The 70,754-nt window shown below is 36.6% G+C and overlaps 7 protein-coding genes across 12 annotated transcripts in view; 5 read left to right on the top strand and 2 right to left on the bottom strand.

Annotated features, from left to right (window-relative positions):
* Positions 1–7,660, top strand: part of LOC306850789 (lateral signaling target protein 2 homolog) — a 21,119-nt gene extending 13,459 nt beyond the window's left edge. For both annotated transcript variants that reach the window (XM_079386651.1, XM_079386650.1), the window contains exons 11-14: positions 1,667–1,783; positions 1,888–1,989; positions 3,056–3,159; positions 4,328–7,660. In XM_079386651.1, the coding sequence (XP_079242777.1) occupies positions 1,667–1,783; positions 1,888–1,989; positions 3,056–3,159; positions 4,328–4,459 (455 nt within the window). In that variant the 3' untranslated portion in view covers positions 4,460–7,660. The remainder of the gene's footprint in view (positions 1–1,666; positions 1,784–1,887; positions 1,990–3,055; positions 3,160–4,327) is intronic.
* Positions 7,661–12,911: 5,251 nt separating this feature from the next.
* On the top strand, positions 12,912–19,117 carry LOC306850790 (cytosolic 5'-nucleotidase 1A-like). 2 transcript variants are annotated; one of them, XM_079386652.1, is made up of 6 exons: positions 12,912–13,181; positions 14,081–14,248; positions 14,419–14,548; positions 17,820–17,942; positions 18,040–18,224; positions 18,380–19,115. In XM_079386652.1, exons 1-6 carry the CDS (start codon positions 13,098–13,100, stop codon positions 18,758–18,760), a joined length of 1,071 nt encoding a protein of 356 aa, XP_079242778.1. In that variant the 5' UTR covers positions 12,912–13,097; the 3' UTR covers positions 18,761–19,115. The 2 variants fall into 2 exon arrangements, with proteins under 2 accessions (XP_079242778.1, XP_079242779.1); XM_079386653.1 differs by lacking the exon at positions 12,912–13,181 and adding an exon at positions 13,330–13,475 and having other exon boundaries at positions 18,380–19,117.
* Positions 19,118–20,413: 1,296 nt separating this feature from the next.
* Positions 20,414–26,622, top strand: LOC306850791 (uncharacterized protein). Of its 2 annotated transcripts, XM_079386655.1 has the most exons (10): positions 20,414–20,654; positions 20,786–20,881; positions 22,596–22,754; positions 22,861–22,999; positions 23,091–23,179; positions 23,441–23,504; positions 23,991–24,079; positions 24,337–24,449; positions 24,618–24,774; positions 25,261–26,620. In XM_079386655.1, exons 2-10 carry the CDS (start codon positions 20,830–20,832, stop codon positions 25,416–25,418), a joined length of 1,020 nt encoding a protein of 339 aa, XP_079242781.1. In that variant the 5' UTR covers positions 20,414–20,654; positions 20,786–20,829; the 3' UTR covers positions 25,419–26,620. The 2 variants fall into 2 exon arrangements, with proteins under 2 accessions (XP_079242781.1, XP_079242780.1); XM_079386654.1 differs by having other exon boundaries at positions 20,525–20,881; positions 25,261–26,622.
* Positions 26,623–32,722: 6,100 nt separating this feature from the next.
* Positions 32,723–36,226, top strand: LOC306850380 (large ribosomal subunit protein bL35m-like). The gene is made up of 4 exons (XM_079385982.1): positions 32,723–32,787; positions 33,132–33,282; positions 35,346–35,490; positions 35,636–36,226. The coding sequence occupies exons 1-4, from the start codon at positions 32,757–32,759 to the stop codon at positions 35,822–35,824; spliced, it is 516 nt and encodes a 171-aa protein (XP_079242108.1). The 5' UTR covers positions 32,723–32,756; the 3' UTR covers positions 35,825–36,226.
* A 137-nt stretch (positions 36,227–36,363) lies between these two features.
* On the bottom strand, positions 36,364–48,924 carry LOC306850063 (receptor expression-enhancing protein 1-like). Of its 2 annotated transcripts, XM_079385487.1 has the most exons (8): positions 48,817–48,882; positions 46,871–46,943; positions 46,713–46,789; positions 46,459–46,579; positions 45,797–45,910; positions 45,182–45,353; positions 42,157–42,410; positions 36,364–38,747 (listed from the first exon to the last, which is right to left on the bottom strand). In XM_079385487.1, the coding sequence occupies exons 1-8, from the start codon at positions 48,846–48,848 to the stop codon at positions 38,670–38,672; spliced, it is 921 nt and encodes a 306-aa protein (XP_079241613.1). In that variant the 5' UTR covers positions 48,849–48,882; the 3' UTR covers positions 36,364–38,669. The 2 variants fall into 2 exon arrangements, with proteins under 2 accessions (XP_079241613.1, XP_079241614.1); XM_079385488.1 differs by lacking the exon at positions 42,157–42,410 and having other exon boundaries at positions 48,817–48,924.
* Positions 48,817–52,825, bottom strand: LOC306850064 (charged multivesicular body protein 3). Its single transcript, XM_079385489.1, has 6 exons — positions 52,688–52,825; positions 52,344–52,404; positions 52,060–52,239; positions 51,685–51,806; positions 51,475–51,589; positions 48,817–50,850 (listed from the first exon to the last, which is right to left on the bottom strand). The coding sequence occupies exons 1-6, from the start codon at positions 52,730–52,732 to the stop codon at positions 50,705–50,707; spliced, it is 669 nt and encodes a 222-aa protein (XP_079241615.1). The 5' UTR covers positions 52,733–52,825; the 3' UTR covers positions 48,817–50,704.
* Positions 52,826–57,703: 4,878 nt separating this feature from the next.
* Positions 57,704–70,754, top strand: part of LOC306850226 (heat shock 70 kDa protein 4L-like) — an 18,060-nt gene continuing 5,009 nt past the window's right edge. The window contains exons 1-16 of one of the 2 annotated variants that reach the window (XM_079385736.1): positions 57,704–58,022; positions 59,952–60,009; positions 60,115–60,255; positions 60,489–60,611; positions 60,703–60,802; positions 62,396–62,529; positions 62,638–62,882; positions 63,115–63,191; positions 63,280–63,431; positions 64,738–64,844; positions 66,143–66,276; positions 67,390–67,586; positions 68,899–68,976; positions 69,102–69,236; positions 70,358–70,483; positions 70,700–70,754. The exon at positions 70,700–70,754 is cut by the window's right edge and continues 53 nt beyond it. In XM_079385736.1, the coding sequence (XP_079241862.1) occupies positions 57,916–58,022; positions 59,952–60,009; positions 60,115–60,255; positions 60,489–60,611; positions 60,703–60,802; positions 62,396–62,529; positions 62,638–62,882; positions 63,115–63,191; positions 63,280–63,431; positions 64,738–64,844; positions 66,143–66,276; positions 67,390–67,586; positions 68,899–68,976; positions 69,102–69,236; positions 70,358–70,483; positions 70,700–70,754 (1,969 nt within the window). In that variant the 5' untranslated portion in view covers positions 57,704–57,915. The remainder of the gene's footprint in view (positions 58,023–59,951; positions 60,010–60,114; positions 60,256–60,488; positions 60,612–60,702; positions 60,803–62,395; positions 62,530–62,637; positions 62,883–63,114; positions 63,192–63,279; positions 63,432–64,737; positions 64,845–66,142; positions 66,277–67,389; positions 67,587–68,898; positions 68,977–69,101; positions 69,237–70,357; positions 70,484–70,699) is intronic. The other variant, XM_079385735.1, reaches the window with a different exon arrangement.

Below are 70,754 nucleotides of genomic sequence, written 5' to 3'. Positions count from 1 at the left end.
GCCCCTTCGCAAAACATGACTTAGTTCTTGGTGGCAAAACCCTTGCTGGCAATCACGGAGGTCAGACGTTTCTTGTAGTTGGCCACCAGGTTTGCGCACATCTCATCATTTTGTCCCACTCCTCTTTGCAGATCCTCTCAAAGTCATTAAGGTTTCGAGGCTGATGTTTGGCAACTCGAACCTTCAGCTCACTCCACAGATTTTCTATGGGATTAAGGTCTAGAGACTGACTAGGCCACTCCAGGGCCTTAATGTGCTTCTTCTTGAGCCACTCCTTTGTTGCCTTGGCTGTGTGTTTTGGGTCATTGTCATGCTGGATACCATCCATGACCCATTTTCAATGCCCTGGTTGGCTTCAATGTCCTGGCCCTGATGGTACATGGCCTCGTCCATCGTCCCTTTGATGCGGTGCAGTTGTCCTTTCCCCTTAGCTTTAAAACACCCCAAAGCATAATGTTTCCACCTCCATGTTTGACGGTGGGGATGGTGTTCTTGGGGTCATAGGCAGCATTCCTCCTCCTCCAAACACGGCCAGTTGAGTTGATGCCAGAGAGCTGGATTTTGGGCTCATCTGACCACAACACTTTCACCCAGTTCCCCTCTGAATCATTTAAATGTTCATTGGCATTGGCTTTCTTGAGGGACCTTGCGGGTGCTGCAGGATTTCAGTCCTTCACTGCGTAGTGTGTTACCAGTTGTTTTCTTGGTGACTATGGTCCCAGCTGCCTTGTGATCATTGACAAGATCCTCCTGTGTAGTTCTGGGCCGATTCCTCACCGTTCTCATGATCATTGAAACTCCACGAGATGAGATCTTGCATGGACTCCAGACTGAGGTAGATTGACAGTTATTTTGTGTTTCTTCCATTTGCGAATAATTGCACCAACTGTGGTCACCTTCTCACCAAGCTGCTTGATGATGGTCTTGTGGCCCATTCCAGGCTTGTGTAGGTCTACAATCTTGTCCCTGACATCCTTGGACAGCTCTTTGGTCTTGGCCATGGTGGAGAGTTTGGAATCTGATTGATTTGCTTCTGTGGACAGGTGTCTTTTATACAGGTAACAAACTGAGATTAGGAGCACTACCTTTTAAGAGAGTGTTCCTAATCTCAGCTCCTTACCTGTATAAAAGACACCTGGCAGCCAGAAATCTTGCTGATCGATAGGGGATCAAATACTTATTTCACTCATTAAAATGCAAATCAATTTATAACTTTTTTGAAATGCGATTTTTCTGGATTTTGTTATTGTTATTCTGTCTCTCACTGTTAAAATAAACCTACCATTAAAATATACACTGATCATTTCTTTGTCAGTGGGTAAGCATGCAATATCAACAGGGGATCAAATAATTGTTTCCCCCACTGTATATGTATATTTTTTATATATATATACGTGTGTGTGTGTGTGTGTGTGTGTGTGTGTATTTATGTATACATAATATATACACACATACATTATGTAAATGCAAACGTTTATTTTGGATGTGATTTAATAGTTTGACAGCCATTCTACATGGACAGTAACATCGATTATAAAAGGTGTTAGTATCACTGTGAAGTGTAATCTACTAAGTGCAATGTAAACTATTTAATGTATAACTAGCGCAGTAAAACAATATATTATATATATTGAACTTTTTTTTTTTTTTTTTTTTATATTTGAAGGTGTGGCTGATCAGTTGCAAACAAACTATGCGAGTGACCTGCGAAGCATCTTAAAGACTCTGTTTGAGGTCATGGCTACAAAATCCGACCAAGGGGACAATGAAAATCCCAAGAAAGGTTTGTAGTCACACTTCTGAAAGACATAGAGACTATAACCGCATGTTTTTATCACTCGATGTCAGACATCATTAGTTTAATGTGCTGTTTGATATGCACCTCAGGTCCATGTCTGGGCAGTGCTGTACTGGAAGACTGTGCTCTCTGTCAAGAGACCATCTCTTCATCAGAGCTTGCTGCCAAAGCCAGAGAGGGTCAGTTTGAAGGTTAGTTCAGTACACCACCTATATACTCACAATATTAAGAGGCTTTTTATTTTGATGTACATGACACCACTCTGTTTCAAAACCTAGGCTGCCTCTGAAATTACATACTTTTCTGAACATATTTTGGGACTGTTAAACGCTGTGTGTGTAGGTTACCCATCTTTTATGAATCCTCACCTGTGGCCATATGGGATAGTATTCTTCGTATGCACATTTCAGATTCTCACCAGAAGTAGTTTGTCACCCGGGTACTTTTCACCTGCTGTTTTTTTTTCTTTTTTTTTTTTTTTTGAAGCTGTGATTTCGGACATACTGATTGTCACTTGATCTCTATATACTTGCCAATGTACTGTATATGAATGGGTTTGACTATTCAAGTAATTTCTTTGAGGAAAAATCCTAATGAGAATTGTGGGCTTTCAAACAAGAGCATCAGCAAATTCTAAGTCAATAGAAATGTAAATGGGAAATATAGTATGATGGTCTTAGTTAGGATGCTGCTTTAGAAGGCATCCTCCTATGTGGCCAGTAAACAGCAAAGCAGGGAACTAGGTTTCAGAGCAATGCTAATTTGTGACCCTGAATCACAAAACCAGTCTTTTTTAAATTGAGAGTTATACATGATCTGAAAGCTGAATAAATAAGCTTTCCATTTATGTGTGGTTTGTTAGGATCGGACAATATTTGGCTGAGATGCAACTGTTTGAAAATCTGTGCAAAAAAATCAAAATATTGAGAAAATTTCCTTTAAAGTTGTCCAAATTAAGTCCTTAGCAATGCATATGACTAATAAAAAATTAAGTTTTAATATATTTATGGTAGGAAATTTACAAAATATCTTCATGGAACACTTCTTTACTTAATATTATGATTTTTGGCATAAAAGAAAAATAGATAATTTTGACCCATACAGTGTATTTTTGGCTATTGCTACAAATATACCCCAGCGACTTAAGACTGGTTTTGTGGTCCAGGGTCACATATAAGAAAATAAATGGACAGTGCTTACAACACCTGACCTTTCTTCGTTTTTGCAACCCTTTCTCTATTCCTCTTTAAACATCAGACCCTCCTGAATGGGTACCAGATGAGGCCTGCAATTCCTGCATTGCATGTAAAGCGCCATTTACAGTCATCAGAAGGAAACATCACTGCAGGAGCTGTGGAAAGGTACAGCAGTCCATCTTCAAGCCCTTAGAGTCAATAGAGTCCATTCATGACAGAGATATATTTATTTAAAAAGAAATGTATCTGTCTGTCTGTGTGTATGTATATATATATATATATATTTATATTTAAACTTTTTGTAGTAATTTTAGAATGTTTTGTTTTAATACTTCAATAATTTAGCTTATTTCTTTCCATTTTTATATTTAGATTACATTTTGAGACATCTAACACTCACTTAAAAATTAATTTAAAAAATGTAAAAGCATAACCTGACTGCTCGAATTTCAAATATTTTTTGCTTCAAATCAAAGTCTGTAATATTGTGATTTTATTTCGGAGCCAGATGATTTGGTTCATGGTTTCGAATTTTGTTACTCCTAGATGGTGAAAATACTTTCAGAAAAAATGGGTGCAAAACAAAAAGTACCACAAAATACTGATAACTATCAAAAATCAGTTCTTTATAAAAATCCAAAACCAAATTTACATAAGATTTTCATCAGGTTTTGACATCAAAATATAAACAGGCACACACAAGACATGCTTAAAGTGTTTACATTCAAAACAGAATCTAAAAAATGGGCAGAACAGTGCTGATCAGCCTTTGCCTGATTTGTATGAGCAGTTGAATGACTGTTGGGTTAAGCTTAACCTATGTAAAAAAAACACTAACTTTTCCTTCCTACAGCATTCATCTGAAAGAACATTGTTTCAAACTAAAATTAGTTTTAAATTGAATTACAAAAAAAGGAACAATAACAAAATTTGACAAAGAATAAATATAGAGACCTTAAAGACTGGTGAACTAACTAATCTAAATCTACCACTTCCTCAAAATTAAAACCTTCCTAACTCGCAGAAAAACAACAAACACAATCTTCCAGGTCAGCTCACTTACCTATCCTTCCTATATAATCCAAGTTAACTAAACGAACAACACTCAGCATCCTGTAACAAAAGAAATATAAAACACCAACACAAACAACAAGTAGTTTCCTACAGCAGGCCACCATGAAATGCCATCAGCAGCTCTTAAATAGACAGAGGTTTCAGGTATTCATGTAATCAGTCTACACGCCCATCCAATTAGTGAAAAAAAGAGAAAAGAAAAACAGAGCAGGGGCTCGTAACATGATTCCAATCCTAATGAGATGATGTTTTATTGCAGATCTTCTGTTCCCGCTGCTCATCACACTCAGCTCCGTTGCCTAGATACGGTCAGATGAAACCGGTGAGAGTTTGCACTCACTGCTACATGTTCCACGTAACGCCTTTCTACAGCGACAGGACTGGTGTCTGACCACAGCTCTCTCTCTCTCTCTCACACACACACACACACACACACTACCATGAGTCTTACTGATGTTTGAGACTTCAACGAGAACACACACATGCACCATTTTCATCATCATCCAAAAAAAAAAAATGTAAATAATGCAATCACTTCGAAGTGAAAGAAACAGCCTTGACCAGGGAACAAAGCGAGAAGGACTGAAATGGACGGGAATGACTCAAGCACATAAAGGAAGTACCCCATCGCTATGGGAGCCAAAGTATTTATTTAGGGCTTTGCTTTCGAATAATGAGCTTAATTACAAATTTGCTTTAATCGAGCATGGAACAAGCAGGCTATTCTGTAAAACGGAAAAATATAGCTTGTTAACAGGATTTTGTGTGGCTTTATTAGTGCCGGAGGTTCTATGGGCTCAGATTTCCAGAGTGAATGTAAACTGTGAGCACATTATTAATATGAGAATAACAAAACTGTGACATCATATATGAACACAATAATACTAACACTAACTGCACCATCAGTGACACCTTTGTGGCACAATATAGCACAGATGTTTTTTTCCAAATGTTTATAATGCTGCTTTCTGTGAAACAGAGAAGTGATATTTGGGGATTAGATGAATGGCCAAAAATAGATATGTGTGTATATATGCTGAAAGTTTGAAATGGATTTAACGTATCTTCCAAAAGAGAAGATTCTCTCATATTCCTCATGCAAATGAATGTGCAGCATTTGGATGTTCTTTTCTTTTCTTTTTGTCTGTAACTTATACTGAACTGTAAAGTAATTGCCTTTTACAGCAGTTTGGGAGCCTTCTGATTTCCCTCTGGTACAAAAGAGCCCCTACCTCATCCCTGTTTACCCCTCTCACACGGTTCCGTCCCATTACAGTATGCCTACACTACCGTCTCAGTCAGTCCTGACTGTCTGCTACACTAAGAGGCAGATGCCTTTCTCTCTCTTTGCACACTTTTGTTTTATATATATATATATAAAACTACCAACCACTACATTCTGTCTGTAAATGTAGAAAGTTTATTGATGTTTGAATCTCATGAAACCTGTCAAGAATATTACATCTGAGTCATATTTTGCTGAAAAATTAGACATTCAAAAATTCTGTTAATATTTCATAAAGAAAATTAAGCCAAGTTTTAGAATCATTATAGAATATTATTTTTTTGCATTGATATTAGAATAAATAAGCTCCCTCTCAAAAATAAATATTCATATTTTAAGTATTTTACAAGTATTTGTACTGCACAGTATACTTTTGCTGAATTTAATTTATGCTATTTAATTTTTTTTTTTTTTTAATCAGCCGGAAATAGGCTTCATTTTCTTTATACAAAATATATTTCTTTTTATGTGCTATTGAATTTGTGGTAAAATTACTTCCTTTTGACATTTACCAGTATAAGAATGAAAGATGTCAATATAATCAGAAAAAAGCTTTAGTTAACTGCAAAACATCTGCTCCTGTAACATCGTCACCTTCCAGAAATCAAACAGCAAGAGTCGTATAAATGCATGCACATGATATTGTGCTGCAAAACTGTTTTGACCAAAACACTTAATTTGAAATGGAATGATATTACAAACACTACTGGCTGGCGTAAAATGCACTTTATATAGCAAACAGAGGAGCATTTGCAATGAACTACAGCTGGCAAGCAATGCCACATTTGATGGTTTATCATGTGTAATGATCTCAAGTCATTTTACGGGAATTTAAACTTGAACCTTGCACCTAATTTCAGAAGTTAACTACAAACTTGTTTATCTTACACAAGCGTTATTAAACACTCTCAGTAGATACTGTTTTCCAACACTAAAAATCGACACTTTGTCGATTGATTGACTGACACTGAAATAGTCATTTTATCATGTCTTATTTATTTTGCCTTATTAATCAGTTCAGAACACATTCCTTTTTGCCAAAGTTGTTATTGTAAATCCTTGGCGCCACATATAACAGGTTTCTAGTAAGGTAAAGGTCTAATCTGTTTACATGCATCTTGTGAAGCGACATTGATTGATTTGAGTGTGACCGGTTCTAGCAATATTGTAAGCTACATCACACTTGAGGCAGTTTGATTCTGCTGGTTGATGGTTAATACTTTACCTCTCTCCGTCTCATTACCTTTGACCAAGTGTTAAATCTCATCATTCCTGTTTTCAAATACTCTTCGCTCTCATCATACTGCTGCATTTACAGGACATTCACAACAACGTCTTCAGCTTTAAAACATACTGTAATTCTGCAAAGCAAACTGAGATATTGTGTTCCAAGATATTTGCATTATACATATTCAAAGGTTTATTATGATGAATGGCAGGGTACAGATGTGTTTTTTTCACTTTGGTATATTTTGTAGTTGCTTTTTTTTTTTCAATATTAAGGTCATTTGATTATCTCCAGATTGACCACTTTTACCACAGTTCGTTATAATAAGATGGAAAAGTACCTCTTGATTGCTTTGCCTTTGTTCACCTGTAGTCAGCTGACCTGATTCTAGTGCCATCAGTATTGGGATAGAGGTCTACACCTGACACTGACACACTACGCCACTAAAAATACTGCAGATATAGCTTTAGGATTACTGCTGGGTAGATATGATATAGTGTTGTATACAGATTTTCATTATTTAACGGTACGATCAAGTAGAAATTTCACAGATCAATTGTCTTTTTTTTTTTGGTTGCTTCCTGTTTTGATGATATGACTGTTCCTCAGGAATGATTGATTGTGCATCGGCATGATACTGAGGGATTGATTGTATTTTGGTTTGAAGTGAGACGGTGTGGGACTTTGAATCAACCAAATGTCCAACACTTCCTCGGACGGCAGACTCAACTTCCAGCCTGTGTTGATAAGCTCAGTTTCTGATTTGTGTCCTCTTCCGATTCTCATTCTTCTTGTTTTTTTGCTTTGTTTTTTTTGTATTAATTGAAAATAAGATGAGTCTTTAAAATTATACAGATGTTTTATTTTACAGAGAACAAAAATAATGAAATTATATATGTACAAAATTACTTTTTCTGTATAAAGAGAATCACAATGAGAGAATTTACTATTACTATTTATTCAAAGCTTGTTCTTATTTTGTAATGGCCGGTTCAGTCTAATAAGATGTAAAGAAGAACTTTTCGAAGTCTACTAAGTATTTATGTCATGCAATGAAAGTAATAAATGAAGTTTTCTTTACATAACTGGAGCCCTTTGCTATTTTTTTTTCTTGTGTCTTTGTTTTCTGAGAACAAATGGTGTCACAAGATGCATTACCTTATTCTGCTATATAGACTACAGATTGGAATCACATACCCTTTTTTCATGCAGTTTCAATACTGTTACCATTTTTAAAATGTAAATTTAAACTATTACATTTACTTTAATCAATATCTACAAGTAAATTCCTTTCAAAGTGTACAACATATGCTTTTGTGAACTTGACTATTAGCTAGTGTTAAGGAATAACAGTTAAAACCCAAGGATCAGGTATGATGAACAAAGACCAGGGGTCAAGAGATGCGATTCAATTGAAGAAATTTACTGAAGAAATAGTTTGCAGTTTCATCCGCAGAAGACAGCTTCAACACTCGAGATGGAGTTCGTAGGCCGCTCTCCTTTACAATTCATAAACACCAGCAATTATACCCTGACAGAGGTTGCTAATTGCGTCAATGCATAAGTCAGCAAAATTCTGATTGGTTCCAAAACCTAGATAAACTTAGACAATTTCCACATATGGACGCAAGCACTTCAAGCATATCTCCAAATGATTATTGTAGGCGTCAGCAAATGCAGAAGACGACACCTCAGCTCGGATCAGGATGGCGACAGGAGACGGTCTTCTCATCTAACACAGATGTCGACATACACACATACACACACAACCCTTATCTGCATCTCAAGGTTTTCTAGCTTCTAGCGAGCATCTTATCAGTATGGTTGGTTACACATACTATGCAGCCATCAATCTTGGAGAATAGAAATACAGGATAGAACAGATATTTTAATATCTTTTATTCAACAACTAAATGTCACAGTTCTCTCCGTCACTTGTGGCTCACGTAGATGGTAGGTCATCCTGACCCCTTAGCCTGGCCTTGTGACCCTAGGAAAGAATACACTCAGCATGTGTTCACACCTTTTACTCTTAGACTTATAAAAAGAATACATGCTTCTTCAATCTATAAAAATATAGATGGCTCTACTACTTAAATCAATCATCAAACAATCTGGGAGGTTAAATATCAATAACTTGATTAATAATCACACAAGAAATATTAATAAAATAATTACTATCAGAAGGAAGGATATGGTCACATCGGCATCCACTCTATCCTCTCCTTCACTAGAAATAAGCAAATCAGTGTTTTGCTGTGTGCATGTTTGTCACACTTTAATGTTTCAGATCATCAAACAAATTTAAATATTAATCAAAGATAACACAAGTAAACACAACATGCAGTTTTTGAATGAAGTTTTTTATTATGAAGGGAAAACAAAATCCAAACCCACATGGCCCTGTGTGAAAAAGTGCTTGCCCCCTAAACCTAATAACTGGTTGGGCCACCCTTAGCAGCAACAACTGCAATCAAGCGTTTGCGATAACTTGCAATGAGTCTGTTACAGCGCTGTGGAGGAATTTTGGCCCAGTCATCTTGGAAGAATTGATGTAATTCAGCCACATTGGAGGGTTTTCGAGCATGAACTGCCTTTTTAAGGTCATGCCACAGCATCTCAATAGGACTCAGGTCAGGACTTTGACTAGGCCACTCCAAAGTCTTCATTTTGTTTTTCTTCAGCCATTCAGAGGTGGATTTGCTGGTGTGTTTTGGATCATTGTCCTGCTGCAGAACCCAAGTTCGCTTCAGCTTGAGGTCACGAACAGATGGCCGGACATTGTCCTTCAGGATTTTTTGGTAGACAGCTGAATTCATGGTTTCATTTATCACAGCAAGTCTTCCAGGTCCTGAAGCAGCAAAACAGCCCCAGACCATCACACTACCGCCACCATATTTTACTGTTGGTATGATGTTCTTTTTCAGAAATGCTGTGTTACTTTTACGCCAGATGTAATGGGACACACACCTTCCAAAAAGTTAAACTTTTGTCTCGTCAGTCCACAGAGTATTTTCCCAAAAGTCTTGGGGATCATCAAGATGTTTTCTGGCAAAACTGAGACGAGCCTTTATGTTCTTTTTGCTCAGCAGCGGTTTTCGTCTTGGAACTCTGCCATGCAGGCCATTTCTGCCCAGTTTCTTTCTTATGGTGGAGTCATGAACACTGACCTTAACTGAGGCAAGTGAGGCCTGCAGTTCTTTAGATGTTGTTGTGGGGTCTTTTGTGACCTCTTGGATGAGTCGTCGCTGCGCTCTTGGGGTAATTTTGGTCGGCCGGCCACTCCTGGGAAAGTTCACCACAGGGCCATGTAGGTTTGGATTTTGTTTTCCCTTCATAAAAAATACACTTCATTTAAAAATTGCATGTTGTGTTTACTTGTGTAATCTGTGATTAATATTTAAATTTGTTTGATGAAACATGAAAGTGACACACATGCAAAAAAAATAAAAAATAAAATAAAAAATAACAAAATCAGGAAGAGGGCCAACACTTTTTCACACCACTGTATATCATTCAGTGGCATATGAACATGAGTTACATTTTACTTAGTATTATTGGTATTGTTACTATTACTGTTGTTTTTAATGACCAGGATAGGATGATCAGTCTCAATAAAACCTTTTTTTTCCATAACTCATTGTCAATAATGCATCCATGTAAATCCAGTTACAAACAAGAGCAGCAAGGTGACTGCAGACCTTCACCTCAGTTTTGCAATGTTGAAGATAGTCAATATCTTGGACTGGTTTCAGATGATCACAGAAAGACCATGATCTGATCATCTTCCTTGCCTAATAATTGAACCAGATCATTATATCAGAACAGAGGAAAATTCAGGCATTTCTTAGTAGCTGTAAAGAAAGTCATTTGTTTGCCACCAAGAGGAACATCCTGACACTTTAATGAAGATGTGGAACCTGCTGCCTAATGAGACAAATCTGGATTCAGTAGGATTCTCACCTTTCAAAACAAAAAAGACAAACCCAACCCAACCAAGATATGACATGAAAAAATCAACATCCTTGAATGATCCAGTCTGAGTCCTTTTGAAAGTTTCCATGTGCAAACAAAATTTGACCTAATTTAATTTAATTAAAAAAATGTTTTGCTTTAATCTATATATATATTTATTTATTTATTTATTTATTTATTTATTTTTTGTTATATACATATAAACTTCTGAGGGTACATAAACACTATAGGCCTATTCCATTCAAAAGTTTTAAAAAGAAATACAGTGCCCTCCAAAAGTATTGGAACAGTAAAGTCAAAATTGCTTTATTGGCTGTGGAGTCAAGACATTTAAAAATATGATTAAAATATGAATATGAGACAAAACTACAGAATGTCACATTTTATTATTGGGAGATTCAACACATAGATGTTTTACCAGCTAAGAAGTTCAGCACTTTTAGAGTTCATCCCTCTATCTGATGTGAGCATAAGTATTGGAACAGTTGCCTCACAGGTCTTTCTAAGTGATCAGCTGTGTCCTGTTGCATTAATTCTTCAGATATTAAAAGCAGGGAATATGTCGTATCAGTTATATCCATTACGTCTGCATTCTGAATCTTGCATTCGATGATGACACACACAAACCAGGATGAAGATGAGGGAGCTGACTTTGAGAGAAAAGAAAGCAATTTGGATGCTAAAAGAAAAGAGGAAGTCAGTTAGAGCTCTAGCAAAAACAAAGGGCATGGAGAAATCAAGAGTTTGGAAACCACCAGCAACACCAGAAACCAACAACGACCTGATCGGCTGAGAAAACAACAGTAGTTGATGACAGACAAATCATAAAAGCTGTGAAAATGAACCCTAAAAGACATGTCTGTAAAATCACCAACAACTTCCAGAAAGCTGGAGTGATGCTCTGACAATCTACTGTCCTCAGGAGACTTTGACACAGAATTACAGATGCTACACAGCAAGATGCAAACCTCTGACCAGCACCAAAAATAGAAAGGCAAGATTAGAGTTTGCAAAAAGCACAAAGGTGAGCCAGAAGAGTTTTGGAACTGTGTTTATGGACCGATGAGACAAAGATGAACCTTTATCTAAGTGATGGGAAAGCAAAAATGTGGAGACAAAAAGGGAACTGCAAATGATCCCAAGCATACAGCCTCATCTGTAAAGCATGGTGGAGGTGGTGTCATGGCATGGGCATGCATGGCTGCCTCTGGAACAGGCCCTCTCAACTTTACTGATGACTTAATGTACGATGATAGTAGCAGAGTGAATTTGGAAGGGTACAAAACCATCTTGCCTACCAATATTCAAGAAAATGCAGCCAGATTCATTGGGAAGTGCTTCATATTGCATCAGGACAATGACCCAAAACACGCTGCCAGTTCAGTCAAGGAGTTTATAAGGGCAAAGAAATGGAAAGTCTTAGATTGCCCAAGTCAATCTCCAGATTTAAATCTGATTGAACATGAATTTCACCAGCTGAAGAGGAGAGTAAAGGCAGAAACTCCCCAAAACAAGCAACAGTTGGAATTGGCTGCATTAAAGGCTGGGAAAAGTATTTCAAAGGATGAGACCAAGAGTCTGGTGATGTCTATGGGTCACAGACTCACTGCTGTGATTGTGTGCAAGGGATCTGCAACTAAATAATAGCTTTTAATCTTTTATATCTGCCTTATGTTTAACTGTCCCAATACTTATGCTCACATCAATGAGTGGGATGAACTCTAAAAGTGCTGTTCTTTTTATTTGGTAAAACATACTGTATGTGTTGAAACGACTAATAATAAAATGTGACATTCTGTAGTTTTGTCTCATATTCATCTTTTAATCATATTTGGAAATGTCTTGACTCCACAGCCAACAGAGCAATCTTGTCTTTACTGTTCCAATACTTATGGAGGGCACTGTATATACTTTTATTCAGCAAGGAAGGATCAAATTGATGAAAAATCATTTAAAAGATACAATTTATAGATACAAATAATAATTTATAGATACAAAAGTTTTTTTTTAACCGCGTTGATGAGCATAAGAGATGAGAAATCTTGCTGACCACGTCTGAATTGCTATACATAACTTGTTCATATTCCTTTTTTCAGCCTCATGAAAAATACAATGCACACAGCACAGGAGTCATTATATGAGGTGCTCTTGTGCATTAGTGCTGATCAATGAAGGGCTTTTCCTCTTCCAGGTGCCTCTTAACACCAGCAGCTGTCAAGGGGACCTTTCTGAGATGTGCATCAATTTGCCTGAGATCCCCAGAGTCCAAAAACATTTCCTCCATTTGCAAATGATGTAAACACACAAACTGCAGCACTGTACACCCACACTCCATCATCGAGCCCCGTAGGCAGCAGATGATGGAGATGTGGTGTGGGAAGGAGGTGATGATGACGACCATGCACATCTAATCAGTGTGTGCTCATTTGATTGCTCTTTGGGTTCTGCTTTGCTCCAGGGGATATGTCTGCCCGGTGTGTGTGTATGTGAAGGTCATACAGAGCAGGGCTCTCCTGAGCATCAGTCTCTCAGCTGTTGATCATGAATAAACCACTAATGAAAGAGATGCACACTTTTGGGGACCAGAAGGAGAACCAGTCGAGTCCCAGGAAGAAACCTACACCGGTGAGTATGTAGCCAAGTTCCTTGTAATATAGCGACATATAGTAGCTACCGGTTGTGACTGCAAGCATTAAAGCTTGTGTTGAGCTCAGCAGAGGGGTCTGCATTTGATAACGGCTCTAAAAATACCCGCACCTCCTGCAGCGAGACTCTGAACAGACGCGATGGCGCGAGCGTTTGCTGCAGTGATGCCGCGGAGGAAGAAACCTGTATTCAACCGTGGATCAGCAAACACAATAACAAGGCCGTTTACAGAAGAGGGCAATGATCCGCGATAAAACCGCAGCGCAGAATTTGGTATGAGCGATTGCACATTTTTAGAAAAAGCGATATGAAGACGCGCTCGTGACCAGTTGCTTTTATAGGCTACGTGCTTCGGTTACCTTCAGTAGCAACGCAGATTGAGCAGCCATTTACGAAAAAAAGTTATTTTTTGTTATTTTTTTAAACGCATTTATTTAAGTTTAATATCTATCTATCTATCTATCTAAAAAAAACATTTAAAATTGGTTGTTGACATTTTTTGCTTTATTGCATTATTTACTTACATAACATTTGATATTGCTAATGGTGATTTTTTTGCTCTTATTGCATAGACTATTTATTTATTTATTTATGTTAATATTGGTCTATCTGCCTGTTTTTCTGTGTGTTTGTCTGATATGCAAATTCTTGACATTCTTGGCCTTATTGCACAGTTTGTTTGTTAATTTTTTTAATAAAATAACATATATCTATCTATCTAATAAGATCTATTTATCTATCTAACATTTATCTATCTAATAAGATCTATGTATCTGTCTATCTATCTGTCTATCTTTTTATTGCAAAATTTGAAATATATTTTAGTTACCAAAAATGTATGGCCTATACCTTCAGTATGTATTATTATGTTTATTCAGCCAAAGCCTCAGAATGCCATCACCATCGCCGTGTCCTCCCGTGCCCTCTTCAATATGGATCGAGAGCAGGACATTTATGAGCAGCAGGGAATGGAGGATTACCTGAAATATCAGATCCAACATGAGACCGAGCCTTTCGCACCAGGACCTGCATTCCCCTTCGTTAAGGTCAAACCTGTTCTATTGTATTTACACACATCACTGACTAGCAATGATATCATTAATAAGAATCTAAAAATATTATTACAAGGGAAGAAAATATTCATTTCTGTCATCCAGTTATCCAAGCCACAGAGCTATGGATATAGAGGAAAATGTTATTTTTCTGTGCTGTGTAGGCAGTGGAGGCAGTGAACACTCGACTCAGGGAGCTTTATCCAGACAGTGAAGAGCTCTTTGATGTCGTTCTGATGACCAGCAATCATGCTCATGTGGGACTTCGGCTCATAAATTCAATTAACCATTACCGTAAGTCCAAAGATGTTTGACTGCACTGGGACACTGTGTTGCTTTGAAAATTGTAATATACAATTTTCTTGTAATCAGTATTTATCATCTAATAAGTTTTAATGCAGATTTCTTTCTTTCTGGTAAAAATTTGTATGAAGATACAGAATATCTGGCAAATTCATTAGTACAATGTACTGTATGGGTTTATGCCCAAAAATTACCCAGTAGAATTACACCCCATTGTGCCACTCTGATTGATAACATATTTACTAATGATATTGAAAACAATACTGTGTGCGGACTATTAATAAAAGACATTAGTGATCATCTACTGGTTTTTAGAGTTTATGACAATAACTATAAGTGGAAACAGCTAGATGTAAAACAAAGTTACAGACGAGTGAGGACAGAGAAAACTATGAATGCATTTAAGAATGACTTATTAGTACAAGATTGGGGAGTTGAATTCAAAGAAAATGATGTTGACAATGCGTATAACACATTTTAAAAAATATTTATATCATTATATTAAAAAAAACTCTAAAGTATAATATGGATGATGTGATTAATAGCTTTAATAATTTTTTTGTGAGTGTTGGACCAACATTGGCAAAAGAAATTCAAGAACCGATGTCATCGGAAGATTGGAATGACAATTTAATTGAAAGGAATCCCAACTATTATTCCTTACAGCGGTGGAAGAAAAAAAAATATATATATATATATATATTGTAAATAAGTGTAAATATAAAAGATTGACTGATTGTAATGAAGTTGATATAAAAATTGTGAAAAAGGTAATTGAGGGGATATCAAAACCAATAACACATATTTGTAATCTATCATTTCAAACTGGTAATTTTACAAACAAAATTAAAATAGCCAAAGTGGTTCCACTGTACAAAACTGGAGACATAATTTTTCAAACTACAGGCCTGTTTCTCTACTATTACAATTTTCCAAAATTCTAGAAAAATAATTTATTAATAGATAAAATACATTTTTAGACAGATATAAATTACTCTCTGACAGTCAATATGGCTTCAAATCAAATAGTTCAACATCATTGGCACTAACTGATTCGGTTGAAGAAATTACAAAAGCTATAGATCATAATAGCTATAGATGCCATATCACCCTGCAGCCCAAGACCGGTTGCCCACTGAAGCTAAGCAGGGTTGAGCCTGGTCAGTACCTGGATGGGAGACCTCCTGGGAAAACTAGGTTGCTGTTGGAAGAGGTGTTAGTGAGGCCAGCAGGGGGTGCTCACCCTGCGGTCTGTGTGGGTCCTAACGCCCCGGTATAGTGACGGGGACACTATACTGTCAAAAAGCACCGTCTTTCGGATGAGACGTTAAACCGAGGTCCTGAGCCCAAAGAGTAGAGGTGTGACCTCGGCATCCTGGCCAAATTTCCCCATTGGTCTCTGACCATCATGGCCTCCTAATCATCCCCTTACACTGATTGGCTTCATCACTCTGTCTCCTCTCCACCAGTAAGCTGGTGTGTGGTGGGCGTTCTGGCGCACTATGGCTGCCGTCGCATCATCCAGGTGGATGCTGCACACTGGTGGTGGACGAGGAGACACCACCCCTCACAATGTAGAGCGCTTTGAGTGCTTAGAAAAGCAGAAAAGCGCTATATAAATGTAATGAATTATTATTATAAGCAGTTTGCAGTTGGAGTTTTCATAGATCTTAAAAAAGCTTTTGACACAGTTGATCATAATATATTAATTATTAAACTGGAACGGTATTGGATTGGACGGGGGGGGGGCTAATGGACTGGGTGAAAAGTTATTTAGGGTACAGAAAACACTTTGTGAAGTTGGGGGAATATTCAACTTTGTGCTTGAGAATTGCTTGTGGCATCCCCCAGGGGTCAGTACTGGGTCCAAAGTTATTTCTGCTGTATATAAATGATATCACCGAAGTATAAAAAATTGTAAAATTAGTTTTATTTGCAGATAATACTAATTTTTGTTGTGAGGGAATTTGAAGGAGCTATTGGAGACCATCACTTCAGAAATAAATAAATTAAAAGTGTGGTTTGATAGAAATAAATTATCATGAAGCATTAATAAAAATAAATGTATGTTATTTGGGAATTGTAAAATGAGTACACAAGTCCAGATACAGACAGATGGTGTGGATATAGAAAGGGTAAATGAAAATACGTTTCTTGAGGTGATAATAGATGATAAATTAAGTTGGAAATCTCACATAAATCATTTACATAATAAACTTTCTGGAAGTGTCTCAGTACTGAATAAAGCAAAGCTTGTTCTGGACCACAAATCACTCTACATGCTTTATAACGCATTAATATTAGCATAATTAAATTATTGCTCAGAGGTTTGGGGCAATACTTATAAATGCAGATTATCATCACTATTTATGTTGCAAAAAAAGAGCAATATGGATAATTCATAAAACTTATTCATTGTTGTTTTAATCAAAGACATTAAAAGGTCAAACAGCACAAATAATGTATAAAGCAAAAAAAAAAAAAAGAAACAATTCAATTTGGTAATATTCAAAAATAGTTTCTTAATGGAGAAGAGAGATATAACTTTAGCAGAGGGTGTAATTTTAAGCAACTTTATGTTTGTACAACATTAATATGTTTTTGTATTTCTGTGGAGCAAAATTGCGGAACAGACTAAGTTTAGTGCTCAAGCAATGCTCAAACGTGACCCAGTTGAAAAAGCAGTATAAACGTATGGTTTTCATAATGTATATGGAGGAAGAATGGATTTGACTAGGTGTTCATACAGATTATTTAGTCAATGTTTTTATTCATGTTATGTTTATTATATAAAAATATATGCAGTAAATTGTAAAGAATGTATTAAGACAAGATTGAGATGACAGAATTATGAAGGTAATTTGCTAATTATTGTTACTGATTATTACTATAAATGAGGAGTGGAGAAGGGGTAGGATTTAATAAGCTTATGCTTCCTCCTACTCCTTTTCGGATATGTATAAGTTACTGAATATCTTAAAGGGATAGTCAACCAAAAATGTTGTCTATAGTGTATATAGTTCCAATGCATTGGCAACTAATGGAAATTAAGATTTTTGTATTTTATTTTACTATAATTTTAATTTTAGTTAACTACAGTAATCCTGCCATTATGTTCTGCTGTCAAGTTATACATGTTTGGAAAAAAAATATTTTTAGTGCAATTATGCTTCCTTACAGATGCTTAATTCACTAATTGAGCTCATTGTTGTTATTAAAAGACATTATAAGGTACTATCTTATGTTGTTTTTTTATTCCAAGAGCTATTTATAGAGCGCTTTTGTATGACTGGAGGCAACAGTCTTATTGGGTATCTGAAAGCCTACCATGCCAACCTTTATCTGTCAGCTGATTCACTGAAAGTTAGAGAAGCCATTGAAGAAGGTGAGTGGAGTGGTTTGGGGAATTAATTCATTTTTAATGGTAGAATCATAAATATGCAAATTGTGATTTGATTAATTTAGAATTTTTTTCTTATTAGGAATTGCAGCAGCAACAGTATTCTCACCTGGAAAAATCACAGAGGTGCCAGAGACTCAGCTGCGAGTGGCCTTTGATGGAGATGCTGTTCTCTTTTCAGATGAGTCGGAGAGAATCTACAAAGCCCATGGACTGGACAAGTTCTTTGAGCACGAGAAAGCCCATGAAAATAAACCGCTTGATCATGTATGTTCCATTTAAATTTAATAGCATGCAATAAATAATATACTGTTTAAACTCTAGTGATGATGTGAATGATTGCTGTAAAACTGACACTTTTTCCACAAGAAAACAGGGATATTATACTTCTGACAACAGTGAATTATTATCATTTTTCATAGGGACCACTTAAGGGGTTCTTGGAAGCTCTAGGGAAGCTGCAACAGAAATTCTATGCCAAAGGTCAGCGCCTGGACTGTCCCATCCGCACCTATTTGGTTACAGCTCGCAGTGCAGCCAGTTCAGGCACCCGGGCCCTCAAGACGTTACGTTCTTGGGGTCTAGAGACAGATGAGGCCCTCTTCCTAGCAGGAGCCCCTAAAGGCCCAATGCTGGAAAAGATCAGACCTCACATCTTCTTCGATGATCAGATGTTCCACGTGGAGGGAGCAGCAGAACTTGGGACTGTGGCGGCTCATGTTCCCTATGGAGTTGCCCAGAAGTGTCAATCAAAGACAACAAGGGATGTAAAAAAAGACATGCCAGTCAAGCAGCTAGAGTGAATACTGCTCTCTTCATCCTGGGTGTGATGATTTTAAATAAGGTTTTAAAGGGATGCTTCACCCCAAAATTAAAAATCTATCATCATTTACTCACCCTCAAGTTGTTCCAAACCTGTGTTTATTTAGTTTATTTAATCTGTTCAGCCCAGAAGAAGATATTTAGAAGAATGTTAGTAACCAAACAGCTGATGGTAGCCATTGACTTTCATAGTATGGAAATAAAAAGCACTGTGGAAGTCAGTGGCTACCAGCCATTTTTGAGTTTCTTTGTAATTGGTTACTTTCCAAAAGTAAGTAAATAAATAATAGTGCTGTCAAATGATTAATCGCATCCAAAATAAAAGTTTTTGTTTACATAATATATGTGTGTATATTGTGTATATATATTATGTATATATAAATACAAACACATGCATGTATAAATTTCAGAAAAGGTTGTTTATATATTAAATCTATTTATTTATAATATAATGTATATACATGTAAATATTTTCTAAATATATACTCTATGTGTGTGTATTTATATATACATAATAAATATGCACAGTCCAAATACATATATTATGTAAACAAAAACTTTTATTTATAGCGATTAATCGTTTTGACAGCACTAAAAAGTGTTAAAGTAGCTACTCGGTGAGTTTTGCTTTTCCAGCGTCCAAAATTAGGCCAGTTTGTCAGCGGTAGACCCTTTGCACTGAACATCATCGCTTTGAAGTTGTTTACTACATTATATCAAGCCATAAATAAACAGAGAAGGAAAACTGGGCAATATATTATACTGTTGAGTTAAATTGTTACATTTTGTGTTCTAATATAATAGCAAATGTTATTTATTTTATTATGCCAGAGTCTAGCTAAAGATAAAATGCACCAAATGCATGTTGGATATCATAAATATCTCCTTTAGCCATGCATATTTTCAGCTTTTATATTGTTATGGTCTGGTTTTGAATCACCGTCTCTGTTATTGTTTACCATAAAGGGCTGTTTTACACTCTGTACACTATGTGTGTACATCTCTTATACAGTATTTAAACCCATCAGTGTTACTCTGTATAAATTGGGTTCACGTGTTTGTGAAATCTTGTGTGTTACTCAGGGCATGCTCAAGTCAGTGTTTTACACTAAACACCATAATAAACAGTGAAGAGGAAATAAATGTTGAAAATAGACCATTTTTCTTTTTTTTTCTCATTTGAGTGCAGAATATTCAAGTAGGTACTAGACTTTCCCCCAGCCATTGGACAGAGAGGACAGATTGGACAGAGAGAGGAAGCAGAAGTATCCAGCTTTGATACTTTCCCAGTCACTTGTGTAAAGCATAACAAATGACCCTGTGGACGAAATGACAGAAATACCCCTATTTCTCCACTTCTTCAAATAACCCCTAACGTCTGCTTATTTTGAAAATGATTGTTTTTACACATTTTTGATTATGAATAATAGTTAATAACTTCACAGTAACACACTGTAGTGTCACCAAAATCAGCTCACACATCACTGCTCTCCTGCTGGTTATACTACAACACTCATATTGAAAATAATTGCTTATACACATTTTTTTATGAATTTTTATTATGAAAAATAGTTCATAGTTAATGTGTAAAAACAATAATTTTCAAAATAAGTCTTGAAGTACAGCCAGCAGGAGAGCAGTGATGTGTGAGCTGATTTTGGTGACACTACAGTGTGTTACTGTGAAGTTATTGAGTATTTTATTAGTTACATTTTTCGCGTTTCGCACTTTGCAGACGGTCCCTTAGGACTTCAGACGCCAGCGCATTGAGATCAGTGTATTTTATACAGAGCGGAGGAAAGCACGACACACTTCTGCATCGGGCTCAGTTTAGTTCATGCTTAAAGACTGTTTGTAGATGATACAACTAGTAAGGTAATAATGAATCGTTTCAGTCTTTGTTTAGGAATGTGAGTAATCACGTGATTAGTGTCATATGACATTGATGAGAGCAGAAGTCTTCAACAGTTCCCATTAATGCACTAATACTGTCGGGATGAATGCAGATGGATAGACAGATGTGGCGACTCTTGAAGTAAACATCTGGATCATGATTGAGCGTTTGGGGGTTTTGTCTGTTCTCGCCACCGCTTGTGTTTTAGGTGAGTTTCTGAAGCATAATGTCAAACTCTTATCATTGACCTAATATTTAAAAATGTATAGAAGTGTCATGGTCGTCAAGAAAAATATGTAAAGTTTTCACTTTTTGAACGGCAGCAACATTTCGCTTTGTGAATGAATCATGTTCATTACATTTTGTGTTTTGGTATGTCTTTTTAATTATTTATTTATTCTACAAAAGCTATTAAATTGTCTATCTAGGCAATATTTATTTTTAACCTAATGTTTAATATTTTTATAAAAGAAAAAAAATATATATATACATATAATTGTGTTTTTAAAAATCAGTTTCCACAATGTATGCATGTATTTGTTTGTTTGTTGTTTTCCAAAATAGAGACACATTTAGTATTTTACCTACAACATTCTTCCTGATTGCTAAGACTGGCCTAAACCTGCAAAACTTAGCTCAAAATCAATAGAGACTTTGGTTATTGGCACGCCATACAGTGACAGCAGTGTTCTGGAGCGTGACATTTTTATGTTTTTATGACCTCTGATTCATTCTTTTGTGGATGTTGATGTTATTCAAAGCTCAAATGTTCTTAAAAGTTTATTAACAAGTCAGTAACAGTACTATTTCCCTCAGGGTAAGTCGTAAAAGCTTGGAAGGGAACAAACAGAAACATGGTTTCTAGGTCCCTCACTTGTTCTTAGTATTTCTGGAGTGAAATCGAGTCATATGACCGTCTCCTCAGAATAATTGTGTCGCTCTGGGTGACCGGCCTCATGGCTAATGTGATTACATTCACAATAAGCACTTGTTTGCCTTTCTGCTGATGGTTAACCACCATGCTGTGCCATTTACAGACAATAAACACACAAACACAGTCGAAGGAATGGGAGTTTGATTCCTGTGATGCTATTACAACAGACCTTTAAACAAAACTTGCCAAAAAGTTTAGCAGTTGGCCTATTTAAGCAAAATAGAGGAATTTTGTCATATTTACAACTTTTAAAAACCTCCTTTGTGCTTTATAAGACGTTTTACAGTTCACTTAAGACTAAATTAGGGTCTAGTTCAGTTTAGATGACCATCAACACAACAGTTTTTGAAAAGGTTGTATATGCTCAATAAGGCTGCATTTATTTGATAAAAAATACAGTATATTGTGAAGTAGTTTCATTACAATTTAAAATAAAATTCTATCTTTATAAATGCTAAAATGTAATTTATTTTGGTGATGGCAAAAGCGGTATTTTCAGCATGTTCAGTGTCATGTGATCCTTCAGAAATCATTTTAATATGCTGATTTGGTGCTTAAGAAATATTTTTATTGTTATCAATGATGAAAATGTTTGTGCTGCTTATTAGTTTTGTGGAAACTGAGAGGAAAGAGGGAATAATATTTAAATAATAAAAACTATTTTGGTTTCATTCCTCACAAAATGACATACAGGTTTGCATGACTTTTATTTGGCTTTGTCGTCCTTTATTGGAGCTTTACAGTCACTGTCTGTATTCATTAGAAGCATGAACATTGCAAAATATATATATATATATTTATTTGAATTTTTTTTGCTTTACATAAGAAATAAAACAAAAATAATTAGGATTTTTGAATCACATGTGGATGATTACACAATGACAGACTGTTTTTGGATGATCTAAGCCTTTAAAAGCATAATTATGCCTTTAAGATGATTGTGTCATATGATCAATTTTAACCTAGTTTGTCATCTATCCTTGTGTAGGAGTGGTGTTGAGTCAGACAACACTCAGTCCTGCTGTGACGATCAGCACAGTCAGTGCAAACATGAGCACTGCCGCTTCCAGCACTACAGGGCCCAGCTGCTCCGGCCTGAACACCTCCACCTGCACGGCCTGCGCTCCTGGCTCTTACTATGATAACGGTGAGTGCTTTTTTGTGTGTTAGGAACGTGAATTTGGTTCATTTTGATTTAATGTTGTCTTAAAAGTTGAAGTTAATACATGCAGTCTATGTTTCTGTGTTCTCAGAAACTCTGTTGTGTTCCTGCTGTCCCGAGGCAGGCCTGTGTGTGTTACCTGGAGCCTGTCTTCTGTGCGTCCAGGGTTTCTATCAGCCTCTAGCAGGACAGAAGGGCTGTCTGCCCTGTTCATCTGGGTTTTACAGCAAGTGAGAGGAGAACGTATTACGCTGTTGTTTATTTAAAGCATAAGCAATCTTTCTATGCCAACCATGCTTTAATCATTAATTTTTTCATTAGTTCCACTGGAAGCCCTGTCTGCCAGCCGTGCCATACTGGGTCCTACAGCAATAACACAGGCTCTGCTTCCTGTACAGCCTGTGCACCAGGTAACAAGTAATATGTCATTCATTTTTTTCCTTTATGTAAATAAATACACATATTGAGGGTGAAATATGCAACTACATATTAAAATATATTGAGTGGTAATTAGATTTTTTTTATTATATATATGTGTGTATTATTATATAACACTGGAATCATTAAAATTATTCTTTATTAAATAAAATTATACTTATCTATGCATGAGTGTAAAATATAATCTGGAATTAAGCATTTCTAATATATATTTTTTCTCCTTATTGCTTCAGGTTTCTACACATCATTGCAAAATTCAACATCATGTAACCCATGTCCGCAAGGCACGTACTGCAAGTAAGTTCCTTTTCTGAACATTGCACCATAAAAATACACCTCAGGCTTTGAGTTATATGCACTATTTTTATTTGTATACACTTATGACATTTTTTAATAAAAAGATAAACATTGGATATGTTTAAAGACATTTAGTCCTTGTGTGTGTGTGTATATCTATATACAGGGTGTGTGTATGTGTATATATATATATATATATATATATATATATATATATATATATATATATATATATATATATATATATATATATATAAGATTTTCTTTTGATGTGTTTTTACAAAGGTTCAATTATATGGCTATTGTTAAACCATCTCTTTTCATAGACTTGATGAAATTCTCTCTGTTGACTTGTTAAATTTCAATGCTGTGCTTTGTATTCCTAATATGTTAGTCGTCACATCGGTGTTATTGCAGTACCACAAGACTGTCAGAATTTGTTGTAAACAAGTTTTCTTTGTTGCTTCCTTTCTGCCCTTTTGATAGTTCCTCCAGCTGTACTCAGTGCCGGGTCTGTCCTGCAGGCTCAGAGGCTCTACAGACCGCTTCCAAAGAATGTACGCCTTGTCGCCCAGGTATCTTCAGAGATTTATATCACAAAAACTACATTTCATTAGCTTGCATTTTCATATAATCTGAGTAAGCAATGTGGCTAAAAGGAGACAGATAAATCCACGTTACTCAGAAATATGATAGACATGATTAAATTGATTGTATCAGTGTGATACTTGTTTAATTCAGTACATGAATAAAGGTCTTTGTTGAAAAAGAAAATCTGAATTTCCACAGTACACTTATGAAACTCAAAAGATGTCAATATTTTTTTTGACAGGAATGCACAAGCCTTCCCAACAAACCATGTGTCAGATTTGCAGCAGTGGCTTTTATCAGATCCACTGGGGCCAAGAGAACTGTGATCTGTGTCCTGAAAACCACTACTGCCCTGTGAGTGATTACTTCCTCTAAACACACACACACACACTCTCACAGTCTTTACTGTTACGACTGGACTTTACTGTTTCCTCTTGCTAGAAATGCAAATCTTATACTGGAGTCTTTTTAATACTTCCTTGTTTATCTAAGAAAATAAATGTACCTCTGTCTGTATCCCAGAGTCCTGATGTAAATCCGATCCAGTGTCCCACCGATGCGTTCTGTCCTGAGGGCAGCACAGCCCCTGGTTACTGCATGGAGACCTTCTTCAGAAAGGCAGGGGAGACGTGTGAACTTGCTCCTGTTACCATTGCACTGCTTGTTATTGGAGGAGGAGGTATAAATGTTTACATCACACCATCTTTCAGCTGAACTGTTGCCAAACCAAAATGTGAAAAAAGTCAATTTCACAGATAAAAGTCTTTTTTTTTTATTTTTATTTAAACACATTAGCAACATTTCGGCAGAATTTCGCCAGCCACTGTGAAAGATCCATGTTGTATATTGACAATAGTGTAGCGATGCATAAAGCACAGTTCACACAGAAATCTCTTTCAAACCAAGCAGATTTTTGTTGGTCAATGAGTCCATGATAAACTTTAAACTTTTGGGAAATCTTTTGCTCTCATCATGCAAAATTCCGGATCGAGAGTTCCTTACTGGATTTTGCCCTCAAAAATTTGCTGAACAGTGATAAACGTACTCAGTCATACAAACTAAAATGATTATTTAACTTAAATTGGTCAGTATTCAATTTTAAGATTGATTTAAGGTGGGGCTTAGCAAAAGATCATTTGTCACTCTCTTAAATTCTTCTCCACAGTGGGTCTTCTCTTCATTATCGTTTTGGTTCTGCGGAGGAGAAGAGATAATGACAGCGAGCTTTCCCTTGCCCGGACGCCCCTGCTGCGAAAAGACCGCCCACCTGGTCACTTCTATGGAATCCCTTGTGATGCAGAGCCTGTTTATGCAGGCTGGTGACATTACCAAGTACACTGACCTGTTTTCAGCTGCACACATTTTGTCTGAAAGGTTCTATTTAGGACTTAGAACTGTTCTAAGCTTTATATTGGTAAGATAATATTAAATATTTAATGAATGAAGAGGCACTTTTCTGCATTCCATTTTTAAAACCTGTTTACTACTGCCCGTGTTGTGGAGTTACATCTCTTTTGATTCTGACTGCTTTTACATTTACATTTAGACATTTGGCAGACGCTTTTATCCAAAGCAACTTACAATTGGGGAATACAAAAAGCGATTAATCTTGAAGAGGCAATTAGACAGAGGAAGTGCTCGTAACACCAAGTCTCAGTCATTGTTCAAATAAGTACAAGCTAGTAAGGGAGGGAGCGAAAGATAGAGGGAAAGAGTAAGTTTTTTTAGGTTTAGGATGAAGTCAAGGACTGATGAAAGAGATGTTTTCAGATGTTTCTTGAAGATTGACAGGGATCCAGCGTTCCGGATAGGGGTGGGAAGATTATTCCACCAGCCAGGAATGGTGAACGAGAATGTTCTGGAGAGTGATTTTGAGCCTCTCTGTGATGGTACCACAAGGCCTCGCTCACTAGCAGATCTCAGACTTCTGGAGGGGATGAAGGTTCGTAATAGTGAGTGGAAGTAGGAGGGTGCTGAGCCTGTGGTAGTTCTGTATGCAAGCATTAGTGTCTTGAACTTGATGCGAGCTGCCACTGGTAGCCAGTGCAAGGAGATGAAGAGAGGTGTAACATGCGCTCTTTTGGGCTCGTTGAAGATCAGTCGTGCCGCTGCATTCTGAATCATTTGATTGTGTTTGCTGGCAGACCAGCCAGAAGAGCATTGCAGTAGTCCAGCCTAGAAACGACAAGGGCCTGGACATCTTTTGGAGACGGGAAAGAATGAGAAACCATTCAGTATTTTGGGGGGTGTTTTCTTTTGTATAAATTTTGAACCGGATATTATGTTAAACCATGGCACTGAAAGAATTGTGGATTAAGTTGCTGGATTATGCTTATTTTGTTCAAAGATGTTTACTTTTTTTGGTACCACTGTTTGTCTACCTAGGGTCCAATAAGGTATATTGTATTATATAAATTTGTAGTATTTCTTGTATTTATCATGTGATGTCACATTACTTTTAAAACAAAATATTTTGGACGTTTTCCAAGGTTGTAAACTGGAATAAACATCTTTTCACAACTTTGATATAAAAGTGTGGTGTCTTCTTTATGCAAGTTTGATGTGTTTCGTTTCTGAAACTTCCCTTCAGAAATTCTCAAATCCCAACATGTACTTTCATTATGTGAACTGTCATGACATATCCTGTTACTAATAATAGAGAAAATATCAGACACTTTTATTAAAACAGGAACATCATAAGGCACCATAGGTGTATATATAGGTAAACAAAATATACCTATTTAAAATGTGTTTTAATTATACAATCTACCATTGCCAGCAGTTTGTCCAGGACATGTTTAAGTATCCCTCTAACCATCATAACAACTCTCTGTATTCTAGGACGGTTAATCCAGACCTTTTCCACTGGAGGTCGTTCTGTTTATTCTTGCAAACGAAGGCCCCAGGGCTCCTGAAATCATCCAGTTTCTGGACTGGCAGGTGGAGCCTGATCACTATGTTTTGGTATCCTGAGTTGGTTTGTTCAATGGCAAATTGTGATCAATGAAGACAATAATGTGCTCACCATAGGACGACCATCATATATTAAGTTTGTCTGATCATTAATAGAATAATATTAATTTGTATTACAATACGAAGTGAAATAAGAAGTGCATATGAATGATCAAAACTTAGGGATGAGCTAAATGCCTGCAGAATGCCAAATGCCTTTTATGTGGGACGTCTCAACTTCCAAATTTGCACAATTCTACTGTGATACATTTTTATTCTGTTATTTCACGCAATTTGGGTTAATACAGTATTTGTTAATAATTATATGGGATCAGCTCTGCACAGTTAAAAAACGAGGGCGTTTTATTCCTAATAAGAATATGCACTGCACTGTGCTTACATACAGGTAAATACAAAGCTTAAATAATGATTATATTAAAATGTCTTGTACCTAAAAGTTAAATAAAAACTGTACTGTACTTAAATGTAAAAAAAAACTTTATTCAAATAAAGATTAAATTAAAATGTGTACCCCCAGTTTCACAGACAAGGCTTAAACCTAGTCCCAGACTAAAATGTAAATCTGAGCTGTTTCAGCTGAAAGAAACTTGCACTGACGGATCTTAAAACATGCCAGTGCCTTTGTTTTGTCTTAAGATGCACACCAGTAATGCTTTTTTCTAAGGCATGTTTATAAAAATTGCTTAAATGTCCTAATTAATCTATGGCCTAATCCTGGTTTAGGCTAAACCCTGTCTATGAAACTGGGCCATTCTGTTTTAACATTATATTTAATTTAGTGATTCCTCTCTAGCAAACTTTGAGAACCACTGACTTCAACTAATGATAAAATGCATTAAATGTTATGTAAAATGTTAGTAGGCTAATAATAGGTTTAATAATTATTTCATGCTGTAACTGTAGGGTTAATACAATACGTTCCCTATGAACTGCATATGTGAACATTATGTAGACCTATTGTCTAAATCAAATTTATGCTTTATAAGAGTAATCATAGCATAGTTTTCATCCATAGTCTGTCCGTTTAAACGTCTGTGTTTAGCTTCAAATGGCATCTTTGAGGACAGTATTCTATAAAAATTATTAGCATTCCGATTCTGACATTCAAAATCACAAAAAATATATATATTTTTCTCTTATTCCATGGATTTTACCCGTTTCCCTTCACTTGTAACTGTGATGTCTACTTCAAATTGTCCCACCATAGGCCACACTCACTTGCGTTTACTAGCTTTACGCCTGCGTAATAGTACATTTGGCTTTCAAACTTCGGAAGGATCGGGAAGGGATGGATGGTTTACTTTTAATTGCCTAGGCCATGTTTGTTTGGAGGCATTTGACTGCAGATTGTTTTGTAAACCAGGTACAACATAATGGAGAGTTCACACAAAGAAACATTGGTTGAAAGATGAAGCATCCAACTGTATTGAATCTGACAGCAGCTGCATGCAAACTGTAAATAAACTATTTCATAATGCTTTGTCTGTAAATGACCTTTTTGTATGGATAATGTTTTTTTAAACACTTATTCATGGGGTGTTGGTACAGCTGATCTATAATAGAGCTCATATTTACATTTGTATAGTGGATGATACTGTCGGATGACCTTAGACAATCATAAGAGTGGCCTTTCAAACCTGATCATTTCGGACAGAGGGTCAGAATGAGGGTTGAAAATAATAATGAGGGTTTGTTACTTGTTACTAATTAAGACCGTTTATTGCCACCTACTGGCTGTTTTAGTTTCTTTTTTAGGGTATAATTTCATTAAAAAATCATGTTTACATATTATAAAAAAACTATATTAATAAACTAATAAAAGGGATAGTTCACCCAAAAATTAAAAAAGAAAAAATTCAAATTTTTGTAATATCGATTTCGCGCTTTTCTCATGTAATACAATAATGGCTTTTCATTATCTTTTGTGGGTAATTTCTCAGTCAAATTTGATGTGCGATTTAATTAATTAATTGCCACACTGTGTAATTAATTAGATTAAAAAATAAAAATAAATGATTGATAGCTCTAGTAGAAATACTCCAAACTCGATAGTCTTCGGTGACGTAATAATAAGATCACGGCCTTGGATGGTGATGTTGAGTGGTGTCCCTCCACACCATATCTATGGGAAGGATCAGGGCATCCGGTGGTGTGATGCTCTCACTCACCCTTGCTCAGCTGAGTCACTCTTACCATAGCGAATACCTGCTTTATATCTCTCACTGACAGTGAAGATCAATAGTGACGCTTCGCTCGGTGGAGGACGGTTGGGGTCCAATTCAGCTTCTAGCGGGAGACTGACACGTGTTTGGGAGGTGTTGTACTGAACTTGGTGGAGCTACGAGGAACCAAACACTTCCTGTGCCGTGATGCATGAGAAACAACAACAACAACAACAATATTGTGATCACCTGATACAGCTGGATACGGAAGAAGACAAATATTAAATATTAATATTAAACATCATCAAGCATCGCAGCAGAAGGCACAGCAGGTGAATAAATCAGGTAAAAAATAAAAATAAATAAAAACACGACAGGAGATCGCTGGAGACTTGAAGGTCAATATTGGAAATTGCTGGAGACACAGACGTGAGTATAGGAGATCACTGGAGACTAGAAGGAGAGTATAGGAGATCACAGGAGACTAGAAGAAGAGTATAGGAGATCACAGGAGACTAGAAGGAGAGTATAGGAGATCACAGGAGACTAGAAGGAGAGTATAGGAGATCACAGGAGACTAGAAGGAGAGTATAGGAGATCACAGGAGACTAGAAGATCACAGGAGACTAGAAGAAGAGTATAGGAGATCACAGGAGACTAGAAGGAGAGTATAGGAGATCACAGGAGACTAGAAGAAGAGTATAGGAGATCACAGGAGACTAGAAGGAGAGTATAGGAGATCACAGGAGACTAGAAGGAGAGTATAGGAGATCACAGGAGACTAGAAGGAGAGTATAGGAGATCACAGGAGACTAGAAGGAGAGTATAGGAGATCACAGGAGACTAGAAGAAGAGTATAGGAGATCACAGGAGACTAGAAGGAGAGTATAGGAGATCACAGGAGACTAGAAGGAGAGTATAGGAGATCACAGGAGACTAGAAGGAGAGTATAGGAGATCACAGGAGACTAGAAGGAGAGTATAGGAGATCACAGGAGACTAGAAGGAGAGTATAGGAGATCACAGGAGACTAGAAGGAGAGTATAGGAGATCACAGGAGACTAGAAGGAGAGTATAGGAGATCACAGGAGACTAGAAGGAGAGTATAGGAGATCACAGGATACTAGAAGAAGAGTATAGGAGATCACAGGAGACTAGAAGAAGAGTATAGGAGATCACAGGAGACTAGAAGGAGAGTATAGGAGATCACAGGAGACTAGAAGGAGAGTATAGAAGATCACAGGAGACTAGAAGAAGAGTATAGGAGATCACAGGAGACTAGAAGGAGAGTATAGGAGATCGTTGGAGACTTAAAGCGGAGTATAGGAGTTTACTGGAGACTAGAAGGTGAATATTGGAAATGGCTGGAGACACAGACGTGAGTATAGGAGATCACTGGAGACTTGGAATGGAACAGGTAAGACTTTGATGAAGGTAAACTCGCTTGAGGATCCTTTACAGGCACAAGGAGCAGACAATGGGTGCTTCTCAAATGGAAGGACACTTCCTTATAAGGCTGTATATCTAAGCTGCCACATCATCAAGCTCCATCAAAGGATTTCTCAATGTCAAGGATCCTTAGTAGGCAGTCTAATTTACAAATGGAAGCCTGTGTGGGGCAAGACTTTGCATTGGAATAAATGTTAAAATTCACACCATTTCAAAAACCCGTTCACAGCCCGTTCACACCAAGAACGATAACTATAAAGATAACGATAATGGCGTCCACACCAGGGAATGATATCATCTGTTTATTCCAAGCGCATGTGCATCTGCAACTTTATATTCTCCAGATCATTACAGCAGGATGTATTCTGATTGGCTGACAGTGTTTGTATCGTTCATCAGCTGAAAAAAATCGTTCTGCAAGTGATTTCAACGATATCGTTTCTCTGTGCCTTTATCGTTATAGTTGTGCGTTACGTGTTTGCCCTTCTAGTTTCCTGTTTGCCCTTATATGTTTTGTTGCGGTTCTCATTAGTTAATTTGTCTAATCATCATTTAGTTCATCTGTGTTTATTAATCATCTTGTTTACTCCTTTGTTTCCTGTTCTTCATAAGCATTCAGTTTCGTTGTAGTTTTTGTCCTGTCTTGAAAGTAACATTAAGTAATTGTAACCTTTGTTTACAATTACTCCCGTTCCACCACATCCCAAAGGTGCTCTATTGGATTGAGATCTGGTGACTGTGGAGGCCATTTGAGTAAAGTGAACTCATTGTCATGTTCAAGAAACCAGTCTGAGATGATTTGAGCCTTATGACATGGTGCATTATCCTGCTGGAAACAGCCATCAGAAGATGGGTACACTGTAATCATAAAGGGATGAACATGGTCAGCAACAATACTCAGGTAGGCTGTGGCGTTTAAACGATGCTCAATTAGTACTAAGGGGCCCAAACTGTGCCAAGAAAATATCTCATACACCATTACACCACCAGCCTGAACCGTTGAGACAAGGCAGGATGTATCCAAGCTTTCATGTTCTTTACGCCAAATTCTGACCCTACCATCTGAATGTCGCAACAGAAATCGAGACTCATCAGACCAGGCAACGTTTTTCCAATCTTCTATTATATTTTGGTGAGCCTGTGCGAATTGTAGCCTCAGTTTCCTGTTCTTAGCTGACAGGAGCGGCACCCAGGGTGGCCTTCTGCTGCTGTAGCCCATCTGCTGCAGGGTTCGACGTGTTGTGCGCAGTGTTACATTAGGTTTAGAAGTGTGCAATTTCGGTTTTCAAGCAAGGTTTTCTTAAAAACTCCCCCCATCTGCCCCAGTGGTGCTGTTTTGGGCTGATTGAGCTGTTCAAACAAACACAGCAATGTTTTATTGTCTTTCTCCGCAGGCAGTAGAGTATAATGTTAGCATTTGACTCTCAAATGCTTCAACTGTTTTAATGTAGGAATAATTGTATAATTTTAATAATTAATATAAATGCCCTGGTTATCACTCAAAAAAATAAATAAACGTGTCTGCATAAAACTCATTCTCATAATGCATAATTACATCTTACATCAGTGTGAAAGATATGTGAAAATCAAGTCCTAAAATTTGCTCTATGATTGCACAAATCCCATAGTGTTCCTCAGACATAGGGTCACAGTTTTTTGGATGAACACTATGTGAAATACTCGCTTGAGGAAGGCCAGCAATGTTGACCCTTTTTAGGTAGAGACTGTGCCTTTAAAGACTATTCAAAAGTTTGGGGTCAGTATTTTTTTTTTTTTTTTTAAGAAATGAATACTTTTATTCAGCAATGATATGTTAAATTCATTACTAAAGTGATAGTAATGACTTATATTGTTACAAAAGGTTTCTAGTATAAACTAGATTACAAATAACTTTTTTTATTATATAAAAAAAGCAGCACAACTGTTATGTCTAATAACCCCCACCCCCCGCTTCCATGTATATCTTTTTATATTTGACTTCTGGACATCAATTTCAGTTTTGGCAGGATGTTTATTCTCGCAACGCGTTCTGTTTGTCCTAACCGGCCACTGTAGTTGATGCGTCAGTGGCGTTAAAGATGGCGGCCACCTTGTCAAGAGGTTTATCAGGTATGAAATATGCATATTTCAGTTTTATGGTCAGAATACGCAGCTAAATATGAATACGAGATTCTATAGGCTCTTAAAGTCGGTGTGCATAGGAATACGCAATCAAGTTTCCTATGTCCGCTACAGTGTGTAAAGGACGTTTGTGCAGTCGATTCTCCTCGATGCGAGATAACAATTGCGTTTTTAGATCTTATATTATTCTACATCTCATTTATATGTCTTTCTGTTGCATTATGATTATATCATTGTAAAATGTAGCATTAGACAACACAAAACGTCTGTACACTGCTGTGTTTTATCATTATGTATTGTATTCCTGTAAACTAGAGTTCTTTGTTGGTCAGGTTTGCTGAGAGCCCTGTCGGTTTTAGGCAGAGACTGTCTCTCTCCTGCGGTCAGACTCACACAGACGGCTGGTTTCTCAGCTGTAGTGCAGAGACATGTCTCCAGACCACTGCCTGCTGCTCCTCTTCAACAGACTGGCCTGCTCAATCAGTAAAACCTTCTCTAGCCACACATTTGCCAGTCTGTCTGTTTAAATCTATAGTATTCTGTTTGTGTCTTTATACAGTGGTGGCCAAAATGATAAGAACACAAGTATTTTCAGCAGCTAAAAATGGTTTTAAGTCAGTTATTTCTATCTTTTGCTGTAGTGTGTCAGTAGGAAATACCAGTTTACATTTCCAAACATTAATTTTGCCATTAATTGTAATAATCCAGTGAGATTTTTGTGCTCCACACAGAGATCTGATCTGATCATCATCCAGTCTGTCTGGGATTACCTGAAGAAACAGATCAAACTGAGACAGACTCAATCCAGAAGAACTGTGGCAACGTCTCCAAGACGCTTCAAGAAACATTCCTGAAAAACTACGCGCAAGGGCAAAAGTGATTCTCACACCAAATTTAATTTACACAAGTTAATTGATAAAGAAAATCTATTTTTGACAGCAGCCTCATTTTACAGCATTTTTACACAAGTGCCTTAAACTTTTAACAGTACTGTAGTTTTGCAGGGAGCTTTCTTGAAGTATTTTGGAGACGTTGCCACAGTTCTTCTGGATTGAGTCTGTCTCAGTTTGATCTGTTTCTTCAGGTAATCCCAGACAGACTGGATGATGATCAGATCAGATCTCTGTGTGAAGCACTGGCTGTTGTCAGACTCATTGTGCAAACTAAAATCTCACTGGAGTATTACAATTAATGGCAAAATGAATGTTTGGAAATGTAAACTGGTATTTCCTACTGACACACTACAGCAAAAGATAGAAATAACTGACTTAAAACCATTTTTAGCTGCTGAAAATACTAGTGTTCTTATCATTTTGGCCACCACTGTACAACCATTAAAGGAGTAGTTCACCCAAAAATGAAAATTGTGTCATCATTTACTCACCCTCAAGTTGTTCCAAACGTGTAGGAGTTGCTTTCTTCTGTGGAGCTCAAGAGAAGATATTCTGAAGAATGTTGGGAACCAACAAAACCCATAGACTGCTACAGTATGGACAAACTAATACTATGGAAGTCAGTGGCTATCAACTGTCAAAATATCTTCTTTTATGCTCAACAGAAGAAAGAAACTCCTACAGGTTTTGGAACAACTTGAGGGTGAGTAAATGATGACACAATTTTAATTTATGGGTGAATTATCCCTTTACACCAAGGATGATAACTATTAAGTTTTAATAATCATTCTAATTCCATCAGAAAAGGGAAGTCCACGTCACAACTATAACAATAACAGAAACAGTATTGTGGAAAACACTTTTTAAAGGCCCTTTCACACCAAGGACTTGCTATATTAGTCTCAACAGTTTAGGTTGAGACTAAACAGTTGATTCTGTTTTTACATTAAGAAATATTTTAGTTGGCTGAGCAGAAATAACCTAACTGTCAGTGTTGTGTTAATGTAATTAACTTGATATTAACTTTTTGTTTGAATTGTATAGCTATAATAGCTATTTTTAACGTGAAAACTTTGCAAGGCTTCTGGTTTCAGCCACTTCCAGATACTTTAGCTGTAACAAAAACGGTCTGTTGTGCTGCTTAATGTTGCAGTTATATGATAGATAGGTCTCTCAGTTAAGGCTGCTCTGTGTCTGTAATGCAGAATAAAAGTCAGACTAGATTAGACACTGAGGTTCATTATGTGTTACTGCATTGTTATTCTTTGATGTTAAAAATGACTAACTTCAATGTAAAAAAATAAGGTGGATAAAAGCAGCATCACACAAGCTTAAAGCCTCAGCTAATGCTATTTTCTCACCAAATACAACATGCTCTAAGGCAGCGATGGCCAACTTATGTCCTGAAGAGCCATAGTCCTGCAGAGTTTTGTTCCAACCTTGATAAAAAGTCACCTGCCTGTAGCTTTCTAGTAACCCTTAGACCTTGATTTGCTAGTTCAGGTGTGTTTGGTTATAGGTTTGGAGGAGGGAAACTCTGCAGGACTGTGGCTCTCCAGGACCGAAGTTGGGCACCCCTGCCTTGTCTGCTGTATTGTATGTTTTGACTGAAGATTTGCTTATTTTCTAATGGTGACCTTTTCTGTTCCGCAGAGTAACGCCTCTCATCCCTTCATTGATGCTCCAGCCGGTCAGGAGCTTAACATACTACAGTTTGAGGAAAGGCAAGAGGAAGTCTGTGAAGTCGGTTGTTCAACGGTTTCTCAGGCTACACTGTGGCCTGTGGGTGAGGAGAAAGGTAATTTCCTGCTCGCATGTTATTCAGAGATATCATACAATTATTTGGCATCATGTTCAAAACCCAGTCTGGTAACTAAATACAGCCTACACACCTGAACTGAAACTTGGTCTTTGTGTGTTCAATAATACTGTTGTTTTTTTAGGCAGGATATAAGAAAAAGCTATGGAAGAAGTCAGCAGCCCGCAAGAAACGCCTCAGAGAACATGTATTCTGTAATAAAACTCAATGTAAATTGCTGGACAAAATGACAACACCCTATTGGAAAAGAAGAAACTGGTACCTCAATGACCCGTACCAGAAATACCATGATAGAGTGAACCTGAAGGTGTAAAACCCTCCTTTATAACTTTATTCGGTTCACGAGACATGAAGTGTGTATAAATTCACTATTTAAAAATATGTTGAGGATTCATGTGTAAATGCACCCAAATAAATTCTTTCAATTGTTAAAATTGTATAAATTGTTATTATTTCAAAGCCCACCCATTGTTGGAGACACGGTTTTGTGTAAATATGGCAGGAATATTTGGTGCTATTAGGAATTTAGGAATATAAAGTTTCTACATTAATGAAGTGGTTTGCAACTGTGGTGTTTTTAATTAAAAAAAAATGTTTTTGATAAAATTATTGATGAAACACTGAAAATTCATAACTGATTATACAAACATACATTTTTTTATGCTTCTGTTGTATTAATGAGTCTAACTATTAGCTAAAACTAATTTATTTTAGTAAAAACAAAATAAGAAAAATATATAATTAAATAATATAGATTACACAATGAATTGTTTTATTTGTAACTATAGATCATGGACGGAGATAATGGTTAATATTGTATTTTGCAGATTAAATGACTCACAAGACTTGTTTCACATTCACCTTTTAATTGCTGAATGCCAATACTTTTTTTTTTTTTTTTTTAAACCGAGATCATTTCAGTCTTTAACATCAACTTCTGTCTTTATCACTCAAGATTTATTCAGTACAGGACTTGAACAATGAGATACAGTATATTCTGGCCTGCCAGACATGACAGCTGTGGAATATGGGAGATGCTGCAAGCCGTTATGTTTAAGAGCATAGTGAAAAGACATTTTGACTCTCCTAATCTGAACAACCTGGCACAAACAACTCAAAAATACATGACCGTTCAGATTCAAATGATTTTAACAGATAGCCAGGACTTTTCTAGTCTTTAAAGGCGCAGCCTTTACTCAAGTCCCTGAATTTAAAAACACACGATTAAGCATGCATATATGTCTTACTTTCATATTCAAAAATTGACAATCCAGATGGTAGTCCACGAGATTCATATTTTACACAATTTTGTCAATATTAATAAAATGGGTTCATAAATAGCTGAATGACAGAACGCCTAAATCCACAACTAAACTGCTTTTCACATGGTATTAAATTTCAAAGGTTGTGCCATTAATGACCCGAATATTCAAAGAAGCAACAGTCAGATGTTTGTATATGCTGTAGAAGGCCAAAGATGGTTCCATACAGAGCACTTCAATGTCCTACATAGAGAAAATGCTGCATTTTTATCTTGCTGTGAATACTAGAAACACAAAGCCAACAAAAAGAAAGCCAACCATATTATCACTATTCCAATTACTTTTTTAGTTTACATTATAGATAATATAATCACAAGTCTAAATGAAATTGTGATAAAATGACAAAAACAGTTCCTGAGCCAGATACTTTGTCAGTGAAGTTTGATAGAACCATTTAACCAGCTACACGATCTCAAATACAGAAAATCTGTAATTTGACAAAGCTTGTTTATGAGATTAGGATTGTCATCGTTTTCACAGTAAAACACATTGTGAAAAGCTTTCTAAATATAGAATGTTCTAGGATTCAGCTGTGTTTTGAGAGTTACTGCAACACAGGAATGATACAAGAACAAACTCTTGAGTTCCTCAGTGATGCATGCTAGTGTAATAGCACAGTGTTTTCAGACATGTGTTTCTCCTCATGCAACTTATTGTGTGACTGCTACAAAATTAAAACGAATACACTGAATGAAGGACCCACTTTGTGTTGTACCAAATCACCACTAATGCCTGCTCAACTCTGATAAGGTACTTTAATACTGAACACGTTCAGAAAGTGGAGGCCAAAAATGTGAAACACATTCAAGCTGTCAATGTGAATACATGCTACAATAAGCAACTGAAGACCTTTAAGAAGCCAGCTAGGAAATAACAGAAAATATTCAGTTTAAATAACTTCAAAATACATGAAATTCTGTTGATCAATCAGTGCGGAGTTTTGAAATGATAAAAAATTAACGAAGTATAGAAAGAATGTCCATAAACAAATATCAACCTATTACCTCTTTGTGTCTAGGAAAGTTTCTAGTGCATTTTTAATGACAAGATGGTTATTGATTAACTTTATATATATATTTGAAGTTACAACACAATATTAGTTTATAGCTGAACTTCACAGAATTGTAAAATCCATTGCACTTTGTCCATCTATTTTAAATCACACCAGGCATTGTGATTAATACCTTTTTTGGTTCAACTACAAGCTTTTATTAAAAACTCCCTCTGCGCAGATGATCCTTTGGATTTGTTGATATGTAAATCATGAAATAAATGCAGTCAAACACAGCTACCACATCAGTGTAGTACTTTTTCACTAAGAACTCCTGTTCTAAGAAAGGCTGATTTGGAAACACCTTGCTACTCAGTAGTTGTTAAGTGGGCTTTGGGCGACCCAAAATGAGTGTAGTCCCCCTAAAAATAATGTATGCTCATAGACAGTAAGTATTATGACTGTGTGCAGTGATTATGGTTGGGTGACCAGGGGGACATGCATGCGTTTGTTTCTCCCAAAATCATACCAAGAAATCAAACAGTCTACACTCAAAACATACCATAAATATATACAAAACAAGTTTAATAACCCCCAAAGAGTCTCAGAGCAGCAGTATGTACACGAACGTGTTACCTAAATGAATCCCCTCCCCCTTGAGTGGCAAAGATCAGAAGCGAAAGTTTGCGCATCGCTTTGGTTACCTCATTATAGAGCAAGGCTGCTTTTGAATATTTGAACATTTTGGCTGCATTCCTTTTTTTTTCTCTCTCTCTGGCTTCTCTTGTTGCGCCTCCTCGTGTTGCAGGTAAGACAGCTAAAGCGCTCTCGGAGCATATGCACAGTCACATGGCTTCAGTGTCCGAAGAGAGGGCGTTCTTTGATCTGGATCGGGTGACGGGTCTTAGGGTTCTAGGAGGAGGCTGAGAGAGAAAGAAGAGGTATGTGAGAACAAATCAAATGAACGAGTCAATCAGTGAACCAGCAGGTCAAATTAGAGAGCGATGCATACTTCATGTTTACAAACAGTCTTGGGAAAAGTTACTTTTAAAAGTAATGCATTACAATATTGCGTTACTCCCTAAAAAAGTAACTAATTACTTTACTTACTCTTTATGGAAAGTAATGCGTTACGTTACTTTTGCGTAACTTTTTTAATCTGGGCAGGGCTTGCTTGCTTGTTTTTAATACAAAAAAGTTCTATTTTTGGCAAATATAAAAGTCTTTTCACACCAAAAGTGAAATGAATAAGCCTCAGGCTGAAGGGAAAGTAAATTTACGTCTGTGCAGTAGAATGCAGAAGAAGAAATTTCAACACACTTCAGCAATAATAAATAAAAAAGACGCACAAATGTTTGTCTAGAGTACTTTTTGCTTAGTATGGTTGAACTGGATCATCGAAGGTCAGAAGCAAAGACATTAGAATGGGATTAAATACATAAAGGATATTTGTGTTGTTTAACATGTAATTATTGCAGGTTTGCGTCATATTCTGAGTTATTCATTTTGAGGAATACTGAATCTGCTCCTTTTTTTTGCGAGTGAGATGAATTAATGCATATTCATATTTATTTTAGAACTACAGTAACATCTGATTTCTCTCGACATGGGGACAGGAGAGCTTTCAATCAATAAATGGGAAAAAAAAGTAACTGCGTTACTTATTTTAAAAAGTAACTCAGATATTCTCTTGTAAATTAAAAAGTAATGCGTTACTTTACTAATTACTTGAAAAAAGTAATCTGGTTGCGTAACTCGCATTACTTGTAATGCGTTACCCCCCCCAACACTGTTTACAAATAAACATGATCACATGATCAGGTCAGTATGAGCAAGGGCATGTATATTTTTGTGATGTGTCAGTCTAAGGAAAGACGAACACGATTTGAGAATGCATGACTTAACATGCTCTGTGTACAAAGGCCTGGTTTTAGTCAGTTTGGTGTGTTGTATTTGTGGTACACATGACACATGAAAACCCGCATGGAGTTTGCCAAAAAACACCTGAAGATTATCTGGTCTGATGAGACCAAGATAGAACTTTTTGGCCTTAATTCTAAGCGGTATGTGTGGAGAAAACCAGGCACTGTTCATCACCTGTCCAATACAGTCCCAACAGTGAAGCATGGTGGTGGCAGCATCATGCTGTGGGGGTGTTTTTCAGCTGCAGGGACAGGACGACTGGTTGCAATCGAGGGAAAGATGAATGCGGCCAAGTACAGGGATATCCTGGACGAAAACCTTCTCCAGAGTGCTCAGGACTTCAGACTGGGCCGAAGGTTTACCTTCCAACAAGACAATGACCCTAAGCACACAGCTAAAATAACGAAGGAGTGGCTTCACAACAACTCCGTGACTGTTCTTGAATGGCCCAGCCAGAGCCCTGACTTAAACCCAATTGAGCATCTCTGGAGAGACCTAAAAATGGCTGTCCACCAACGTTTACCATCCAACCTGACAGAACTGGAGAGGATCTGCAAGGAGGAATGGCAGAGGATCCCCAAATCCAGGTGTGAAAAACTTGTTGCATCTTTCCCAAAAAGACTCATGGCTGTATTAGATCAAAAGGGTGCTTCTACTAAATACTGAGCAAAGGGTCTGAATACATAGGACCATGTGATATTTCAGTTTTTCTTTTTTAATAAATCTGCAAAAATGTCAACAATTCTGTGTTTTTCTGTCAATATGGGGTGCGGTGTGTACATTAATGAGGAAAAAAATGAACTTAAATTATTTTAGCAAATGGCTGCAATATAACAAAGAGTGAAAAATTTAAGGGGGTCTGAATACTTTCCGTACCCACTGTATCTGTAAAAGGCAGCAGCATGATCTTAACTACAGGAATATTGAAATGAATCAAAGTATGACATTATGGCATTCTTGCAGCCATTCTTACAGGACACTCACTCTTACAGAGTGGAACGTTCTCCATTTATAGACAATTACAGTAAAGTGATGAACATCATGGCTTTGAGAGATGCCTGTGTAGCTTTTCCAGCATTATGCAAGTCAACAAATCTTAATCTTATGTGCACTGAGTTTTTGTTTTGTTCAAGGCATGGCTCACATCAGACAAATCTTGTAAGCAGCAAACTCAGTTCTTTACAGGACAGGGCTACTCTGACCAACATCTACAAATGAAATCCCATCCCATTTAATTCCTGGTCAGCTGACAGCTTCTGGAGAAGTCACAGTACGCCCACCACAACAAAATATGGCCCACTGCAAGGGGGTGGTCAAGTCAAGTCACTATTTCTACAGCACTTTATACAATACAGATTGTGACAAAGCATCTTTACAGAGATAAACAGGAAAACAGCAGAATCAAGACAGGGCTGTACCATCATTTTAATCATGATTTAATCTTGCTTCTCTCTATTAAGCATAATCGTATGCAATATGCAGAATACTGTTTATTATATCTCCTGAAACAAGCTTTTAAATAGATAAATCTTCTACCCAGTGGTTTACTTAAACTTCCCAACCTGGCAACCATATGCACATGCACTAGATATTCTGCTCAAATAATAGTATAATACCGTCTGTTTTCTTTCACACAGTCATTAGGACTGTGTGCTGTGACTAAATCTGCAAGCAAACCACGCAAGTTGAGATTCTCTTGATTTGTACTTGTGTGAAATTGATTTGAAAACTCTTAAAAAAACAAAAGGGGGTTTTCACAGTGATACTATAACATTTCAGTTCCTCTCAGTGAACAGTCCTTTTTTTTTTTTTTCCTAGAGTGACATTTAAATAGGCTTTTCTGTAGCTCAAATAGAGCATGGCGCTAGCAACGCCAAGGTCATGGGTTCGATTCCCAGGGAAAGCAAGAGCTGCTAAAATGTAAAAACTGTAACTTGAATGCAATGTAAGTCGCTAAGCGTCTGCTAAATGTATAAATGTAAATAATCCAAATGACCTTTTTTTCACTATAAAGAACCTTTTACCAGCAGAAAGGATCAATAATAAGAGACAATAACAAAAAGATATTCAATAGCAAAAATTTGTCAGCTAAGTAGCTAGCATTTTCAAACCTGAACTTTTGGGAGAATAAGCCTTATATTTATCTCATAAACATACACATGTGTAACAATGTCTCTCATCCATCAAAGAGTCTTGAATCATCTTCGTCTCTCCGATGACTCACCGTAACCGAATGCTAATTGTGAGCGGAGGTGAGAGTGTCAGACTCACTCAGAGACTCACTCAGCTGACTCTAGCCGGTAAACAGCAGCATTGGTTAGTGATTTAAGCGGGTTAGTCACAACAAGCTAACAGTTAGCTCACTGCAGCCAGGCAAGTCAACAGCTAACCATCAGAAAACAGGGGTACCTCAGGGGCACGCCTCTTAAATCTGAAATGGATTGAAGCAGATGAGGCAAATTCCTCCTTCTCCTCAGGCTCCTCTGAGGCTACAGGATGGGATGCGGATTTATCCTGGAACGACTCAGGAGGGGAAGGCAGTGGAGTCGTGGGCTCAGGCTGAGTGGGCTGGGATGGGGTAGGTGTCAGCAGACCAGGAGGCTCAATGGGGGCATATTGCTCCAAGTTCAACATCTCATATTCGGTCATGTCAAAATCATGGCCTGTACCATTACAACAGCACATCAAAACACAGATTGTGACTCCAACTGCACTTATACTCTCTCCTCTGAATACATTTTAATATTGAGCCGAGTGTTTTTATGTGTTATCAATTATAGATGTCATTATGGAAGACTCAAAAATCATGTAAATCTGAATGACAGAAACTGTTGAGTTACTATAGTTAGTTTTGACCGTGTGGTGGACAATGCTGTTAAAATTGATTAGTGCAGGGGAAAACAACTTCTTCCTCCTCATGAAAGAGATTCTGACACATTTCGTCATTCCTAAAGTGTGTTTTCACACGTGTAAGTGGAATAGGAAAGGCCTGTTTAACCCTAGCTAATCACTTCTTGTACTAGGGGAAATTATAAAAGAGGCCAATTCACACAGAGAATGATAATTCAAACTATAATGATAAATATATTAGCGTCCACAACTACAGATGATAATAAATTTTTGGGTTTAGTGCAGTGGAAAAAAAAAACTAGTGACACTTTTTTTTTAAAGTTAAACTTTTTGAGTGACGCACTGGAAAAGACACAAGTTCAGTGACGAAAGATATTGTTCTAGTGCATTTTTACACAGAAAAACAATGGAAAAGCAGTTATCGATCCTGGTGAGAACAGGCCTCACATCTTGTTATTTGGTTGTTATGTATGGATAAATGACTGGCAGACACATACACTGCCCTCCAAAAGTTTGGAAACGCCCTAGAAAAGTTTTGGACAATATTGGCATGAATCCTTTTTAATTTGTGATAATTTTGCACTGATAAGGGACAACACAAACTACGAAAACATATTTTATTACATATACAGTTTATACATAGAAAAAACTTTAAAAAACTTAAATTTTGGATTCATCAAAATATCCACCATTAGCAGCTATTACAGCTCTGCATAATCTGGGCATCCGAGCTGTCAGTTTATTCAAACATTGACATTGAATTGGCAATCAATTGTTGAAGCTACAGTATTAAGGTGTGCTGACCCAAAAATCTTTTAAAAACCTGGGCCAAGTTTAAACCAGTAACCAGGCATCACAGCTGGCAAAGGGGCATGTCTGACTTTGACATGTATATATTGCCATTATGATGTTTTATTGCTGGTCTTCAATGATGATGTCAAGTTACTTTAATGTATTTGCAACAAAAAATGATAAGGATTTATGCTGATTTCGTCCAAAACGACACTTTGCCAGGGGTGTTTCCAAACTTTTGGAGGGCACTGTACAATATGGTTGAATGGATAATAACAATGCTTATTTTTAAGAAAAGTTCAAAACTCATATTACTTTCCTTTATCTGAGGAACAAAAAAGAAGAGCTTTAGCAGAATTTCCAACCAGTTCTTTTGCATTTATCTCAAGTGAATAGGAAGTGAATAAAACACACACACACACACACACACACACACACACAAACACACGTTTTTTTTTGTGAAAAGTGGGGACATCCCATAGGCGTAATGGTTTTGATACTGTACAAACTGCATGTGCTATTGCCCTACACCAACTCTACACCTAACCCTACCCCTCACAGGAGACTCTGCATTTCTACTTTCCCCCAAACAACTCACTCTGTATGATTTATAAGCGTTTTGAAAAGTGGGGACATGGGGCAATGTCCTCATAAGTCACCTTCACCTTGTAATACCTATGTCATACCTGTGTCATTATACAAATGCATGCCCTCATTTGTCACAAACACATGCATACACACACACACACACACACACAAAATAAACATAAGCAATGGCGCAATTAGCCCTGATTTGCCATATGTAAATGTATGCAGACATAAATGAGATTTGAGAGCTAGAGTGGGAGTGACAATTTCATTCTGTTCCTTAAAGGTGCTGTATGTAAGTTTTGGACTCTACTAAAGCATAAAAATACCATAATATGCTTGCAGATATTTAAGAGACATGCTAAGTTAACATACTTGTTTATCTGAAAAACAATGCTACAGTCAGTTATTCTCCTTTGAAAATGTGCGTTCCGGTCTGGAATGTCAGTCTCTGTTTTGGTTTGTCAAACCCGCCCACTGCCAGTTTACCCAATTGTATTTCAGCACCCCGGGTTGTTAGTTGGCGGGAAACACAGCATCGTCATGTGTGCTCGTTGTGGTTGGTGTCGTCAATCTGGCAACCTGCGTGTGCGTCAAGTCTGAGGAGGAGTGGCCGGGTGAAAAAAAACCCTCTCCAATATTTTGAATTTGGGCTGCAATACCTAGTTCCACATACAGCACCTTTAAGACATTGCATGACTACAGAGCACTTGGAATGTTGCAGGACATTTGTGTGGGTACTTTTTGGATCTTTTTCTACAACATTTTGTAGCATTTTTGAACTCCCGTTGTTGTGCACTTGAATTGTATGGAAAGGAGCAGCAGGAACATTCTGACAATTTTTTTTTTTGTGCTCCACGGAAGAAAGAAACTCATATGGATTTGAAACAACATGACAATTTTATTTTTGGGGTGAACTATCCATTAAGAGAAATACATGCTTCTCTATGATCCTTTCACTGAATCACAGTAATGCGCAATAGGTAAAGACTAGAGAATAATAAACAATTTCCTAATCAAACATTTACCCAGGACACTGGCAGGGCTACAACACTCAAGTTAAGAATTAATTGCTTGTAAAGGATGATTGAGAGAAGCAGCTAAACCAAACAGGATTAGCAGAAATCTGATTGGCTGATAGTAGGATCTTCTTCAAAGGGTTAAGAGAAATACAGCACTGATCATTCGGTTTGGCTTTGCTTACCCTTGTTGTAACCAGTCTCTGATTTGCTGCGCATCATGGTATGTGTTCTGTGCTGCGCGGCTGCAGGTTGAGTAGTTACAGAACTTGCATTCTTTGCCTGGCCCTCTGCCTGGAAAGATGACAGGTCCTGCATGCTGAAACTGCGGAGTCGCTCGGAGAGCACGCCCTGACCCTGGATTGAGAACATGGACAGTCAGGTGGAACTCCTTAAGATGATCTAAATACTGTCATGCTGTGTTTTAGACTATCATCAACAATCTGTTTTGTTTATAAAAATTAGCCTGAAGATGTGGAAGTATGTTTTGTTTATGCCATATTGTCCCAAAGCCATTTTGCCCGAAAGTAGCTAGGCTTTACTGAGACGTAGCTTAATTTAGGCAAAATTTGCATCGGCTACAATTTTTATTTGTTAAAAATGTTATTTATTTGTTTGTTTATATTTTATTTATGCATGCACTTATGTTTATTTATTGTTTATTGATAGTCAAAAATGAAACCACTCAAATCTATCAGATTTTGGTCATTTTGGTAACAGATTTGGGTCAAAACAGTGTGACAGCCTTTGCACTATTTTCATGGTATGTGCCATTTCCTCTAACAGTATTAGATTACTACCTTAGAGGCAGCCATTACTGCAGCTGTTGCTGCAACATTCAGGCCTTTCCTTCCAAAATGCACCAGGGTGTCGTAGCTTTTATCTTTTGCTTGGCAAAGGTATTCATCGATGTCCTAAGAAAGAGTCATAAAGAACATTTCACAGCAGCTGTATGAAGTATGGTACTGTTTTATTCCATTATACTCTTTCAGATCAGCATCGATTTTAGCAGCATTCTGAGTTTTTGTTTTCTCTTTGTTATCAGTGTTTTGTGTTTGACATATCCATTTGCCCTTAGTGTGTCCTCCTGACGAATTTCCTGCCCTAAGAATAAAAAGCAGAGGAAAGACTGTGGAAAATAACATTACCATTTCCTTAACACCTCTCATCCTCAGACAACCAGGGAAATCAACTCAAAAAGGTTACAGGAAAAGGAGTCAACAGTTCTTCCTCCTCAACTCCAACAATTCAGTTTCTTAGCATTATAAAACACTGGTAAGCTGAGATTATTCACAGCTGTTAAGGATGATGTTTGCTAGTTTGTTTATTATTTAAAATATTAGGATATGTATTAGGCTGTGCATTAGTGAAATCTCAATAATGTCTTTGAATATTTTTTCAGCCTAGGCAGGATAAAAATAAATAGATCATCACAAAGGAAAAATCACATCAAATACTGTACCTTCTCCTTAGAGGACAGTGTAGGGTGGACAAATTTTCTATACAGCACACTGGATCCCTTTGTGTACGGGGAAAGTAACCACACCACAAAGGCGATTTTGAGTTCATAGTAGAATGGGAGCCTTCAAAAGCAATAAAAGACAATCATACACTCATATGTCATGCTGGTTACCGCCCACATGCATCAGCAGAAATAAAAATATGAGTAACTCCTAACAAAAGAATTTGATGAAAGCAATGGCACATTGTACTCACCAGCACAAAAATATATCAGTAATCACTTCAGCTGTAGTAAAGAGTGCAAATATTATCCAGTACATCATCCATTTCACCTGTTTGAAAGTTAAGCAAATAAACAATAAGGTTAATGAGCTATATATCATAAAATAGAAATATATCAGAGCTGTACTTACATATTCTCTCACATCTTTTGATTTAACAGCTTTATATGAGGAGTACGCCGGGTAAAGGGTACCAAATATGAGCCTGTAAGAAATGCAACAATCATGCTTAAGATAAATAAGCAGAAAACAACTGAAATAGGTCAAGTGTATTTGACATGAGTTGTATTTTAAAATATATTATTTTATTTCATTAATTATAATTTCTGTTGGCAAAACAACAGTATGTTGCCTTTTAGTTGTTTAATGAATTATTACATTTCACAGCTTGTTTAATAATACATAGAATAGTCAGTAAACAGAAGTAAATAGCTTATCATACATTTAAGTAGTTTTGTCACATTTCATTTATTGATTACTTAATATGTAATTGTAATTTGAAATATCAAATGTATTTTGTTCACAGATCAGTGTACATAAACATCAAGTTCCATCTGTGACAACTTAACCCAAACAGTGTATACCCCACATGCCCTGCTATAGAATCGATTTAAATTCATTTATGGCTTTTAACAGATTTGAATTTTTTTATTTTATAAATTTTTTCCTGGGCAGTGTGTTCAATAATAGACTTATTTTGAGGAAAATATAAAAAGTAACCCAGTCTCACCACCACAAAATACAGCAAATGCTTTTTATCACCCCGTCTGTAAATATACTCAAATCTTTTCAGAAATTACGGACAGGTTTTATATGATTTCAGTATTACAAAATGACATAAAGGCCACTAATAATTCCCATCTAGGCCCACCACTTCCCTGAAAGGAAACCGCTCCACTCCCTTTCCATTATTGATATTTGAGATAACGGCCCTTTAGTAGGCCTGAAATCTGATTGACTCAGCCCAGGATATTATTTTTTCCAGTTCTTGCCTATTGTAACCCAGTGTCGCACGTAAACAGGCGACATATCAGCACGACCCCGTTTATGTTCCAGGTTTACATTCTGCATGCTTGATAAAAATAGACCCGACAAGTGAACGCTGGTCAAGGGCGCAAAGAAGAGATCAGAAGCAAATGGGAAGGAATGAACACCGTTTGCACTGCTGTATGGGTTAAATGGGTGATTTGTTAAGTGCTAGATAACCAAAAGAAGTGCCCTACACCTGTGTTTAAGCATTTGAGTTTAGCACTATTCCAGTACCCCCTCTTTCTCCAGCCCAGCAACAGCTGCACCTCTGACCCGACCCACAAACCCAATCAGAGCCAGCAGACACCGTCAGGGACCACAAAACAAGACATTTCCGACTAGCCCACTGCACTACCCAAACGAAACACAGGTTCCTTGTCTATTTTTACTCTTCACATTGCTAGTTTACAGCACAAGTGTTGGCAAATGTGCAATGTCATCGGATATTGTGATCTAAAATGAATTGAACGGCTATTTAGAGATTTTGCACGCATAGCAAGAGGATTGACCGAGGCGTTAAAATATGTAAAAGGAATACATCAAAATGCACTCGTTAATTAAATAAAATAGCGACAATGAAAAATAAACCAAATACTGGAAAACACATTAGTGACCATCCCATTGTCTTTATGACACAACAAAGCCCTGCTCTACTGTATGTACGACTCCAAACGATGACTCAATATTAATCAATATTCTGCGATTAAAAGTGTTACATGAAATGAATTGCTTCAAAAGCTGAGCTATATCCTACATAATTCACCGTGTCACTTGGTGCCAGATTCTTATTTTGGAGAATATGCATTAGCTTGCGAGTGTACAGTAACCTGAGGTAACCTTTGTAATAGCCTTTCAACATGTAAACAAAATAACCAAAAGACTAACCAGGACTGATACATAACCATATGTGATTTCAATCTGCCTAGAATTAAGAGGTGCCCTAGAAATGCGTTTTCGCATTAAAAAATAACATACACATATAAAGATTACGCACTGAATCTTCATGCAACCCAATGCAAATGCTTTACAAGAGCAGAATAAAGACTTACACCACAAGCCTAGAAATAATCCAGGAGACCATTGCGCTGAGAGCGGCTGTTGACTACAGGAGGAGTTTCCTTCGAGACTGTAGTCGGCATTTATCGACTGACAGACGCGTTAGCGCAGGCGCTCTGGCGGAACATGTGGGTTATAGATAATGGACAAAAATAATATACGACCCATACGCAATTGAAGTGGTTTAAAAACCTAGCGAGTTGCCTATCCAGACAGCACGTGCCTCAAACGCTAATGATGCTGCCTGGGTAGGAAGCTCATAAGGTTTCTGGTATCAAAACTGTACAGAACAAATTAACTCTTTTAAATAATCTTCTGACAACAAGCTGCAAAAGCATTCGGTTTGAATCACACTCATATGGTTATAATACTCTAAACCCGTTTATTTAAGCTGTGAAATAAACAGAGCTTCTATAGAGAAGTGACCTAGATTCAGTCAAAAGACTCAAAAGATCAGGTTTCCTTCACAAAGCTGTGGATGAGTGGACAGAGAGGAAGTCAAGAGGAGAGACTGAGGTGAGTAAAATAACCCTCTGAGAATCCCAAAAGACCCTGCTAGGGCAGTATAATAACACAGTTGGTATATTATTGTTACTGTAAAAACCCTAATGCTATGCTGAATTATGACTTGTATGAACAGTTTTGGTTTCATCAGTTTTGTGAAATGTACTCCTTTTGCCTGTAAAATTTTATTAGTGTTATCAACATATTTTTCCAATATACAAAACACAGTTTTGTGTAGTTGTGAATATTTTTCTACAAGAGGAAAGATCTGAAATGAAGCAGAATAATCAAGTTGGTTCATTCAGGAGATTATAATTGAGCCTGGATCTGTACAAAATCCATGTACTTGTCACTCCAGAGTGCACAATTTATGCCAAATAACCAAATATTAATTGGTCATGCCAAAACTAATTATAAAGCCAGAATGCACAAAGAGTTATGTTTCATATGTAGACATAATAGAATTAGAGCAAACTGAGTATTCAGCTGACCAATATTAAAATATTCAACTTAAACTATAACATAAAAGAAACTGTAACATAAATTGCCAGCCATTTCCATCATCAGGGGAACATCCGTTATGTAAGCATTTCAGTCATCTAAAAGCAAAGGCTAAATAAACAAATACTCATAATTAATAACATACAAAGATATATGTGCATTTAAACCATAACAAAAGTCCAAAAGTAGCAGAAACAGACAGAAATGCGATCAGTTGAAGTCTGAAACACCTGCTGTGTAAAAGCCAGTCAGTTATCGAGCACAACCATTCCTTTATTCCAAAAGCCTGTTTTATAACTTGCCGACAACTTTACTTACAAAATAACAATGCAAACAGATATATTTTTATGTTCAGTATTTGTACAAGATTTACAAGTAATGGCTTCCATGAATTTGTCCTACTCTGTAAAAACCAATTTACCAGATATAGGAAAGAACTATTCACTTAGCCTAAATAAGGCTTGAGATAAAACGGCAAATTTGACAACAGAGACAAAATGATTTCGACCGACGCCGATGTGACAACACTGCACAACAGATTCTTGGACAAGCTGCTTAACTATAGGCATAGATTCAAATCAGTGGAGTCAGAATATCTAGAAATAAAATGGGCTTCAGTAAAAAGTTAATGACTTGAAAAAAAGCCATCCACCTGCTACCATATAACAACTAAATATCTGACTTCACTGTTCTTTATTGTATGTTATATAGAGTTCATTATTATTTCAATATCCACCATCCATATATTTTAGGTGAAGTCCGAATTTAGTACTAAATTTAATCTGCCAAAGTGTCTTCATGGGTAAGAAAAGCTACAGAGGAAGTGAGCTATATTGTCTATGCCTATAGAGCTGAAGGGTAAAAAACACAGGTCTTTTAGCTCCTCAGCGCTGCTAGCCTGGACTGCATCTCCTCGATATCTTCCTCTTCTTCTTCTTCCCCTTCTGAGGCTGCCGTGGCTCCAATCGGCACCGGATCAGGCAGGGCATCTGTGACTTTGCTGGGTGCTTTTCCAAGTGCACCTGTTAATAAAAAAAGCAATAGTTTCATCTTTGGTTAGTGCATAATAATGAAATGTTTTGTGCAGTTAGGAAGTGAGATGAAATTGCCTTTGTTAAAAAAAAAAAACACACAACAACAAAAATTGCAGATGTGGTTACTAACATTTTAGGCTTTATGAACTGAACTTTATATACAGTCCAAAAACAACAACAACAACATATTTAATTAACTGATATAATATTAATATACCAACTTACTGAAGCACTAAAAGTAAATAAAATTATTATTAGAGTATTTTTTATAAGAAAATACTATTTCAGTCTTTTTAGTTCAAAATTTCATGTTTTATAATTGTGCTACCTGCCGTTTCTTTGTAATTATTTGTGAAATTTACTAGCAATTTCTGGGTGAAAATAGTTTTTTATTAGTGCAGATGGTTATGATAAAGCCACATGTAGAATCAAAATAAGTTTCTTTTCCAGAAGCCGAGGTAAATACATAACACAAATGACACTAAAATAACACATTAAATATTTAACTACACAAGATGTAACATAAAAACCTGAAAGTATACTGACAAGTATTTACCTAATCTTTTATAATCACTTTTTGATAGTGTGGGTGATGGTTATGTGGTTTCTTACCGGCTGTAATCTCGAAGAGGATCTTGTCAACCTCAGCCTCTGCTGCTTCCTCCATTTCCTCCTCATCATCCATCCCTTCCAGTGTATCCTCCAGCATCTCCTCTATGATTCCAGCCTGTGTAGTGCGTGAGTGCTCCATGTTAGAGAGGTTACATGTGCTCATAGAGACATTTCTGTACAGAATATTTGAAGAAGTGTTCATGTACTTACCTTCATCATCTCTTTTGAGAGCTCTCTCATGGTGGCTTGAATCTCTGGGATTTTAACCAGGCTATTCATGGCCTTCATGACCTCTGTGCTCTTCTGCAAGGCACCTGCCACTCTTAGTACAGCTGTAATGGGAAACCAGTGAACAAATGTATGAGTAACACATACATGGCAGCTATACAAACTCAAAGCATAACACATCCTTTAACATACTTTTGATTGCAGCTAATTAAATTCAAGAATCAAAAAGGTTCTAGGGTAGTGGATCAGTGGAAGAGTGTTCATACTTCAGTGCGTGCCATATTTTTTAGTCCATTCAATGAATTTAGTGAACTAACAGAGCACATTATTGTGTCTCTAAATAAAAACTATACTCACACAACTGATTCTTCATACTGAGCAGCACGGAGTTCATTTGAGCTTTAGAGGCGTACAGCTTGTTGACAGCTTTCTTAGAGTGAATCATCTCTTTGGCGAGGATGATGCAGACATCTCTCTGTCCCCTCTTTGCAGCATCTTTGATCGATCTCTTCACCTTCTCCTCCTCTCTTTGAATATCTTAAGAAAAAAATATACACAATTACAACTTACCGAACTGAACAATAGAATTCCAATAGACTGCATGTGTCAAAATAACAATAACTGGTGGATTTGGACCTCACCTCGAATCTGTCTGTCAATAACCCTCATTTCTTTCCTGATTTTGAGAGACCATTCATTGATCTGTGGAAAAGAGATGAAGACAGTTTGAGATCAGCTACCTGTTGTGACTGGATTTTACCAAAAGGCGTGTAAAGGCGTTTTTATCATTGTGGTTCTCCAAAACAACCCACATACAGACCACAGAATCAAACCAAACTTCGTTTAAAATGACATTATGTAATAGAGCATGTTACCAACAAGCATGACAAGCGAGCTATTTATAGGCCTGCTATGATTTACAATGGAACATTTAATAAAAACTCTTTTAACTCCCGTCGTCCGCCATAATCGATGTTTCACTTACAAGGTCTTTCGGTGGTTTGTCTTGTGTTTTTCCAAAAAGACCCATTTTGAACTTGTGAATTAGATAGTTGAACAGCGACGAGCTCAATCAAAATAGTACATTACAAGTCCACTTCCTGATTCCAACCTCTCGACGTATGACAACTTTGGTAAATTCCGGTTTACATTTCATAATAAAAGCACGGCTTGATCTGTATTTTAATACCGTTTTTAATGCTTGTTTCACAAACAGCATAAAAATATACAATTTAAATGACTGGCAAATGAATAAAATATTAAATGAATTAATAAATGATAAAACATTTTTTTTTCATACATACAGTTATAGAAATAAATAAAACATATTTGTTTATTTATTTATTTATAAATAACGTAGGACAGTGATGTGAACAGTGAACATCAATTAGGAAGCTAAATACTTTTTAAGCTCAATTATTATTCTTTGTATTCATTCACTAGTGTTCTGGCTCATTGGAAAAGGCTTTAGAAACTGTGCTGGTGAACCAACAGAGTGCAGAGCGCCCTTTGATAGAGAAACACTTGGTCTTACAAGGCTTTGCACATTTGAAATGATAATCTGATTCTTACATGCATGAATTGTGATGAGGCACAGCTAAACTGCAAAAAAAAAAAAAAAAAAACCCGCTCCTGGTAAGAATATTTAATAAAAACGTATTAACGAATTCATTTTATACCGTAATGCAAAACAGATCATACAAAATAATTACATTAAAAAAAATTATTAATAAACCCACTGATCACCTTGCTTTAATATGAAAATAATAACCACCAGTTATAGTTGGGTATTTTCGATTATAAAGTTGACAGTGCTAAACATATCCTTTTTATGTATATATGTATGTATGTATGTGTATGTATATATGTATGTATGTATGTGTATGTATATATGTATGTGTGTATGTATATGTATCTATGTATATATGTATGTATGTATGTATGTATATGTATGTATATGCATGTATGTATGTACGTGTATACAGTATGTATATGTATGTATGTATATATATGTATATGCATGCATGCAGGGACGGATTAACACACGTGCCCAGGGCACTGGACCAGAGGGGGGCCCAGCCGAAATACCGCTACTCCCATAACGCGATTTCAACCGTGCCCCCTCAGATTTTTGAGGCAAGTGGATTTTGAATGCAGCTTCCAAAAGACAAAAAAAAAATAGCCGAAGAATATTTTTTATATTTAATAAACGATCACACCGGTGTGATTAGATCATTCAGTGCGGCACATCATCAGCTGCTAAATTAAAATCTGTGTTCGTTCAACTTCGCTGGCTTGCACGGAGCCAGAGACATCAGCGTTTTTCTACAGCACTGCGCATTATAACCAATCACACATGATTCTGTTGAGTTTATGAGTACAATGGCCAATAAGAGGCGTCCAGATGAGTCATCGCTGAAACAGCTGTTTTATTCAGTGTGAGAGCTCCCTGAATGAATTCTGCTCTCTGCCGATTTCTCTCATCAGAAACAACAAAGTGCAGAAGTGCATAGGATGTAACCAAGATATTAATTTCACAATGTAAGCAACTTCAGTGATTAATGGGAGTTTTGAGAGTACTTTAATTCTGGCTAAGTCAATGATAATGTTCTTTGTTTTGGAGTGTCTATTTACACTTAGTGCAAATAGCCCACCTTTTGGCAGAGGCTATTTACACTAATTCCACCCACCAACGTGTGAAAGGGACTGTCAACATTATAAAAAGCTGCTATGAACCAACCGTTTCAGTGACACAAATGGTAAAGCGCGTATTGTGGTATTTTTGACGCGATCGACCAGGGTTCGAATCCGCCTTTTGCCGAACTTTTTTTCTCCCCTTTCAAATCTCATACCACATCGTAAAAGTATTTCTTTTTTCATAAAAATTAAAGAAATAACCAAAAATTTGAAAATTAAGTAGGGTTAGGCTAGGTGTAGGGAGGGCTTTATTGTATCAATAAGGTGGCATCCATTTAATAATCTGAATTCAAATTATAATTTACACTCAATATGTTATTATTACATACTGTTTTATAATGTAATACAATACTGAATTGCCACTATTTTGCAACAAGTAGTATAAATAGCAGAAAATCCTGCTATTTTAACATAGTGTAAATATAATCTATAGCTATTTGCACTTAGTGTAAATAACATATCGCTAAAAATACTGCTATTTTCACTTAGTGTAGATAACATCCATTGCTATTTGAATATAAGAAAAATGACCGCGATTTCAACTGAGGGGGGCCTATAATCAGTCCGTGCCCAGGGCACCTCTGCGTCATAATCCGTCCCTGCATGCATGTACAGGTCCTTCTCAAAAAATTTGCATATCGTGAAAAGGTTCTCTAAACGAGCTATTAACCTAATCATCTGAATCAACTAATTAACTCTAAACACCTGCAAAAGATTCCTGAGGCTTTTAAAAACTCCCAGCCTGGTTCATTACTCAAAACCGCAATCATGGGTAAGACTGCCGACCTGACTGCTGTCCAGAAGGCATCATTGACACCCTCAAGCAAGAGGGTAAGACACAGAAAGAAATTTCTGAACGAATAGGCTGTTCCCAGAGTGATGTATCAAGGCACCTCAGTGGGAAGTCTGTGGGAAGGAAAAAGTGTGGCAGAAAACGCAGCACAACGAGAAGAGGTGACCGGACCCTGAGGAAGATTGTGGAGAAGGACCGATTCCAGACCTTGGGGGACCTGCGGAAGCAGTGGACTGAGTCTGGAGTAGAAACATCCAGAGCCACCGTGTACAGGCGTGTGCAGGAAATGGGCTACAGGTGCCGCATTCCCCAGGTCAAGCCACTTTTGAACCAGAAACAGCGGCAGAAGCGCCTGACCTGGGCTACAGAGAAGCAGCACTGGACTGTTGCTCAGTGGTCCAAAGTACTTTTTTCGGATGAAAGCAAATTTTGCATGTCATTCGGAAATCAAGGTGCCAGAGTCTGGAGGAAGACTGGGGAGAGGGAAATGCCAAAATGCCTGAAGTCCAGTGTCAAGTACCCACAGTCAGTGATGCTGGTGTTGGTCCACTGTGTTTTATCAAGGGCAGGGTCAATGCAGCTAGCTATCAGGAGATTTTGGAGCACTTCATGCTTCCATCTGCTGAAAAGCTTTATGGAGATGAAGATTTCATTTTTCAGCACGACCTGGCACCTGCTCACAGTGCCAAAACCACTGGTAAATGGTTTACTGACCATGGTATTACTGTGCTCAATTGGCCTGCCAACTCTCCTGACCTGAACCCCATAGAGAATCTGTGGGATATTGTGAAGAGAAAGTTGAGAGACGCAAGACCCAACACTCTGGATGAGCTTAAGGCCGCTATCGAAGCATCCTGGGCCTCCATAACACCTCAGCAGTGCCACAGGCTGATTGCCTCCATGCCACGCCGCATTGAAGCAGTCATTTCTGCAAAAGGATTCCCGACCAAGTATTGAGTGCATAACTGAACATAATTACTTGAAGGTTGACTTTTTTTGTATTAAAAACACTTTTCTTTTATTGGTCGGATGAAATATGCTAATTTTTTGAGATAGGAATTTTGGGTTTTCATGAGCTGTATGCCAAAATCATCAATATTAAAACAATAAAAGGCTTGAACTACTTCAGTTGTGTTGTAATGAATCTAAAATATATGAAAGTCTAATGTTTATCAGTACATTACAGAAAATAATGAACTTTATCACAATATGCTAATTTTTGAGAAGGACCTGTATGTATGTATGTGTATGTATGTACGTATGTATGTATATATGCATGCATGTATGTATATTTGTATGTATGTATGCATGTATATATGTATTTATGTATGTATATATGTATATGTATGTATATATGTATGTATGTATATGTATGTATGTATGTATGTATATATTTATTTATTTATGTATGTATGTATGTGTGTATGCATGTATGTATGTATATATGGATATGTATGTATGTATATGAATGTATGTATATTTGTATGTATATGAATGTATATATGTATGTATGCATGTATGTATGTATGTATGTATGTATGTATATGTATGCATGTATGTATATATGTATATGTATGTATATATGCATGCATGTATGTATATTTGTATGTATGTATGTATGTATGTACGTATGTATGTATGTTTATATGTATGTATGTATATGTATGTACGTATGTATGTATATATGCATGCATGTATGTATATTTGTATGCATGCATGCATGTATGTATATATGTATGTATGTATATGTATGTATGTATATATTTATGTATGTATATATTTATGTATGTATGTATGTATGTATATATGTATGTATGTATATGTATGTACGTATGTATGTATATATGCATGCGTGTATGTATATTTGTATGTATGTATGCATGCATGTATGTATGTATGTATGTATATGTATGTATGTATATATTTATTTATGTATGTATGTATATATTTATGTATGTATGTATGTATGTATATGTATGTACGTATGTATGTATATATATTATATGTATATATATTTATTTATGTATGTATGTATATATGTATATGTATGTATATATGTATGTATGTATATGTATGTATATGTATGTATGTATGTATATATGTGTGTATGCATGTATGTATGTATATGTATATGTATGTATATACATACATAAAACATAACATTCATTTAACATAAAAATAATCATCTCCTATGAGTTGCAGTCTGATGAATTCGATTAAAAAGATGGCGGTTCTAATTATATCCTTTAATAATTAATATAATTCCTGTTTATTTATTTATTTTCATCTCCACATGCAGTGCTGGAGCCCTGACTCTCTCACAGGTCGATTAACTGCACGGTCATTCCCAGTGACGTAAAAATGCCAGCTTCTTTCGCCAGGTTCTAGATTTTTCGTCCTTATCTGGGACTCTGCGCCAATCAAGCTGCTGGTTCGCGTCCAGTAGCCAATCAGAGCCTCCCGTGGGCGGGGTTTGGCTGATTTCCAGTCTCTTGACAAATGCGCAGGTTTACACCATATTGCCGGTTGACAATATCAGTGGAGGCTGCAAGAATGCAGTAGAAGCGTGCTCTGCTAGGATTAGAGAGGAAGAATTATCTACTTACATAATAGCGAGTAATTCTTGTAGCGCACATACTGTAGAATAGGGGTGTTGTGTTCTCACCCAGCTGCACTGTTAAACTGGACCGGAGGTGTTAAGAATAAAGAAATAAGGACTGAACATGTCTGTGGTGGGCATTGATGTGGGTTTCCAGAACTGTTACATCGCTGTTGCCAGGAGCGGCGGCATTGAAACCATCGCAAATGAATACAGTGACAGATGCACTCCGTAAGTATAGCATTGCCATCCCTGTAAAATGATGCTGTGTGTTGTTACGCAACGTTTGCTGTTGCCTAGCTGGCCATGTTCCCGATCCAGTGCATTTTGCTCCGAAAGATGCAAAGCCCTTCGCGCATCTCCATTTTGCATGTAATTCCGAGCTGCTAACCTTTAAACGGGTTTTATCAGTGTTTGCTACGCCCTGAAACGTGTCTGAGAGTAAAGCTAAAGTAGGCTGTTTTGTGCTTTTATTCATCCAATTAGCTTATTATCAGGAGAAGTCCTTATTTGATAATGTGAACAAGAGACATGCTCGGCGTGATTCACACACCCAGTCGCTTGTGAAATGGGAAATTGTGAAATTTCACATGTGCATGTGGTGCACGGTATAATCCGACACCCTTCACGGGCTGAATGCACGAGACTGTGACCCCGGAGTCGTGCGGGTTGCTCGGTCGACACATCCACACTCGCTCGTTTGGGCGCGGCAGCTCATACAATCAAAATAAAATGCTGTAAAACTAGATATTTTGTTGGAAATGTTTCATATACTCGGTTTTGGAAATCACAATTGAGCTGTTGTAGGGGGTCACTGCGGTGTTTGTTGTTAGCGCATCCTCAGTTTATCCTGCAACACTAGCTACAGATGACACTGAAATATATATGAAATTAATCAGAGATGATGACTAGAATGTTCTTTACGCAAATGTAGCTTTCATTTGATTTTCTTCGAATTTTATTGAAATTATGACATTATATGATGACTAAAAACCATTAGTCTTCACACCATATCTCAATACTTCATGTCAGTTAATAAAACATATTATTAAAAATAGTTTCTAGGCTATATCCCGAGAGAAGAGATAAAGTGTTACTTATTTTTTGTGTTACTAATTTTACAATGTTATTTTCTTTCTTAGCATTTACATTTGGCAGACGCTTTTATCCATGTACAGATTTCCAAAGCTGCATGTCTTCCTTCCGTGAAGCACAAAAGAAGATATTTTGAATGTTGATAACAGAAATAACCATTTTGGTCACCATTGACTTCACTTTTAAAACATTTCTCAAATTATCTTTTATGCTCCACAGAAGAAAGCAAGTCGTACAGTTTTTAAAAGACAAAGGTGATTAAATGTTCACAGAATTGTCTTCTTTTTTTTGTTTTTTTTTTGGGTGAATTATCTTTTAAGGTCTTCTTTGTGTATTTGACCTGTTATGAGTTCAACAAGTCCACATTTGTGAAGGAAATGTTTGGGATTTTTAGAAAATTACCTCAAATTACATAGATCATTTTAAAATCCATCCATCCATCCATCCATCCTTTTCTGTCTGGTAGTGACAATCCAATAGATGGGGCTGAAAAGTAGTTTGAAACATCCTGTAGTCTCACTCTGTGCATTCGATTAAAGTGAATGAATATTTCACACAATATTGTATCAGATGTTGACTATAGAAATCACACATTTTGTGAAAGAATGGAAGAAGTATGAGGTTGTATCTAAACTTGTTAAAATAACCCCAAACGGAGATTGAACATGTTGAACAGCTTAATCCAAATGAATCCAAATGAGTTTGATTTGTTTGTTTTTTTCCAGTTGGTAGCCTGTTTAACTCTACAAATAATCTCCACTGTCATAATTCTAGTGGTTATGAAATGCAGGAGTCACCTTGCTGTCTTTTATGAGAAATTATATTGAGGGCCTCTAGTTGTTATCAGTCTTGATATGCCTTTTCAAGTCTCAAAAGCTTATTTCACACCATAACATGGTATGCGACTCAGAAAGACTTGTGATAAGCACTAGCGAAGTCGCTGTCCAAGGTGCTGATCAACACCCTGCACATCCATGTTCTATAATGCATCAGTTTGGAAATAAAATATGGAGTGTGTCGTCACATTGTATGTTACATTTATGAACATGTCATCTTTTCCAACAGAGCATGCATTTCTCTGGCCTCTAAAAACCGGACCATTGGGAATGCTGCTAAAAGTCAGGTATGAAATGCTGTTCATTTCATGCTTTCTAATTTATTAACCTTTGAAATGTTTTCTAATCATAAAAATAGGTGGGACATTAACCAATAAGCATGCCCTCTACAGATCATAACTAACTTTAAGAACACGGTTCACGGCTTTAAGAAGTTTCATGGTCGAGCGTTCGATGACCAATTTGTTCAAGGGGAAAAATCCAAGTCGCCTTACAGCCTTCACAAACTGGACAATGGCAGCGCTGGAATAAAGGTGATTGTGTTTTGCCATCACTTTGAAAACTGTTTCGCTATTATAGATCACCATGCCAAAATTTAAGTTGTTTTGGACAAAAACATGTAAAAAATGCATAGGCAAAACGTGAATAGTTGTGTGCATATTAATTGATTCTTTCAGGAATCCAATGTACATCGCAAAAAGCAATAGTGTGAAACTTCTAGAATGTTGAACATGCTAGAGATTGTCTTACATTTGCATGGTCACAGGTGCGTTATCTGAATGAGGACAAGGTGTTTACCATCGAGCAGATGACTGCCATGTTGCTCACCAAGCTGAAAGAAACTTCTGAGCACGCCTTGAAGAAGCCTGTGGTGGACTGTGTGATATCCGTGAGCGCTTCTAAATCATTAAACATAGCATATTTCCAGTACTGCTCTTGACATGGCTGTCATCTCTTTGACATCTTTGGCTTTTCTCCAGGTCCCCAGCTTCTTTACGGATGCTGAAAGGAGATCCCTGATGGATGCAACTCAGATTGCTGGGCTGAACTGCTTGAGGCTAATTAATGACACAACAGCAGGTTAGCAAAATTATGCTGCTGATTTTGTATTTTTTATGTTGTCATTATAATAAACAGAAAAAAGTAACGTAAAAAATGGTAGCATCTAAATTAACTGGTTTTATTTAAGTCAAAAATAGTATTTAACATCCATGAGTCAACATAAATACATTGATTTATATCAACAATACCAACAACATAATGTTTATGCATTAAATCAGGTGGAAATATTTTTTTAAAGGGATAGTTCACCCAAAAATGTAAATTTGCTGTTAATCTACATGTAGGTGACTTTTTTCTTTAGTAGAAAGAAGCTTTTTTGTGGTCCTTGGTGATTCTTCGATGCAAGTCAATGGCTACCATCACACAAGAGTAAAAAAAAAAAACAAATCATACAGGAAGCATAAAATTAATACCTGTGGCTTGTGACGATATATTAAGGTTTTATGTAGCAAAATTATCAGTCTGTTCAAGAAACAAAACATTATTTACAATATAATTACTTGAAATCCAAAGCCTCAGATGTCCGGTTTGTGAAAGTCTTAATGACTAAATAAAATGAATACACATTATATATAATATGAAAACATTCTCTCTCTCTCTCTCTCTCGTTTTTTACTTCTAACTTCTCCTTCAGCCATTTCATGGCAACAATTTCAAGCAGGATATTAGCTACTACAAACAATAAGTAATCATAAATAGGCGATTTATTTTTCATAGTAAGTCAGTAGTAACCTGCCAAAGTTAGTAAGGAATAATGAATCAGCTGGTTATTATCATAAAAAAGTAAAAAATAGAAAGTGGCCACAAATTCTTAATCAAAGAATCATGTTGCACCCAAGTGGACCATGTTCCAGCAGAAAACCAAGACGGACACATCCATTGTTAGCAATACCAGTCGATTAAAAATAAATAAAATTGGTATTTTGCACCGATAATGTCTTAGTATCATGTCCACAGATAGAGGTTGGATAGTACTGTGTGCACCACATAAGCCAAACATAAGTGCTAATAAACAATATATTGCTACTATTTCTCTTCTGTTGATGCACTGAGCAGCCATATTGGATTCTGAAATTGGAGTTGTTGTGTTTCCTCCAAGATTCCGAGTCAGAATTCTTGGCTTGGAAGGGTGTTCCATTTAAAAGTCCCTACTGGGAACTCGGAATTTCCAACTTCTGTATACAAATGGAACACTGCATAAGAATCCATTAATTTGTAACCAAGTTTATTAATTCACTCGTTTAGTGAAATTTAACCAAAAGCCACTTAACCACAGCAATTTAACCAAAAAGGTAACAAATTAGAACAAAGTGACCAGTAGTTCTACTTTGTTCCCTTGTTTAGTTAAATCATGGCCCCTTATTTTAATTGTTAAATCATGGCGACGTTGTGCTAATTTGTTCCATTTTTTTTATTTTTTAATAATGACCATGTGAAGTCCTTTATTTGGGTTCCATCAATGTTAATAGTACAATAGATATACAGAATTGTTGTTTAAAACATTAATTGGATATTTTGACTAATGTCTTTTAGAAGTATTCTCACCTCTGTCGATTATTACAGTCCACAAGGCCTTTTCACAAGTTGTATTTTTTGCTATTCTTGTTGCAGTGGCCTTGGCCTACGGCATCTATAAACAGGACTTGCCAAACCCAGAGGAGAAACCCCGTAATGTTGTGTTTGTTGACATTGGGCACTCATCTTATCAAGTCTCCATTGCTTCCTTTAACAAGGGAAAATTGAAGGTCTGTGTTATTCATATCTTTTTATGGGATATGTTTACTTCAAAGAATTATGTTGAATCCTTCATAAAGCTGTTATCAAATGTATTATCAAACCCTTCTTTCTTTCAGGTGTTGGCTACAGCATTTGACCCATATTTGGGCGGACGCAACTTTGATGAAATGCTTGTGGAATATTTCTGCGAAGACTTCAAAAACCGTTTCAAACTCAATGTTAAAGACAACCCAAGAGCTCTTCTAAGGCTCTATCAGGAGTGTGAGAAACTGAAGAAACTCATGAGTGCAAACTCTTCTGATCTCCCTCTCAACATAGAGTGCTTCATGAATGACATTGATGTCCACGGGAAAATGAACAGGTAATTCAATTATTTTTCAAAGTTTTGCCCCAAAATTAGCATAGAGTTTAGACTACTGAAGTACTTTTACCTCACATAACCTCTTTCGTAAATACTAGAATTGTTATTGGCTGTTGTAAGTAGGTGCAAAGTGTTGGGAAATGAAATATATGCACATGAAGCATTTCAGGCTTAATAGAAAATAGTTGGATTGATGGTTTGAGCAGAAACATGTCATTGTGATTGGACACAGGACACAGTTTGAAGAGATGTGTGCTCATCTCTTGATGAGAGTGGAGGCGCCATTGAAATCGGTCATGGAGCAATCAAGTAAGCAGCTGCCTATGCCCCAGTTCACCAATGAATCAGTCATCACAGATGTACAATCCATTGCTAATTTGCATTCGCCCCGGTACAGAGCTTAGCAGAGATGAGATCTATGCCATTGAGGTGGTGGGCGGAGCCACCAGAATCCCGGCCATAAAGGAGAGAATCTCAAAGTTCTTCGGTAAAGACATCAGCACCACACTGAACGCAGACGAGGCTGTAGCACGCGGATGTGCGTTACAGGTAAAACAGACTCTTACAGGTGACATATCGTAAATATCTGACTTTTTCAGTGTTTAAGTGGTATAATCGGGTCCCTGGTGCATCCACCAACCCAGAAAACGTGAAAAAGAACAACCCAGTAATTTGTTTTTGGTAAGCCTTTCTCTGCAAAGTCGCTCAGATTTCGCTCCCCCCGTGATGTAGAAAGGGGATCTTATTATAATATTACCGCCCCAAATCTGCAAGTTTCCACCCACGGCACCAACATTGTGTTTTCGCAAGCAACAACGGTGTACAAGTTTTAACGCCACGGCGAATGTTCGAGCAAAGCATGCTGCACAGCTGAATTGTTGCATGCATGTTGCATGTTGGCTGCACAGAGCCTCAGAGGAGACAAGAGAGATTTATTTACTGTATATTACGCTGCTGCCATACAGATCTAATACAAACATGCAATTTCTTTCCCAGGTGTCTACCTTCACAGACATAACCGACAGTTTTTGTTACTTTGTTAGATATGAAAAGACATGAAAGATAAGTTTAGAGAATTTAAGAAGTTAGTTTAGTACTCGCATTGCATGTGACAGCCGCTTTCTATGCGCGGGCTTCAGATTTGTCCATATATCAGAAGTTTAAACTAATTTGGCTTTAAAAAGCATGATTTCAGCATGATAGACCTGATATTTAAAACCAAACAGATGTTTTTTAGAAGAGTATCTGAGGAACTAGCTGTAAAGGCGCAGCGCTATTTTGGTAAAAGGGGCGGGGAGCAGCAGCTCATTTGCATTTAAAGAGACATGCATGAAAACAGTGTTCTGCTTCCACTCAAAATAGACATTTTCAAAATAATATAATAAATGATCTGTGGGGTATTTTGAGCTGAAACACTTCCGACACTTTCTGGGGACACCTGAGACTTATGTTACATATTATTATAAGGGGCATAATAGGTCTCCTTTAAAGACATAAAATTCATAAAGCCCTATTAAAAAATACCACAATCTGAACAAATCCATCAATAGCACTTAAAATGGCCTTGATAACAGGCATTATAGATGTCAGCACAGAAACGGCAGAGGTGTCAGAGTGTGATACAGAACAGTTGAACAATACTTGTGCCAGTTCCCTGGGGAGTCTGTGCATTCTGTGGGAGAGGTGTAGAAACAAGATGAAATCTGGGTGATGCATGCATGGATTACCATGCAACGCTGTCTCTAATTCCTTACACTAATATCCTATTTAGACAGCTTATGTAACTGCATTTGCTTGTATATCATAAATGTTTATTTTTTTGTGTGTATGTGTGTGTGTGTGTGTATGTGGTAAGTGTGCAATCCTGTCTCCAGCCTTCAAAGTCCGAGAGTTCTCCATTACAGACGCGGTTCCCTTCCCGATTACTCTTCGCTGGAAGTCTCCGACAGATGAAAGTGTCGGGTAAGAGCCTCATACTGTTTGAATCCAGTGCAGGTATCTGAATTAAGCATATTGTGTCCCAATAATTCTCTTTACAAAGTGATTATTTGTTGTGCTCACTAAGCAAAGCATAACTTAAAGTTCAGGATTTGAACAAATCACCAACCTCAAGAATCAGCGAATAACTCGTTTCAATGAATGATGCATCCAATCATGCGGCTTATTGCGGAGAGGTGTGATATTACATTTCTTGGCAATCACAATTGATTTGCACCTGGTGGGCCATAAAAAGACTTACATGGCAGAAGGGACCCAAGCTGTCTAGGCATGAGAAAATAATACAGACCAACAGGCAAGCACCTAGCAACCAACCATATCATCCTAGCAAATGCATAGTAATGCACTGAAAACCACTGGAATGCAGCCACATTCAGTTCCAATGAAACAATTCAGCATTGTGGCAGCATTACTAACATTTTAGCCAGGAAATGAAAAATATCTAGTGTATTTATTTGCATAGCTGGGGTAATTTATATATCTTATATTATCTTTATATAAATCTTAACAATAAATGTATCCATCTAGTAACCTTTTTTTAATAGCATGTAAATGTGTGGGATGTATTTTTGACATAAACTGTCAACTCTACAAATATGCTAGATTATAAAGCTATTTTTTTCAGTGATATGTATTATGTATATTGAAAAAATAGTAACCTAAAAATTTAAGTAAAAAGAAAATGTTTTGCTTCACTGAATTAATACATTAATTTATTAACCTGGGTTAAATCAGGCAGAAATAACTCTTTTGATAATTGCAGGTTGCCACTTTGTGCAGTGTAGTATAATAATATTGTAATTCTTAATATTTGAAACACAATACATTAAATATTAAATTACATATTCATTTAAGTATTAATAATTTAATAAGAAAAGATCATTAAAATAAATGTAATAATAAATAAAAAGAAACAAATAAATATTTTTTTGAATATTTTTCAAGAATTTGAATTCCTTTAAAAGTTTTTTTTTTAGTAATTTTTACTAACAATTAAAATTGAAATTTTGTACAAATGAAACAAATAAGGATATTATTGGTACATCATTTTTATTTGCTAATTGCTGCAACTGTTGCACACGTGAGTGACAGGTTGCTTGGGGGAGATATTGAAACTTGTCTGATTAAAGATTACGAGGGCACATGAATTATAAAAACAAAAAAAGGGAAATCATTGATCATAAATACTGCACAAAAGAAATATGAACTGTTATTTTTGATTTCATTGTGACTCTAAGAATGAAAATCTTTCTCGTCTTCAGGGAATGTGAGGTGTACAGTAAGAACCATGCAGCACCTTTCTCCAAAGTCATCACCTTCCACAAGAAGGAACCTTTTGACCTGGAAGCATTCTATAGTTCTCCACATGAGCTGCCCTATCCGGATAGCAGAATAGGTATGTATTATTGTGTGGCATTCTTAAACCAGACTTTATTTAAACTTCTATAGGAATCAGTATGGAATAATTCACTTTGAGTTTTAGTCAGCTCTAGCCTAATTTATGACCAAAATGAGAACTAATCACTCTGGTGTGAAGCCCAGGGGACCCTTAAATAGTCATTCATGGCCTCATTTGATTAAGAATGCCCTCAGCATTGAGATCCATTGTGTCCGAGCACCTGTTATATCTTTAACACACTAACTGAAGTGTGTTAGGGTCAGGCCTAATCTTAGGGGAGTGTCACAGAGGTGTCAAAATACACCTACCAGCCAGGTAATTAGGACTGAGACATTATGTCCCCTAAGCTCTAATTCCCTTCACATCACACACCCTCTTCATATTGAGTGTAATGTATGTCAGTGTGTGAGGGCCTAATACACTCCTCATATGGCAGAGTCATAAATTAACTTTTCCTTTATGGGGCAATATTTTCCCCAAACCTATTTCACCTAGTGAAGGTGTTTGTTTGTTTAGGAAATACCTGTAAAATAAGTGTTTTATTTCTATAAAACATTTAATAAAAATTTCTGTAAAGCTTTTTTCGCTTTATTTAAATTAGGATACTTTAATTTGACCTTTTTTGTTTAGCAGCTGTTGCTGCCAGTCATTTGACCATTTTTTATGACTTATTATTATTATTATCGGCATTATTTTTGTAATTCCATATACATTTCTATGTACTTTAAGAGAAATACGCTATAAATAATACAGTATTTTTCTGTATAAAAATGAGAATTACTGTAATGTGTCAATAATGATATAATACTTCAAATAACAGCCAAATTGTTAATTTTACAGATATTGTTAGTAATTTTACAGAGTTTTGCATATTATTTAAAGTGAAGGACGAGTTATTTTCTGTATAAGTAGTATTTGTTTCAACACTTTTCATTCATTTTCATATTTCACTTTAATCACAACTGTCGTAGTAGATTTAGTTTAATTGTGCAGGGACAATTTTTCCCCTCGTTGAATTTGGGGGGTATTTTTGTTCATTTTGGAGGCAATTTTGCATCTGGATCGATTTAAAGTGCTAAAAGCTAAAAGTAGTTTTTTTTATGCGGTCAGGCCGCTTTACCATACAGAATGTTATGCCGCAGCCTGATGGGGACAGTTCAAAGGTCAAGGTGAAAGTGCGTGTGAACATGCACGGCATCTTCAGCGTGTCCAGTGCCTCTCTGATAGAGAAGCAGAAAGGAGAGGCAGAGGATGTGCAGATGGACACAGAACCGACTGTACAGAATGAGGGCAGGCCTGAGGAACAGGTAGGAGACACTGATTGGCAAAATGTATTCATTCTTTGGGTAAATAAGTTTAATTTCAAATGAATCTAATTCTAGTTTTGTGGAATTTTGCCATTCCGTTGATGATGAGACTGTCGAGAGAAACATTTGAATGATTAGTTCAACCAAAAATGCTAATTTTGTCATCATTTGCTCATCTTCTTGTTGCTGAATGACTTTCTTTGTTCCTTGAACATGAGTAGATACACAGGCACAGCATTAGGGTTCTAATCAGAAGAGTGTTTTTGCTCTTTGTCACTAATTTAAGCTCACTGCATTTGGCACTGGAAATGACACGTCTGTCCTAGAGGAGGAGGACTGTCATTCTTGCGTTAGGGGTTACTTTATTTAGCTTACCAGGGTTCTGACATGCCATCAACAGCTGTAATTTGGCACAGCAGTTTTTAAACTAGGCCAAAATCTAAAATATCTTAATATGCTGGAAGGTAAGTTACTGGTCAGGTGCACAATTATAACATCAGTCAGTCAATCAGTACTGTGCACTGTATTAAAGTAATACAAGATGTAACACATGTAGGCATAATTTATATTTGTCTAAAAAGTAGTTTCAAGCATTTAGAAAAAAATTTATTCAGCATGTATTCAGCATGTATTCAGAAAAAAATTGAATACACTACCATTTAAAATATTGGTTGGTTTTGATTTTTTATGTTTGAAAGCACCTTAGGCTCATCGAGGTTGCATTTATTTGATCAAAAAGACCGTAAAAACAGTAATATTGAGGAATATTATTACAATTTAAAATAAATGTATAGATAATTTTGATAAAACTGTATAAATATAATTTATTCCTGTGACAGCAAAGCTGAATTATTATTAAGATAATGTTATTGTTATTGGAAATAATTCTTGTTTTATAAATATTATTATCAATGTGATTATCAATATTTAGGGAAAACTAATGTATATTTTTCAGAACACTAGTAATTGAATCAGTATGTAGTATTCAAGTATGCAATACAATACAGATTACTGCACAAGGCTAATAATACATAATACATGAAGCCAAATGAAAGATGTTTTGAAGCAGGATACCTCAGCTCCGTTACATTCTTTGTCATTCATTTTAAGGCTTTATTTGTTTGTTTTGTGAATGCGACAGCAGGATGTCCGTATTGCAGTGAGTTCTATGGCTCTCAGCCTTAGCTGTTCAATGGTCCTCGTTTATGAGGAATATTCAAAACAAGCAAATATATTCAGCACTGTGAGCTTTTAAAAATGAATTTTGAATGCAGTTTTGAATCACTCATGCTGTTTGCACTTTTGTTAACAGAATAAAATGCAGGTGGATCAGGAAGGCCAAGGAGAACAGCCCACTGAAGAGGAAAAGATGAATAACTCTGGTAGTAAGGTACAATTTACCTCAACAATATATGAAAATAAATTCTCACATGCTGTTTATTGCTATCCATCCATCCATCTGAATTTCTTGATAATTGTGTATATTATCTTTTCAATTTTCTTATTTTCTTAAAGGATGGTGATAAACAAGATCAAGGTGCAAGCAGTAGCAAAGCCAAGTCAAAAGTGAAGAGTGTTGATCTGCCTATTTTGTCCAACACCACCCGCCAGCTGGATCAAGATGTGCTCAACAACTTTGTTGATTATGAAGTAAGTCATAATTCACTTTCAGTCTGCCTCAGTTCCCTGGAGAGCATGTTGCGATTAATTTAACTCAGCTCAGCTCAGTTGAAAGCAGCCCTCTTTTTCCACCCAGTGCATTTTTGATTCTCATCTCAAATCGGAGCCACATTTTCTTCACTTTAGGCTGAATTCATTTTGTTTTGTATGTACTCTCTATATCTGTCTCTTGGTAGCTACTGTTTATAACACTTGCCAGCTGAACCAACTGTATCTTGTACTGTGCATGTTGCTAAACTCATATGAGGGATTTAGCTTTTGCCCTAAATATCCATGACAGAGCTCAATTCAGACCTCAGGGAAAAGATATTACTAGAGTCATGTCATTAGAGTCATGTCCTACACTTACTAGTTCACTCTTTAGCTTTAAAAAAACAAATGCTGTGTAATCTCACACGTAAAAACTCTTTTATCAAGCCTGAATTTTGGCATTACAGCTTTATGCTATTGCATTTTTGTTAGTCAACAAAATTGACATGAATTGACAAAATACTGTACGTTCTTGGTCTTTTTGTGCACAGTTCATCTGTGCTTGTGATTCCAAAGCAGGAAATGTTTGTCTTTGTCATTTTTATTAAAAAACTAAATGTGTCTAATGTCACGTAATCCAAAACTGACATATGTTGATAAGGTTTTATAACATATTGCATATACACATTTATAATTATGAAATTGCAATTTAGAACATTTCAAATATATTGACTTTAAATGTAAAATTGAATAACAGTACAGTTAAATTATAATTCAAGTACTATTATGACAAAGTCCTCTTTCTAAAAATGTTCTCAAGGTATGTTTGGTGTCTCATTTATAATCTGAATAAGTTTGTACTTTATTTTAACTGTCCTTGTTACAGTATAATTTCATATGTAAATACTGAGTGATATTAGTTAAAAAATGCACTTACTATAGAGTTAGGGGTTGCACTGTATTTTACAGTACATGTACTTGCATTTAATAAAAAGTACTGGTAATATAAGGTATAAGGACCCTGGATAATTATAGGGTTTGAGAATTTTTGTGACTTAATAGGGTGAAAAGTTACATTGACCCAGTTTGTAAATATATATTCACTGCATTCTCTCTTACAGAAAAAAATGATCATACAGGACAAGCTGGAGAAGGAGAGAAACGATGCTAAAAATGCTGTGGAGGAGTATGTTTATGACCTGCGAGACAAACTGTGTGGCATCTATGAGAAATATGTCACTGAAGATGTGAGCACATAATCTCTTTGTTATCTGGAGCTGTTGTTCTCAGTCAAGACACTAGGGAGTTTATGCTTTGTTTTCTGTATAATCTACCCCAATTCTGCAGTTCACAAAATCTCAAATCATTTTATACTCGGAACAGAACATTTTAAATACTCAGCTACCAAAATGGAGCTCAGGTAAGACTTACTATGTATGTGTGTTGATGCTCTTCCTTTGCAGGAAAGTAACCGACTCACCATAATGCTTGAGGACACAGAGAACTGGCTGTATGAAG

The sequence above is a fragment of the Barbus barbus genome, assembly GCF_936440315.1.
Source record: "Barbus barbus genome assembly, chromosome: 30".
Lineage (NCBI taxonomy): Eukaryota > Metazoa > Chordata > Actinopteri > Cypriniformes > Cyprinidae > Barbus > Barbus barbus.
Note: the sequence above shows the minus strand (reverse complement) of the source record. Positions and strands in the feature narration are given on the sequence as shown.

Coding starts and splice junctions, on each gene's coding strand:
- LOC306850063 (XM_079385487.1), bottom strand. CDS start 48,848: ATGGTCTCCTGGATTATTTCTAGGCTTGTGGT. Junction 46,944..48,816: donor ATTATTTCTAGGCTTGTGGT/GTAAGTCTTTAT, acceptor CATTTCTTACAG/GCTCATATTTGGTACCCTTT. Junction 45,911..46,458: donor CACTGTCCTCTAAGGAGAAG/GTACAGTATTTG, acceptor ACTCTTTCTTAG/GACATCGATGAATACCTTTG.
- LOC306850790 (XM_079386652.1), top strand. CDS start 13,098: ATGAATAAACCACTAATGAAAGAGATGCACACTTTTGGGGACCAGAAG. Junction 14,249..14,418: donor CTGCATTCCCCTTCGTTAAG/GTCAAACCTGTT, acceptor TGTGCTGTGTAG/GCAGTGGAGGCAGTGAACAC. Junction 14,549..17,819: donor AAATTCAATTAACCATTACC/GTAAGTCCAAAG, acceptor TTTTATTCCAAG/AGCTATTTATAGAGCGCTTT.
- LOC306850791 (XM_079386654.1), top strand. CDS start 20,830: ATGATTGAGCGTTTGGGGGTTTTGTCTGTTCTCGCCACCGCTTGTGTT. Junction 20,882..22,595: donor CGCCACCGCTTGTGTTTTAG/GTGAGTTTCTGA, acceptor ATCCTTGTGTAG/GAGTGGTGTTGAGTCAGACA. Junction 24,080..24,336: donor ATGTACGCCTTGTCGCCCAG/GTATCTTCAGAG, acceptor TTTTTTTGACAG/GAATGCACAAGCCTTCCCAA.
- LOC306850064 (XM_079385489.1), bottom strand. CDS start 52,732: ATGGGTCTTTTTGGAAAAACACAAGACAAACCACCGAAAGACCTT. Junction 52,405..52,687: donor ACAAACCACCGAAAGACCTT/GTAAGTGAAACA, acceptor TCTTTTCCACAG/ATCAATGAATGGTCTCTCAA. Junction 52,240..52,343: donor TATTGACAGACAGATTCGAG/GTGAGGTCCAAA, acceptor TTTTTTCTTAAG/ATATTCAAAGAGAGGAGGAG.
- LOC306850380 (XM_079385982.1), top strand. CDS start 32,757: ATGGCGGCCACCTTGTCAAGAGGTTTATCAG. Junction 32,788..33,131: donor CTTGTCAAGAGGTTTATCAG/GTATGAAATATG, acceptor TTTGTTGGTCAG/GTTTGCTGAGAGCCCTGTCG. Junction 35,491..35,635: donor GCCTGTGGGTGAGGAGAAAG/GTAATTTCCTGC, acceptor TTGTTTTTTTAG/GCAGGATATAAGAAAAAGCT.